We start from the raw sequence: 63,061 nt of genomic DNA on the forward strand, positions 1-63,061 counted from the left end.
AATTCCTTGTTGCCTAAGGAATCCCTCAAATTGTTCTCTAGTGTACTCTCCTCCTTGGTCTGATCGCAACGTCTTGATGTGGTAGCCGCTTCCTTTCTCAACAAGAGCTTTGAACTCTTTGAACTTTTCAAATACTTCTGACTTCAATTTCAAAAAGAATACCCACGTCTTTCTGCTATAGTCGTCGATGAACGTGAGGAAGTATCTGTTCTTACCGTTTGAGATTGGCTTCAACTGACCACAAACATCTGTGTGTACTAGCTCGAGCGGCATGGATGTTCTCCAATCAACCTGCTTTCCAAAGTTATTGCGGTGTTGTTTGCCAAGAATGCAGCTTTCGCATATCTCATTTGGACGTTGAATATGAGGTAAGCCCTTGACCATCTTCTTATTTGTCAACAGCTTCAAGCTTTCAAAGTTGAGGTGTCCATATCTGAGATGCCATATCCAATCTTTGTCATTGATAATGGCATTGAGGCACTTTGGCGTGTCATGAAGAATAGTTAGCGGAAACATCCTGTTCTTCGCCATCATTACTCGAGTAATCAGCTTCCCTCGAGCATCTGCAATCGTCAATTGCATATCCTTTAGGCTAATTTGATAGCCTTTTTCCAGCAGCTGGCCAAGACTAAGAATATTAGTCTTCATTTTTGGAACATAATAGACATTGGAGATGAATGCATGATCTCCATTCTTCCTTTTGATTATAATATCACCTCTCCTTTGAACTGGTACTTTAGAGAGGTCACCAAAAGAAATATCTCTCTGAACCTTTTCATCAAGCTCAGTAAAAAGCTGCCTTGAGCCGGTCATATGATTACTGGCTCCAGAATCAAGAAACCATGTACCTTGATCCTGCTCAGTAGGACTGTGCGCCATGAGACTCATTGAATCACCTCCTGTTGGCTCTTTGTCTGCATAGTTGGCTGTTTCACCAACTTGATTTAATGTTGGTCTTCCCCGGCACTCGTTGCTATAGTGGCCATACTTTTCGCAATTGTAACACTGAACGTTACTTTTGTCAACGTTCGAACGGTTGTTGTAACCGCCTCTTCTGCCTTGTCCTCCTCCTCTTGGATTATGACTTTGCTGTCCTTGTCTACCTCCTCTTGGAGCATAGTTTTGTTGTCCTCGACCACCTCCTCTTGGAGCATGATTTTGATTCCCTCCTCTGGAAAATCCTTTGCCACCTCTGCCTTTGGAATTTGAATTTCCAGAGCCTTTTCCATGGGACCCATAGCCTCGTCCCCTCTGAGATGTCCCCCCTTGCTCGTACCTTCCTTCATTGAGGGATAACTTCATTTGTAGAGATTGTTCCAAGGCTCTATCATCGTCTCTGTGCAACTTCTGTTCGTGGGCTTGCAGCGAACGCACGAGCTCTTCAATAGACATGGTTGAAACGTCTTTAAATTCTTCTAACGTAACAACGATGAAGTCGAATCTGCGATCCAAAGATCGCAAGATCTTTTCTATAACTCTCGTGTCGGTGAGAGCTTCGCTATTTCTCCTCATTTGATTTGAAACCACCATAATTCGAGCATAATACTCAGAAATAGATTCTGAGGATTTCATTCGTAAAGACTCGAATTCACCTCGTAGAGTTTGAAGGCGAATCCTCTTTACTTTGTCAGCACCTCTGTAGGTCTTCTGCAGCATCTCCCAAATTTCTTTGGAAGTTTTGGCGGAAGCGATGATCTCGAACGTGGCTTCGTCAAGTCCTTGATAGATGATGGACTTGGCTTTGCAATCCTGCTTTCGCTCGGCACGGAGCGTCGTCTTTTGTTCTTCCTTTAAAGCTGTTTCAGCTTCTTTTAAGGTGGGTTCATCGTAACCTTCTTCTACCACCTCCATAACATCTTGAGCACCAAGCAGTGCTCTCATTTGGATGGACCAATCATCATAATTGTCCTTGGTGAGCTTTGGAATAACAGTTTGGGATGTTCCGTCAGCCATTGAACTTGAAAGAATGACGGAAATACGTCTGGCGGGGATTGAAATGTAATCTCTCAAACTTCAGGGACCTAAAGTTTAATTAGGCCTGTTGGATCTGTGTGCCAGATGCACTGGATGACTCCTTCTACTTCAACGTTACCAAACGTTAAATGCTTGGCAACTACCAGACTACAACGCTCTGCTTTGAAATATCTTCTTCACATGTAAAAACATGTGCAGCAACAGCAAATTGGATCAGACACATAAATAACTCAAGTGGTGGGGTGCTCAAAAAATTTTGGTTTTTGACTGAATCGATTTTTTTTTGTTTTGGCCAGCGGAGGAAAAAAAAACAAAGTTTGTTCTCTGTTCGGCCGGACTGTGGTTTTGGAGCCGTCGGTTGATTGACTGAAAATTGCGAGAACTTGATCTGATTGTCTTGGAAAGGCGAACAGATTCCAAAGATCAAGCTATGAAGCCGAGGACTTCTGGGTTTCGAATGAAACAGAGGCTGCTCGATTTTCGTCGCCGGACTCGAAGGCGATCAATGATCTTGAATTTGCACTCAAAGATCTGATTTTTGAGGGAGCTATTTTCTGGTTGAAAAATAGCAGGCCGAAGGTATGTTATATTTTCGAGAGAGAGAATTTTTTCGGAAAGAGCCTAGTGCTCTGGTACCACTTTGTTGGGTGGAGGAGTATTGATCACACACTTATAATGTATGAAACTCACAAGAGAATTGCACAAACACACTCACAATATATTGAACTCACTCAATCTGAAAATAACATATAAGGAGGAGGAGTTTCTCTATCTCTGTAACTCTCTTATTCTCTTACTCCACTAATATCTTTTACATAATCAGAATACATTCTTTTATAGGCAAATCAAGCAGACAAATAGATAATCTTGCAATAAATGCAAAGATCACAAATTGAAATACAGAAGCTTAAATTCAATACCCACGTTATTGTTCTTGCTCTTCTTGCAGGCTTATTTGACTTTCATTCTTCACCAACTTACCCTTCCACTTGCAGGCATTCATAGCCTCCAAAACAATAGTTTCACACGTTCCAAATCAAGCTTACTGGTTTTTCAACACTAGGTACACCTTGTGCACGAATGCATGCCCATTGAAGGGAATAAGTTTTGAGATAGGCTAGATATGTCCAGTTTGTAATTTTAGAGCCGGAAGCAATAAAAGAGCATGAAAATAGGTAGAAATATATATTACATAGATTGATTAAAGTAGCAAAAACATTAGATGGTTTACATATGGACCACATAGTCTATTTACAGATGCTGAAGGAGCATAACAGCAATAAAGTTCAGAGTAGTCATAGAAAGCAGTGAAAAAGTACTTGGAAAGGTAACTTTTCATAACAAAATATTGTTCATGGAAGCCTTTTTGGCCTCAGTTCAACCTGGGTTTTTTGACCGGAATTTCCTTGGCTCATGGCCAGATGCTGATGCGGTGGTGTTTTTTTCTTTATATTTGTTGGAGTTATTTTTCCCCTTAATGGGGCTTATAGTTAAATTGGGCTTATAGTAATTGTTGTCCATTTGATGGGGTTATTTATCTTATTGGGCTTGGATATCTCGTGAGCTCTCACATAATAGATGTAGTTTCCAGTAGTTTGTATTTTATACCTAATATAATGATCTCTCCTACCGATTGGCCAAAAAAAAAAAATCCACCGATAATGTATACAATTGTATCGATATCAAAGATTAGTGTATTGATATTTATGAATGCCTATCCGTGAAGGAGGCATTGAAATTCTAACTTATATGACATCATATTATCCCATTTTAAAAAGGAAATGGATCATCTAGCTCCACTGGTTTGTAATTGTGGTTCCTATTTTAGTGTTTTGGACTTGAATTGGAATGGTGGGTGGGTTTATCATAGAGCTGTGGTGGGAGAAGGTGACTGGTTTGACAGTGGAAGACGGGAGGGTGCCGGGCTTGTGTAAGACAATGTGCATGTGTGCATGTGTATCTAGAAGATGGTGGATGTTTGGTTGTATGGCGTACATTGTCAAGCCAATAAGCAAAATTAGGGTCCAATTTTGAATCAAAAGAGTATGATAATTCAGGAGCATGTATGCGCTCCGATCCCATGGACTAGTTAAACCGTTACCTAGTTTGAGGTGGAATACTTGTAAAAATAAAATAAAATGCATTATTTTACGACAACAGTCCCACTTAAGGCTAGTCAGAAGGCTTCATTGGAATTATCAAATGTGTTGGGAGAGCCAAACTTCGAGAGTTTATTTGGAGAGCTCATTGAAGACCAAAATCAGCAAACATTAGCAACATCCTTTAAGAGCCATTTTTATAGGATGAGTACGAAATTAAGGGTTAGGTTGTGATGTAGAACACGTGGAGGCCCAATTTCATGATCAATTGGACCGGTAGAAGCCTCGGAAGTCCAAACGTTGTTTAATTGCAAATTACCCGATTTGGCAACTTTCGGACGAGCTCGGATCGGGCCCAAACTTGGTGAGCTAACTTATTTTCGCACTACGGTCAATACTCACCACCCTAAGTCAAGATTGATGGTATTTTTCGGCTTAAAACCTTCGTTTAGGCCTCTAATTGGACATATTTACCGTTTTAGAGAGAGAGAGAGAGAGAGAGAGAGAGAATTTGGTTCAGGAAAATTTTTCATGCCAGAGAGGTACAAGGGATTTCCTGCGTTTTTACAAAAAACTACTCGGATCAAGCTTTTTTCTGTCATATTTTTTTTTGATTTCTCACGTGTACATTTAAAATCACTTTTTAAACACATTGAATGGTTCGGATCGTCAAAATTTGATTGGGAACAACATCAATTTCATGAGGTCCTTGTTTCGATACTAATGAGGAATTGAGATGGGATTAAGACATGAAACAATTACTAATGAATCGAATTAACCTTAGCGGGAATTAAAGGTGATGTATTATGAGAGAATGACCTGTTTCGTAAAGTGAAAATAAAAACTTAAAAAATAAGAATCTTAGCGAAATGAGACCTAAGCTAAGCAGGATCAATTTATATCAACTGGAGTACGTTGACGAAGACAAAGAGGAAGGCTACAGTCAAGGGAGACAGAGACGGACACATTGATCGAGCAAGAGATGGAGAGAATTGAAGCACCATATATTTTCCTTGTAGTATTTGAATATTTCGTGTGAATCCACATAGTATATTGAGTGAACTGAGGAAGAAATAGTTAAAATCCACGACTTTGACGAAGACTGCGGAGTCTGACCCATGCACTGAGCGAGAAGCACCATTTTCCTTGTTCACATTGACTGGCTGACAATCACTACTAGATATGGATAAGAGAATATCTCAGTCCTATGATCTTGCGGTAAGCTGTAACCTGTAAGTAAGTAACCTATAGCTAGCTCTTATTTAAACAAAAGCAAAGGCCATCTCTATTTTTTAAGTGTGTATACACACACACTTGACCTTTGAACTATCCCGTCTAGTCTAAAAGTTGTACCGGAGAGGAACCGAATCCAATTCAATCCGTTGTCCATGCCTATCATTATCTCCCTTCCCTATGCTTGTACTGTGCCATTCTGATGACAAATATTTAGTTGGAAAATCCTATGTGTACCGACCATTTTTGGACCGAAACCGTACCGACGGCCGCGCGCGGCCGTCTCCGGCCACCGGACGGCCGATCCGAGCCGTCCAAAAATTTTAAAAAAAAAAACCGAGGGGCCCAACGCGGGAATCAACGTCATCCGATGTGTGTAGGGTGCTTGATCTAAACACCCTATTTTTCGTGTATACAGTACGGTTTCGGTCCAAAATGGTCGGTGTATATAGCAGTACTCTATTTAGTTGGTAAATCTTGCAAAGTAAACCACGTGGCTGTTGGTCGTAAATTAAGGAGATTAGAGAATTGATGTGACGACGACCAAACTTAACAATTTACTGCTCGACTTGTTGGACGTACTCGTTAATTAGAAGCCTTACTGCCTTAATGATTTCCTCCTGTCTCTTTTGTGTGTAAGAATCTTTTTGAGTCTTCCTGTTTGTCTTTCCTTTCTCCCGTCTTCCCCGTTAACAATGAAAAGTTTGGTTGATATTTTCTGTATTGTGCCAGCTCAATGAATGTTTTATTTTTTGCTCGGCAAATGAAACTATTTTATAAAACTCGAAAGGGTACATCGAGGGAGAAAAAAAGAAAGCAGACATAACTAGTCCATTCAACACAATGTTGGACAGACACAACACCTCAACACGAACTACAACTTAAGCTTACGAATACCATCAGGGTACACGTTAAACTCCTCCACCAAATAAATCTTGATTGCGAACTTGGTTTTCATCCACATTGCGACTCTACACGAACTACAACTTAAGCTTACGAATACCATCAAGGTACACGTTAAACTCCTCCACCAAATAAATCTTGATTGCGAACTTGGTTTTCATCCACATTGCGACTCTAGTTTTTACCAATTTCCCCACCTCTTCAAAACTCGTAGTAGCGTTGTTAAACACATTGTCATTCCGAGCCAGTCATAGAGACCACAGTGTGGCATAGCAAGACACTACCCACACAAATTTCTCCAGATTCCTAAACCTGATATCAAACCACCACAGAGCCAAATCTGATAACGATTTCGGACATACCCACGTCACATGCCACCAATCCAAAATAAGAGACCAGGTCTTCCAATAAAATTGGCGTTGCAATAACAGATGGTCTGGTGTTTCAAGATGCAAGGAGCACAAAGGGCAGGAAACCGATTGACCCTCTAGAACGATATTCCTGCTAGATAGCACTGATCTAGTTGGTACCCTCTCCTGAATTGCCATCTACAAAAATATTTCCACCTTAGGAGGGCAGAGGTTCTTCCATACAAAATGGAAGTCTAGTCATGGCATGAGATGGACTCCCACCACCTCAAAACCCCATTCTTTTATCACTAGAGTTTCCTTTTTGAAATAATTTGTTTGGTTGCCCCACCAATTAATCTTTCAAGAGTCGTATCATATGTTCCTAGACTAAGGTCCCGTTCCGAAACTCAATATAAGTACTTATTTTTTAAGAAGGCAATTTCAAGCTTAAAAATAATGTGTTTACGCAAATAATTTTTCTATCAATATGGATCTTGTTTGATAGATCTCACCGAGATCTTTTATACGGTGCAAAAAAAATTAAAAAATTATTTTTCATTTACATTATTTTTGAATTTGAAAATGTGAAATAAGTACTTATTTTTTAAGAAGGTCTTCTGGAACGGGGCCTAATACCCACATGGTGAATAGTTGATTTAGAAATAAAGTTTAGTGCTTTCATAGCTTAAGAAACAGAGACGATTGATGCGAGTAGATTGATAGTTAATTGGTAAGTACCATATACTTTCGTGCATTTGACAATGACGGGTATTCAAATCCCACTAACTTCATGCGTACCTACCACAAAGAACAAAGCCATTTATGAACTCCTAATGACCAAATTAGAGAAGAAAATGTGTACAAGATGATGTTAAAAGTTTAGCTATGGCTCTTCTAGCAGCTTATAGCATGCGGTCGAAAACTTGAAGAACGAAATCTAAAAAAATTTGTATTACACGCGTACATAGTATCATAATGAAAATAACAAACAACCATATGCAAGAAAAATTTGGTGTAATGAGAATAAATTTGGTCCATATATTCAATACCATGGATAAAATTAAAGTATATTTTTTCTAATTGCATAACAAACTATAAAAAAAACATTATGACAATAGTTTTTAGTACCTCCGTCCATGTTAAGAAGCCGTCACTCCAACCCGTTTGAAATAACATGGGTACAATGATAACAAAATCTAGTGATAAAGAATAGTCTGAATAGCGATTACAAAATTCTTAAGGATCACTATTCCTTTGAACTAACAACTTATGATTTTACTACTATATGAGATTTTTTATTGATTGGTGAAATCATTAGGCGGCCCCACTGTTACTTAATAGGATTTACTCAATTTGAGTGTCGTAGTCTTTTTTAGATGTAGAAGGTATATATGTTTTTTTTTTTTTGATCCGCAAGGTATATATGTTTACAATGGGTGCCATATGTTCGAATTTTATGCTAGACCACTACTACAAAATGGTATAAAGATCGCGGTCCAAAAACTAAAAAGATCTTACTTTTTTTAAAAGCGTAATAAAATGTTATGGACTATAGTTTTAATCCCAGTTATACTAAAAAACTGAGATGGAAAGATTTTTTAATCTCAATAATCTAAAAAGTGAGATTGTAACTTGAAGAATAAATCTCATTCTCAAAAAATTGAGATTATATATGAAAGAATATATATCGTTTCGAAAAAAATTGAGATAGAAAGATTTTTTAATCTCAATAATCTAAAAGTGAGATTGTAACTTAAAGAATAGATCTCATTTTTGAAAAACTGAGATTGTATATGAAAGAATATATTTTATTTTGGAAAAACTGAGATAAAAACAACATTTAATCTCAATCATTTAGAAACTGAGACCGTAAGTTAGAGAATACATCACATTTTTTTTAGGCTTGAGATGAAAGCTCTTATCTAGGAAAAGTTGAAAGTTGCTTGCCCTTTAATCGACTCCGCGTGCAATACCCCTAAATAAATGTCACTCTCAACTATTCTACAAAAAAATATTTCGTCAAAAAATAGAGTACTTTCGTTGATGAAAATATATTTCGTCACCAAATGGGTACCTTTGGTGACAAAATTTATGAAGGTTGTGTTTCGTCGCCAAATGCATTTCGAGTATAACTCTTTACTCAAAACTCCATTAATTGAGATAATTCAAATTGGGTTTGAACAACACAAACGGCTACAACTTTCATATTTATTAAAATTTCTAATTTTAATATTTAAAGGTTCAAAATGATGTTCGAAATATATTTTAATGTTAAACACATATGTTATATATTAAATATTTCAATTACATATTGAAAAGTGTTTGTGGTGCAGTTGGTTGAAGCTTTTATACAAAACTCAAGAGACTTAGGTTCAAAATCCAACAGGATAAATAAAGTGGGATTTTTTTCCTTAGGAAAATGCCACTTTTAATCTCGATTTTTTCAAAAATTGAGATTATTACTTTCTAAACAACCACGGTTTTATAATGAAACTGAGATGTTAAGCTATTAAAGGTCACGGTTTTGTCATTTTTAATCATAGTTTTTATATTTTTAATCATGGTTTTAATGAATTTTAATCACGATTTTTATCCTGTGGTTAAAAGATAGGGACTTTTAGTTACACCATAATAGACCACGGTTTTGAATGCGAGATTAAAAGTTAAAGATCACATCAAATGACCGAGGTCTATCTATTTTTGTAGTAGCACTACAAGAAAAATGAAAATTAGTGACGAAAAAGTGGCGACGAAATTTAATTTTGTCACTAAATGAGTATATTTGGCGACGAAAAAATAAATTCGTCACTACTTTGATAACTTTCGTGACGAAATAATTTTGTCACCAATTATGCCTGTTTAGCGACGAAAAAAATATTTTCGTCACTAAAGGTACCCATTTGGCGATAAAATATATTTTTCGTCGCCGAAAGCTTAAAAAAGGTGACAAAATTATTTTTCGTCGTCAAAGATAATCATTTGGTGACAAAAAATATATTTCGTCGCCAAATGTGAGCAATTTAGTAACGAAATATTTTTTTCGTCACCAAATGCTTAACTTTGGTGACGAAAAATAATTTCGTCACCATTTTAACGCTTTCAGCGACAAAAAATATATTTCGTTGTCAAATGGGTACCTTTCGTGACGAAATTTATGAATTGCGCTTTGTCACTAAATGTATTTCGGACATAACTCTTTACTAAAATCTCCGATTGAGATAATTCAAATTGGGTTTGAACAATAACTCAATTGCCTACAACTTTCATGTTTATCAAAATTGCTAATTTTAATGTTTAAAGGTCCAAAATTACATTCGAAATATATTTTCATGTTAAACATATGTGTTATATATTAGATATTTCAAATATTTACTGAAAAGTGTGTGTAGTGTAGTTGGTTGAAGCTTGCGCGACAAACTCAAGGGATTTGGGTTCGAAACCTAGCAGGAGCAAGAAAGATGGATTTCTTTTCCCATATGAAAACATCTTTTGCAACGAAAAATTTCGTCACCGATTTCTTATATTAGTGACAAAAAATTTCGTCATCAATGTGACCCATCGGTGACGAATTTTTTCGTCGTCAAAAAGCACAATAAGTGAAGAAAAAAATTTCGTCACCAATTATTCAATTTTTGGTGACGAAATATATCGTCATTAAAAGGCACTATAGGTGACGAAAAATAAATTTCGTCACCAGGTAGGAATTCTCGACAACATTTAGTCGACAAATTTTTTTTCGTCATCTATATTATTTGTGACGAAAAACATGCAATTTGTGACGATTTTCATTCGTCACCCAATTGAATTTTTCTTGTAGTGTAGTGGACTACCTTTCAACAAGATAAACATGAGTATATTACAACTAGAAAGGCTTTTTAGAACCCTAATAACATTCCAAATCTAACAAGTTTATCACTTAATTTAAAGTGGTTACTAGTAATTCATTAATCATTAATGCCTTCCTCATTAAACTATTATTTTCTTTTGGATTTTCGTTCTTCATTGTAGTCGACGTTCAGAACCGGGAAGGATACTGGATGGGGCCGACTATTGTAACCACAAATTTCCTAAGCCTAGTCTGTTCCAAACCTAACCCATAAATCTTATAACAATTTTCTAAATGCATCCCCAAAAATTCTCCTAACTTCCAAAATTGTCCCTACATACCCAAAAACGAATTTTTTTCCCAAAATTGAACCCTCTCTCATGCACCACCACCAAATCCTCCATAACCACCGTCACCACCACCACCACCACCACCACCACGATTCTGCCCTTCTCCCTTTCTCCCCGTTTCCCTCTTCTCTGTTGTCCGTTCACCACTGCCGCCGCCGTCCATTCACCACCATCGCCACCGATCCAGACCAGTCGAACACCGAAAGCAGCACACCCTTCCTCCACCACACCCATCCAACACCAATCGAACATTCAGTTACGAAAATTGCTACGAAAATCGGAAATTAACTTCCGAAAATGTTTACAAACTTCCGAAGATGCGTCTTGTCTTTTTTTTTTTGGGGGTTAAAAATGTAGATTCTGACCGTTAAAACGCAAATTACGAACGCGTCATGCTTCGTATAACGCAAATGAAGATGCGTCATGTTCTTTCTTCCCGTTCAAAATGTAAAATCTGAATGCATCATGCTCTGTATAATGCATTTTGTGAATGCGCGATTAACATCACGCATTTCGCTAATGCACGATGGTATTGGTTCGTCGGCGTTGTCGGCATCATCTTTATCATCCACTGTCTCTCCCAGCTTCTGGATGTTACCGATTTCTACCCCTTACACGTGGTGGGTCCGGGAAGGATGATGATCGCGATCGACGGCCATAATGACAGACCCGCTACTGCCCACCACGAGATTTCAACCGGAGCTTCCTTTGGAAACCTCAAAAACAAACAGATTTTCTCTTTGCTTTGAGGGTTTGGGGGAGGGGATTTTGGAGCATAAACCCAGGGCGGAGGTGTCTGCCGACTGGTATGGTGGGACTCTTCTAGGGTTTTTACAGGAAGAAAAGTGGGGAGGAAAATGATAAATGATTTTTTGTTATCCTAAAATGGCGTTGTTTCATTAGGAGTATTTTTTCAACTTTTTTAAGGGCATTTTTATCTAAAAGTAATTAATTTTATAACTGGATACGTTTAAAAAATTTATGGTTGCAAATAGCTGTCCTTACTGGATACATCAGTCTGATAGAAGCTTTTCGTCACAAGGTTTGACACGACACCGTTTTTAAGATCAATCTACTTCACTTTCACAGTTTCACTCCTAGAACTGTCCCAATCCAAGAAATCCCACCAAAATATTCTCCAGAAAAGATGACTTTTCTTTCCTAAAAGTTCACAGCTTTCTTTTCCGAGAGAGAGAGAGAGAGGTGTGAAGGCATGCTTTGTCGGCCATAAGAGAATTCACCTAAAGACCCTTTAACATCATTCCAACAAAAAATACACAATTAAAACCAAAATCACGACTTGGGTTTTGTTCTCTTCCTTTCCCCCAAGTAAAATCCCCACACAAAGCCCTTCTGATTCATTCCATTTGTTTTTGATTTTTAGTATAAGGTATCTGTCAACCATACAAAATGGAAGTCTAGTCATGGCATGAGATGTACTCCCACCACCTCAAAACCTCATTCTTTTATCTCTAGAGTTTCCTTTTTGAAATAATTTGTTTGGTTGCCCCACCAATTCATCTTTCAAGAGTCGTATCATACTCCATCCGTCCCGGTTTGTTTGTCTCCTTTTTGACTTTTTGAGAGCGTTTGACCTCTCAAATAATTAACTATAATTTTCAATTCGTAATGTTTTTAATATGCAATATGGATCTTGTTTGATAGATCTTAATTAGTTTTATTATACAAAATCTTCAAAATCATAAAAAAATATTATAAATTGTAAGATATAAGTATATTTTTGAAAGACACGTATTTCGACAATTGGACAAACAAATTGGGACGGAGGAAGTATGTTCCTAGACTAATACCCACATGGTGAATAGTTGATTTAGACATAAAGTTTAGTGCTTTCACAGCTTAAGAAACAGAGACGATCGATAATAGTTACTCCTCATTGGTAAGTACCATATACTCTCGCGCATTTGATAATGACGGGTATTCAAATCCCACTAACTACATGCATACCTACCACAAAGAACAAAGTCGTATATGAACTCCTAATGACCAAATTAGAGAAGAAAATGTTTACAAGATGATGTTAAAAGTTCAGCTTTGGCCCTTCTAGCTTATAGCATGCGGTTGAAAAATTGAAGAACGAAATCTAAAAAAATTAGTATTACACACGTACATAGTATCATAATGAAAATAACAAACTACCATATGCGAGAAAAATTTGGTGTAATGAGAATAAATTTGGTCCATATATTCAATACCATGGATAAAATTAAGGTATATTTTTTCTAATTGCATAACAAACTATAAAAAAAGCTTGTGACTTACAATGAGTCCATACTCCATGCACAAAAAGGATTTGGAAGCGAGAATGTGAAAGAATCATACCAGAAGATTTTGTGACTTACAATGGGTTTTGGACTTAACCCAAGGATTCCCAAAGAAGGGGTCCACTCACCTCTGGACCTTTCCATTGTGTGAAGTATCAAGGTTGATGAGTCCTAAAACCCAAATATATATAAAAGACAAAATACGAATTACCTCTCTATGGTTTAAGTATTTGACAAATGACCACCTTGAGCTAGTTTTACTAATGATCAGTTTGTCTCCCAAGGGTTTTGAAGTAAAGTGCATATCAAACTCCGTTAACATAAAAAAGTCCTAAAACCCAAATGGAAGCAAAGTATGTAGTAGTTATGCAACAATTAGTTTATTTGTGAGAGTTTTGTATGAGAATTTGTTTAAAAAAAAGAAGTTAATTATCAAAAATCTGCATTACCTAAATTTTTAATGCACTTGAGAAACAACTGTAACAGTTATTGTTCTTGATCTTAGTTGTAAATTGGCAAAATGGGCCCAAAGTTTCAAGAAAACAACAGGCCGGGGAACAAATTATTTTAAAACTGTATTGATGAGCATGCGTATACATTATAAGGACCAAATTCATAATCTTAATTGTATTGACAGTTCCGTATGACAAAACACATATTTTATATTAAGTTGTAATTTTATTATTTTTATAGGCTAGTGAGTCTGTATAGGATTAGAGTGGAAGAAATCTATTTATTTGTAATTGAGTGAGAGTAAATCGAACGTCTAAAGGCAGAATGACTTCGCAAATGAAAATGGGCTAAATCGGAACGGATTGATCGGGATATCAATCAAATATCCATCGGAAGCTACAGACACACATGATTGTTTTCATATTTCCTATTTTGCTTCTAGGGTACAGGAAAAAGTGCAAACAGTCAAAAGGCTTTGCCTGGAAGTGTATAAAATGAGGAAAGCTCTTCGAGCCATTGAAATATATATGTGTGACGGCAGTAAATAAAAAGGAGGGAGGCAAGCCACATACATGTGTGGACTGTAATTGAAAAAAAGAAAAGCGGCATAAGTGAGGATATGCGGCTGTTTTTTTAGAGCGATTCCGAAGAGGGATTTTCATAAAAGTTTTGGAGGGCTTGTGGACTCAAGACCGTTAGCGATCAAGATTATTGGGTGCGGTGTACGTGTGACTCGGCAAGTGATACTTAGAACGTTGTGAGGATTTACTACGTTTGGATATGTATATCTGTAACTGCACAATGATTAATTATAGTGATTTAATTATTTCCCGTGATTTTTACCTGGCCATTCAGGGGTTTTCCACGTATATCTCTGCGTTTTATGATTGATTGATTGCGTAGTTTTTGCTGGTAGTATTACTTGGTGATTCGCATTCATGCTGTTAGGGTTTTTTTACAGATTGTTAAGATACCCTAATTTTTCAATTGGCATCAGAGCGGGCTGCTCCTTCCATTAGGTTTAATTTTTCCTAAAGCAGATCCATCATAGTATGAACATGAATCACATGTCTAGAAATTTTCCTATACTTGATGCTGATAATTTTGATTATTGGAAATCTAGAATGAGGGCTATAATGAGATTACCCGGTGAAGAAATTTGGGACTCGTGTATTGTGGGGTACACTCGACCCGTGAAAAACGTGAAAACTATAGAGGATATTAGGATAAGCCGGTTCAAAAAACTCAACTGGAGTTATTGGACAAAGAAAAAGGTTTACTTAGGCTAACAATTGTGCACTTGATTTTTTATTTGCTGCTGTTGATATAAATGAGCACAGGAAAATAGCTAACTGCAAAATTGCGAAAGAGGCATGGGATATTTTGGTTACTTGCCATGAGGGGACAGACGTTGTAAAGCAGTCTAAGCTGCAAAGGCTTACCATGGAGTTTGAGACCATCAGCATGCAGGAGGAAGAGACCTTCAATCAATTCTACTCCAAGCTCATCGCCATCGTCAATAGCTGCGAGAACTTGGGTGAGCCAATTTCTTCTTTTCGTATTATTAAGAAAATTTTGCACTCCTCACCTCCTAGATTTAAAAAACATAATCAATTCTCCTATGGCAAAGAAGCAAACGACAACTGTGGTAAACGGAAAAAATGAGGCTTATATAGTTATAAATTTGGTGGCGGTAGTGGTTTCGTGGTTGCAACAAGATAAAAAAAATGAAAAAGTATATTTTGAACTTATCCGAGCAAGTGTTGATGCCTCATTTGAACTTATCTGAGCAGTAAATTAACAAATAACAGTTAGCCGCTTTTAAGTCGCGTGGTATATACTTTTGGGTTATGATCGAGTTGAAAAGTTTAGCGGAGCTTTTGACGTGTAGTTTGTTGCAAATAGGTTAATTAATTATTACTAGTACAAATGCTATTTTCTTTATAATACTGTAACTGATATTTAAATTGTGAATGACCTCACGCTCACAAATTCTTGTCGTTGTCACTGCGTTCGTAGCGAGGGCTTTATGCTAGTTGCATGGTTATACCGAGGTAGGTCCATTCTTGACCGTTGAGCTTCTCGTACTATAAATACAAGATATCCACTGTACTGTCCCTTCATCCAAAAAAAAGTTTCGAAACAAATACTTTAGAGAGAGGGAAAGAGAGAGATGGAGGAGATGCGTGAGGCAGCAATGGCTTATTACGCGAACATGTCCGAAGACCAACAAAAAGAGCTTCTGGAATTCTACAAATCATTAGACACAAACGAAGACGGGAAAGTGAGCATCCATGAGTACTTGGATTTCCTCGTACGAAAAGGCGTCACCCAACACGTGTCGCCAGATCTGTTCAAACTCCTCGACAAGGACGACGGCGGCACCCTGGATTTCGAGGAATCCGTTACGTTTTTCTATATGTTCACGTGCAACAGGCTGGTGATCTGTGCTGGGTGTCGGTCCTACTTGTGGGGCCTCCATTTCCTATGTGTCGAATGTTACAATGCTGACAAAAAGAAGACATATGAGCTGTGTTGTTCCTGTTATCGTAACAAGAACTTCACCCATGAGCACTCCTCTTTCATGGACAACTATGCTCTCCTCCGGACTGAACAAGCAATGGTAACATACTGCTACCCCTCCTCCTACATACAACTGTTTGCTGTTATTATAAACTGGATTTTTATATGTATTCATGGTTGAAGTTCTTATTACGATAACATGAACAGCAGAGGTCGTACGACTTCTCCTTGTTAACCTTGTAACATTTGACACATACGAAATCGAGGCCCCATAGGTAGGTACGTCCCACACCCTTCACTACAACACGAAAGGGCCATAGCGCGGATTAAGTTTCCTTGCCAAAGCACCTGATTTCCTCGCAAAACGTATTAGCGAGGAAAAAAAAAATTTCCTCACCTATTCCGACACAATTGCGAGGAAACTTTTCGTCGCTAAAGGCTGTGAATGTGAATTTACTATTACCAACAGTAATTGAAGAGGAAAAACTTTCCTCGCTAAAATAAATCCAAAAAGTAAACAATACCTCCGCGTTTTTTGCCACTCCCAGCACTTAAACCTTAGTTCTCTTGTGTAGGACACCTAACACCTATCCACCAAACTACTTTGCAATTCTAAGTGAAATTGTGAACTTTTTTTTATATATTATGTTTTTGCATCTCTTTCAACTTTCCAAATTAGTTTCTTCAACATTAATTATGGCCTTTCAACTTTTTGTACTCCTATAGTGTCTAAAATTTATTTGAACAAATTTAATTTTTTGCTAGCACAATAATTTTTTTTTGTTGAAGCATGTTATATTCGTATCCGACAACAACTTTTGAACGACTAATAATATGTGTCATTATTCTAATTTTTTGATGGAATTATTCTTAGCTTTTATGGAATGAGATTTTTGTCATCATAAGCTAGCTCGAGATATATTTTAATATCAGATTATGAATGACAAGTTTCATCACTATTATTTTTTAATTTTAAGAGTGAGCTTATCCTTCTTCTTTTTGCCAAATACAAAGGGTATTATAGATTCGTAATTATTTTTTAAAGCTTTTTTCATCATTGCTATAATAATATGAACAAAATTTATAAATATTCAGATTAGATCATCATAAAAGCACTAAAGACAATACTTTTTAAATTTTTTCCATCTGTAATGAATTTTTTAAAATTTTAAATTACCCAATATCTCTCTCTCTCTCTCTCTCTCTCTCTCTCTCTCTCTCTCTCTCTCACACACACACACACACACACAATATGTATATGTATATATAAAAATATGTATAATACTTACAAAATTGCATTTGAAATTAATATTTAACATATTTATCTGTTTATAAAGGAATGCCATTAGAATCACCTAAGTTGGTTTAAATAAAAATCAATAATGGTTCACACAAAATTCTTTATAGCATGAATGTACAATATATATGAAATAGTGCACTTTTTTTGTGTGAAATAGTGTATTTTATGTAGATGTTTTGAAAATAGATTTGTGATGATCTAATTAACTTCGAGATATTTTCAATACGACATCACTTCAAGATGTTTTTAACTTTATTATCTTTTGTTGAGTTTTTCATTACTATGGAATAAATCATCAATACCTACACTTCAAGATATCTTTCTTTGCTAATTAGAATAAAAAAAGTGACAAATATGAGATTTTTTCACCAATTCAATGCGATTGACAGGAAACTATTTTTTCCCGTTTATTACTTTTTTATTTTAATAAATTTGATAATGGTATTGATATATGTAGTTGATTATGTCTTACCATTGTGATGTTACAATTATATATATGAATATAATTAATAATTATTTATATATATAAAAAAATTAATAAGTCGTAAAAAAGGCGAGGAAATCAAATTTTCTTGCCAAAAGCTTACATTTGGCGATTTTCCTCGCCAAATGTAAGCTTTTGGCGAGGAAATCTGTTTCCTCGCAAATAATTTACTTTCAGTGACGAAATTCGTTTTCCTCGCCAAATTTCCTCGCTATAGCTCTTTCGTGTTGTAGTGCTTTGCATAACAAAAACCTTTTGTATGTAATCATATTATAAAAAGTAACACATTCTTTCGAGTGAAAAAAACGAACAAAGAGAGGGAAAATAAATAAATTTCCATGCTCCTGATGTTACGGGTACCGTGTTTGTTTAAGCAGATAATGTGTTGTTTTTTTGGATTTATTACTTTATTAAGAGAGAGATCTCTGTGTCTCACTAGAGTCGACCTTAAGATAAAGCTTGTGTAATAGTCACTTTAGGACTCCAAAAAATTTGGAATTTCAGAGGGCCCTCCTACTGATTTTTAATAGTCTAACAAAAGGACTCATTTTTAATTTTCGTTTTAAGCTCTTGAAAAATCAGGACCAGCACTGTGTCCCACACATGGTTGGTTTATAACCAGGGGCGGACGAAATGGGTTGCTGGGATTTGGTTTTGGCTCTTCCATTCAATATCTTGTGGCCGGTGCTTGTCTTTATTCTTTCATGTGCCATTGTCAAGTTTATTTATAATTTTTTAAATACGCAACAAAAGCTAATAACGTAACTGTTCAAAAAAAAAAAGATAGGGAAATGCAATTTTTTAAATGATTGGTCGCATTCTAGCCGAGTTTTAACCGAACTTTGGGGAACTTTTTTAAAAGTAAATACCGTACATTTTTTTTGATCCGCATAAATTTTTTATTAATCTATGCAATATTACAAAGATTAAAAGGATAGGGAATGGCAATTTTTTATTAATCTATGCATAAATACCGTACAAATTTTTTTTTGATCTGTAAGTGTATTTTTGGTGCAAAAATACACTTGCAGGGGAGTGGCGTTAACAAAGGGAATGACAAAATCAGCAGCCAAGGGATAATGACAGAAATAAAATTAAAATTACTTAATCTCCACACTACCGAGACCAACCAAAGCCCTAAACACCCAAAAACTGAAAGCCCACCACTAAAACCACCACACTGCCGGAAACCACAACCGATAAGGATTTGAAACGCCGCTACCGTCATGCAAACCGTCGTGAATCCACCAGTCCCAAAATCGCCCCGAGCTGGCTGCTAACGCCTCGCATCCCAACGATCACCACCGCCATGACCACCACTGGATCAAAGCCCCACCACCGCTAAAAGCCATCGCTGCTGCCACCCACAAACCTCCCTAGCAAATACCGTACGTTATAGGAAGGTACGTTATAAGCTTTAAGACAGTATTAATTTGAGCAAAGTCCACTTTGACCCCCTGTGGTTATCGCCATGTGCAGATCCCCCCCTTATGGTTCAAAACTAAGCACATAACCTACATGTGGTTTTGAAAATATGCGGATAGACCCTTTGCCGTCATATTTTCGATCAATATTAACGGATACAGCATTAAAAGACCGATATACTCTCATCATGTCCCTTGATTCTTTTTTTTTTTTTTTAAATCTAATCACACCATCCCTTATACCAAAAATTAAATCCAAACTATTGATATTATATATTTTGACGAGTACTACATCTATGCCAAAATTCAAGTCAATCAAAAAATGAAAAGCCCGTGGTCGAATCGATTTTGTTATGAAATTAAAATTTCAAATTTGAATTTACTAAAAATTAGATCACTGGGTTATTGATGCTGGATCGAGATGATTTTTTACAGAAATATTCTATTCTTTATTTAATACATTATGAACGATTTAGATTACATTCTAGAGGCGCGCGAGATACACCTCCGTTAATACAGATGGAAAACATGACAGCATGGGGTGTATCTGCACATTTTCAAAACCACAGGTAGGTTATGTGCTCAGTTTTGAACCATGAGGGGGGTATCTGCACATGGCGATAACCATAGGGGGTGAAAATAGACTTTGCTCTATTAATTTGCTAACAATACATTTGCTTTAGGAAACTTCAGTTCTGTAATGAACGTACTGGACTTGTTAATGTGCAGTTTTTTTTTCTTAAACTTGAATTGATTTGTTTGTTAACTAATTGTGGTCTTTTATGCGTGTAGGACAAATTGAAGAAGGTGGCAAAGGGCGGTGCTGAAATCGCTTGGAGTTTTTTTAAAGCTTATAACGAAAGTAATTAAGAGGAATGATAATGTTAAAATTATAGTACACAAAAAGACTTGTACCATATACAGTGTACAAGACTTTTATACGCTGGAGTTTTGACACCAACAAAAATAATTTTAGCATTATTACTACCCGAAATTAAAGCACATGTCCCGTTAGTAATTCTGCATCTTACAACGTATTGGGCCTTGGCCATTTAAGTGTTTCTGGTTTCTTGGGCTTTGCCCGTTGGGTGTTGGGCTTGACCCATTAGGTTTATTGTTTCGGGCTTAGCCCACTAGGTGTTTAGGACTTTGTCCTATTTGGTGTTGCCTTTTCATTCAACCTGTGGTTGTATTTCCCTCCCCTCTCTACGTCAAGTTTTCGTACATAAAATGTCATCTTTGTCGATTAAAAAAAAAGCTTGCTCTCTTTAGTCTTTTTAATACTTATTCAAACAAGTGAGCAAGATGAGTGAAGTGAAAATAAGAATGTTGAGGTAGATATGTGATAAGACAAGACGAGATGGTAGGTATAACACCTATAAAGGAGAAGTTGAGAGAAAATAGGCTAATGTGGTTTGGGCATGTCTGCCGTAGACCAGAAGATGCGGTAGTTAAGAGATCGGATATGATAGCTCTAGGTAGCAATGCTATGGGGAGGGGTAGACCAAAATTGACAATAGATGTTGTTGTGCGCAAATATATGAGTATAATGGGTTTATGTGAACAAGTAGCCCTTGAGAGAGCTCAAGAGAATAAACGGATTCATGTAGCCGACCTCAAGTGATTGAAATGTAAGGCTTGGTTTGGTTTGGAATACTTATTGAAAGAGTAAAAACATTTCTTTTCAGTTAAACAGAGAGAGAGAGAGAGAGAGAGAGAGAGAGAGAGAGAGAGAGAGAGAGAGAGAGAGAGAGAGAGAGAGAGAGAGGCTTGGAGCAACAATACACAACGGTGAACTTTTACATCAATACAAGAAAATCGGGATCTTACAACGGTCAAAAGCGTCACTAAAGAACACAAAAAACATCGCTAGAGGCTATACCAACGGTCGGCCAAATCGTCGCTGGATCGCTGTAGAGGTATAGTGACGGTTTTGATGAGCGTTGGTACAGATTTTTTTTAGTAACAGTTTCTTTAGCGACGCTTTTAAACGTTGCTAAAGATTTTTTATTTTATTTTTTGAAAAACCACTACTGTTTGATGTAATGTCCACGTGGCCTCCACGTGGCGCTGACGTGGCACATGTGTGGTAGTGTAATAATGTTTGCTCCTCCTGGGAATCAAACCCATGCACGACCTCGTTTGTGCGCGCACGAGTGAACTAGCCGAGTTATCACACAACTTGTGTTAAATCAAACACCTTCTAATATTTATACTATACAAATCGAATTTTTCTTAATCTAATTTTTTAAAATCAGTTAAAATTCAATTTGTACTATACAAACACCTACTAATATCTTCTTCTTTTTGATTGGAACCGTCTATTTTTTACATAGTAACGAGTACATCCTTCATACCAAGAATGAAATTAATCGGGAATCGCTACACACTTGATTGGGCACACAAATTTATTTCATTATAGAAATCTCGTCTCAATAAAGAAGGTATCTAAACTCGATAAAGCCAAATTTTTTCGAGAATGATTGAATCAATAAGGAAAACAAAATCAATGGTCTCGATCATCATGGTTGTGTCGTGGTCGAGTGGCTACTGTACGTTCAAGTACAACACAAGACGTAGTTTGTTATGAATTACATTGAACGTATATATTTTAAATGTAATTACAAACTCAATTTTTACAATCGTCAATCTAAACCATTGGGATTTCACGCCTCACTAATTCCGTCACTGTCACCAACATTGAAGATCGTCCAATATTGGCAACTGCCAGTTCGGACCATGTTTGATACATCCCGAGATATTAAAGTATTAGATTGTAAAACCCGACCCCCACTTGAGTCATATTTTTTCCAATCGAAACCGTCTATCTTTCACATATTAACGAGTACTTCATTCGTACCAAAAAGGAAGCTAATCGGGTGTCACTACACACTTGATCAGATAAAAAAATTCATTTTGTTAATGAAATTGTGTCTCGATAAAGAAGCTTCCCAAACCCGATTGAGTGAAAATTTTACGAGAATGATTTAATCAACATGGAAAAAAAAGTCAACCGTCTCGATCGTTTGTTCGGATTTGAAAAATCGATTGCATGAAAGAAAATTTATTTTGGTGGGATAAAAATCTATTAACGGTTAATGAAAACCGTCGCTATAGTCCAGTTTTTAATAACAGTTATTAAAAACCATCGCTATAGTCTTGTAATCTACTAACGGTTGCATGAAAACCGTCGCTATAGTCCTGTTTCTAGTAACGTTTTGCAAACCATTACTATAAACCATCTACACCGACGGTTTTTCCAAGCATTACTATAAAAATCATTGGGAGATCCCAAATTTCTTGCATAGCATGGATTTGTGGCAGAATGAAGTGTTATTTGTTTGGGGTTCAATTATTCTACGTCAAAATACTATTCCATTCGACCCACTTTGTTTGTCCAATTTCGACATACATACCCTTCAAAAATTTGTATATTTTTCACAATCTATAATGTTTTATATAATTTAAAAAAATATCTCTATAGGTGCGGTCAAAATCATGATCGTTGACCCAAGAAAAAATTTGACCAACCAACCACAGAAAGACACATGGAGAGGTCATAGGGAATGACATGTGGCTATTGATTGCCACGTAGAAGGGGGTTTGGTGTTATGTGGCACAGGGTAGGGTCTGCGTGCTGATGTGGCGTGCAAGGGATCTTGTACAGCTGAACAAGCTCACAAGATAGAAAAGCCTACGAGAGTCATCGCAAGGCCAAGATAAAGAGATGTCTGGCACGCACCCTGGCCATGAGGCATGACCAAAAAGGGGGGCCTTGTTGAAACACGTGCGATCGTTGCGCGCGGGTCACGACCCCGCTTCCACGAGTATTTGGAGGATCTAATGGTTTGGTGGCTAAGAAACGAGGACCGTTGTTACGTCCTCGATTTTTAACATAAATAATAAACACTTTTAATAAATAAAGTCCTCGCTGTAATACAAATAATACCCCAAAAGATCTTTTTGTTCACTGTTCTCAAATAAAATTCAAATATTACATTCCAACTCGAAGGCCCCAAATCATCAAAATACCAATATCCTAGGAAAATATTATTACAATTTACAAAGACTATCTTTCCAAAAAAAAATGCTCTTTCAGATCTTGTGCTATGAAATCCTTCTTGAATATACCTTTTTAAAGGTTTGGTCACAAATACACAACATGTACTTCATGTCAACTTTCTTGAATCGTACCTGAAAATGATAGGGTGAGCTACACTAACCCAGTAGGAAAATCTATACGCAAGCTATATGAAAATGCGATGAATCATACACGTAGATTGAGTGATGCGACGAGATACCACAAAGAAACGTGAGTTTTCCACCACAAACGAGCATACTACAACCAGGGGATCATAATTTTATAAAGGTATTCCTAACAGCTCATACGTCAAACTAGAAGTATAAACCAACTCGAATTATCCTAATTAGACCACAACTTATCCTCAACCGTCACTTGTCCATCACTACGCAATTACTCCATTTTGCCTCGATCTATACGAATATGTGATGATCATGCACCAACAGTGGTAGGTGAGCAACATTATATATGTACAACGAACCCCAAGATGCTAATAACAATGAGTATATCTATCAGCAGAACAACACAACCATATCATTGGATTTCCTTTTTGAACATAATTGATTTATCTTTCATTTCTCAAGTATTAGCCACTCCATGCAACAACAACTAGTTTCCTTGATTTGTACCGAACAAGAGGCTTAAAGAGGAAGGATAGTAATCCAATATACAGTTCAAAGTCGAACGACAAGCCAAACATTAGATTAACAACTTTATCTCTCTTTTCATTTCTCAAGCAACACAGGTCATAAGTCTAGCTCAACCAATCAACAATGCGTGATATATGATGCAAAGCAATGCACCGGGCAATGTTGGGCCTCGTAACCCCCGCCAAGGTCCCACCAAGAAGGTGAACCGGGCTCCGTCCATATTGACGTGAATTCCGGGCGGTGTTGGGCCCCGTAACTCTCGCCAAGGTCCCACCAAGAAGGTGAACCGGGCTCCGTCCACATTGACGTGAATTCCGGGCGGTGTTGGGCCCCGTAACCCTCGCCACGGTCCCACCAAGAAGGTGAACCGGGCTCCGTCCATATTGACGTGAATTCCGGGCAGTGTTGGGCCCCGTAACCCTCGCCAAGGTCCCACCAATGAGGTGAACCGGGCTCCATCCATATTGACGTAAATTCCGGGCGGTGTTGGGCCCCGTAACCTTCGTCGACATCCAAAGTTGGATACGACTCCATCCATTGTCCATATGCTATGACATGCCACACCACGATACATACAAAGTTCGATGTCACACGTAGCCGTAACCCTCGAATCATAGGTCCATAAACATCCTTCATTATGCACAATCCATCCATAATCAATTTCACACCCATTATCGAGTTAAAACGATTATACAACATCATTAAAAATTGCATACTCAATATTTTTCAATGATTCCAACGCCAAATTATCACCAACTTACTAATCTTTAAAATCCACAAGGACCCATAACCAATAGCATCATTTAACCATAACAAACAATAAAAAAAAACGCAGCCCGATACCCTGCCCAGATTTTCAGATTTTCGTTCAATCTTCTAAAAATTACTATAAATCGAGTTCTTAATATTTTTGAGTGATTCCAGTCCCAATAGTTGCGCGATTGAACGAAGCTTAAAAGTCACGAAGGAACCCTTGTCAAATCTGCCCTCAAAGGGTGGTTAAACAGGGGTTTTCCCATGCTACACGAATCTGTCGCGCAGCGTGACAGATTGACACACCTCCACTCAGACGAACATAACTTTCTGTGTACTAAGAGTTTTAAGACGATTCTAGTGGAAAATGAAAGCTGACTTCAAGACCTTCGAATCGATATAAAATTTGCATGAAACGGATATCGGACGAGGAAGTTATGGCCATTCGAAGTGGGCTGAAATCCAGAACACGAGACAGATTGCAGACCAGTTTTCTAAAAATCACCATCAATTCAATTCTCAACGGTTTCGTATGATTCCAGCGGCATTGGAACGGGCTCTAAGTCTACTCTATTTCATACGAAGAAACCAAAAATCAAATCTGAGCTTAAGAAGGCGTAAAACCCCAAAAACACAGGCCCTGTTCTGCTGATTTTCGGAAATGGAAGGAACAAGCTTAAACAACGAAGCAAGATACGATCTAGGTACATAAACACCGTATAAACGCATAACAAGAGTAAGAAATCCCTACCTCATGGGTTTTGAGCAGAACCCGACCCTTTGACCAAGTCAACCGAGCTCCCACGCAGTCCGATCAAGATTTTTCTTGGATATTTGGAAAGCCCGTGCTCCGTATAGCAATTTTAATTCTTGGACTTTATCCGGAATCATGCTCTAAGGTGTTGAGATCGAAGAGAGAAGGGAGGAGAGAGTTTCGGAGGAGAGGAGGAGAGAGTTTGGCCGAGAGAGAGAAAAAGAGAAATGGGAGAAAGTAGTCTCCTGGGAAATTATTGGCATGGGGAGTAATCCCATGCTCCCACCCCACACACACACATGCGCACCTCTCGCACAATTACCCTTATATCCTCCCACGAAGACGTCACACCGAATATCCGAACCGTCTATCTCAACGGGCCGTACATTAACAAAGGAAAATATATATATATATATACAGCCCGAAAAAAAAAAATTTCACGGGTCTCTACAACCGTCACGGGGATGGTGCGCGAGCGAGTGCGCATGAGGTAACATCATCTGGGACCAACTTAGGCTCAGGTGCCTATAAATACCAGACATTTTCTTTGATTTAAGAAGGATGAGCTTTTTCTAGAAAGAGAGTGGTGAGCACAGTTCCAGAGAAAGGAAAACATTATTCTCAGACTGACCTCACCCAATTCATCTAGGGAAATCTGCCTATATTCCACATAAGAAAGATAAAGACTATTTTTTTTTTTATAAGTGCACTCCATTTTTTGTTATTTAGTGAAACTTTAATGTCAAGGATTCGTGATTATGATTAAAAAAAAAGAAAAAAGGATTCGTGATTAAAAAAAGAGAAGGAACGCTGACAAGCATTCATGGGAAGTGTTTGTTTCTTTGTTAGATCTTTGAATAGATTTTGTCTTATAAAACCTAACACTGCTGACCTAAATTCTTCTCGCCACCATTGTGTAAACTGCAATGAATAAAGACAAAAATAAAAATTTCAGTTGGAATTTTTATGGATAGTGAGTGTTCTTTGTATGCATCTTTTTTCAGTTGAAAATGTCAGACAAGACTGGCGATGGCCACCTTCATTTTGTTTGTTATTTTTACTCGGCGAAAGAGATTTTATATGAATGGATCAGATCATTGAGGAAAAATTCAGACATACATGAATTGCACACTACACTCCCATTTGAAACCACAGAGAAGCTAAGTCCATTTTAAAAGGTTCATCAAGGACTCTATATCATACGTATTGATGTAACCATTTTGAGGATTTTTGGTTAAATAATTTTGATTACATCATTTTGAGCATTCTTTATAAAGTACTTGTCATAAGTAATTAACTATAACCGAACCATATCAATTACACAAACACCCTTATGTATACGTACCTAACTACTTGTGATGTTGTAGAGTCGTAGGATTCATGTGTTACTACTTGCGATGTAATTGCCATTCGTCTTACCTTTTTTTTTTTTTTCCTTTATAGATTTAACATTACACAAACACCCTTATATGTACCTATAATAACGTAGACTTAGCATTAGATGAAATAATTGGAGTTCCATGCAAATGATCGGAGCCGTTTAATTTGTTTAAAATACGTTCTTAAGAGTTGCAGCCTGTTTCATGTAAAAAAATCAACTCATTCTGATATCGGTTAGGGCTTGATCGGTTTATTGAGTTTTATCTTGTAAATTTTGACAGGAATCAACTGATAAACTAATCAAGCACTTACCGATATCCGAATGAGTCAAATTTTTACGGAAACTCTTAAAAATACATTTTAAACAAATTTAATGGCTCCGATCATTTCCGTGGGACTCCAAAATGGGTCCCTCACAAAACTTGTGTAAACTTTTGTGTGAGAGGAACTGGCCCCGTAGATCTAATATTCTTTGATATACTTTTAAATCTTTTGTTCAATGATGAGAGCACCATAAATACAATATATATTCACACTTTTTTTTGTGATAAATGCACTCCATTTTTTCGTTATTTAGTGAAACTTCAATGTGTAATTTTTGTAACTATAAAACAACAAGTGGAGTGCATTTATAAAAAAGAAAGTGTGAAAATCATTTTCTTTAAAGAAATATAAAAAAAGAAAAAGAAACACAAACATGAAGCTGTTCAAGGGTTCGTGATTTATAAAAAAAAAGAAGAAGGAACACTGACAAGCATTTTTGCCAATCCGAATCCTAAACTAAGCTAAGAACAATCTTGTGCCAATCCGAATCGTGTGACAAGAACTTTGATTCTTGGAATCCGAAGAATTCAAAATTCTTACGTTGACTTTTTCCCCATTAATTTTCAATAAGCTAGGATTTTGAATATTGGATTATGTTAGGGGTCTTTAATTTTTTCTTCATTAATTAATAAATTGGGGATTAATTTACGGATGTTGCGGTGGTGAACCGGTGGTTGTGAGTCTTGTGACCAAATCGTGGAATTTGGAATGGCGGTGGACGGTGACTAGCTTGGTGAGTGCGTGGAGAAAAGAATTAACGAATATATATGAGATCATAATTAATAATATTGAGTAGACAATTAAGGTGAATATTATAATTTTTATGAGAACTTAATTAGGTTTATTAAATTGGAATCTTTAATCGGAGGGTGGATTGAAACAATAAAATTCTGGCTCTAAAACTAAGTTTCGATTTGATCATAGTTAAATATGAGTAGACAGTGACGTCCATATCTTATTTTTTGATAAGATTTTTTATTTTGAGGGACTTTTTTTTATGAATATTGTAGAACTTGCGATTTGATAAACATTTTTTTATTATGCCTATCTTATGATCATGTTAATGCAATTCTTTTCGTGATTGCCATATGTAATGAGGCCTATAAAATAAGGGAATTTATAATGTCGCTTCCCAAATTTATAATGCCAATGCCACTCCCAAAGGGGAGTGCGGTTATCAATTTGGGGAGTGATATTATCAATCCCTATATGGAATTGATTTTGCCACTCCCCTAGGGAGTGACATTATAAATTTGAGAAGTGGCATTATCAATGGCCTAAAATTAACCCATTAACCATATCAGTGAATTAATTAGAATACACACTAAGATAGAATTGTTGCATTAGATTTAATTAAAAAACCGATTAGAATTTGTAGTTTGTGACGACATCACTTAATCCACCACATCATGAGAGCATCTCCAACCCTTGATATCAAATTGGGGATATCAATTTTTTTTCGAAGGCCGATGTGACATTTTGGCATCTCCAATTTGACATCAAAACCTCATCTCCAACCCTTATGTCAAATTTTATTTATTTGACATCAAATTATCCCTCTCCAACCCTTATGTCAAAATACAAATGGTCATGTTTTGAAATTTGGCATGTAGGAGGGAGGCTGTCAAAGTTGGCATGAGAAGGCTTGCCTTCAAATCCACGTAGGAATTGGTATCAAAGAAGGCCGTTGGGTTGGATTGAATTTTGGTGTCAAATTTTACCGTTAACATGTCCACATAGGATTTGACATCTCCCGTTAGAGATGCTCTGAGGTCAGACCTGTGTTAATCCTCTGGTTTAATTAAGTTGCTACCATCAGTTTGTTTTGTTTTGTGAAAAAAAGTTAGGAGCCCTTGGGATTCTTTTTTTTTTAAATCGCAAATAGGGTTTTATTTATATTTGAAAACAAATTACAAAAATTAAAGGAATCCAAAGCAAAAGATATCAAATTAGAGTAAGAGCATAACCACAAAAGGCACCCCTCCGTCCGACAATCAACTGCCGCAAGGGCCCAAAAGGGAAATAAAACCAAAGCTAAAACGTGTGTTAAGTACCAATCATCGAGCTTGCATTTAACGGGGCCGGCTTGTTCCAGTTGGGCAACAAACTAGCTAGTGGGCAAACTAGTGGACAATTTTTTAAAAGGAGCACTGAAAATCATGCCTTTAATCCTTAAGAGCTTGACTTCGAAATACGAAAAATAATCTCATATATATAACATCTATAATATGGAGATATGTTCTTCACATATCTAATTATGATCTTATTTTATTTTAAGTCCATCCTTAAATTTAGGACTCCTGAAAAATCATAGCTTGCCGAATCCATTTTCACCACACCCTGTGTTTGACCGCCGCTGCTTTGAATTCTCAAGTCTTCCGATTATCCTTCCAGAAATCCACTAAAAGTAACTCTACCGTAGAGATTGATTGTTGTATGAACCTCTTGGAGATGACTTGAGAGAGTATTGATGAATCGATCTTTTAATCACTCCAAGTTACAAAGACCAAACCCAACCATGTTAATTGAACTTGAACCTCACGCATGTTTGGCTGCTGCTCCTCTTTTCATTGTCTCTCCACGAGGCCGATGTGTTTTTTGGCGGCTATATATAATATATACCTCTTTTTCGTTTTTTTCAACGTTCAAAGGCAAGTCTTTTTTCTGCCTCTTTTCTCTTGTGCCCTAGCAGCCGAAAAGAGACCATTTATATTAATTATGCCACGTCACAAATTTTTCAAATTTAATTTCCACTCCCGAATGTCCCTCATTTTCAACAAATTGCCCCGATTGATGTCCAATTGATAAATTGATCAATCCATTCCAATTTAGCTCAATTCACTCACTCTCAATTATAAATAAAGATTCATTCCATTCTAATCACATACAGACTCGCTACGCTTAGAAAATATAAAAAGAAATTACAACTCAATAAAGAATGAGATACAAAAGAAATTACATATATGATATTTTGCTATTGTGATGAAATCATTTAAATTTTGAGCATTCTTGGTTACATCATTTTGATTACCTCAATTTGAGCATTCTTTATAAAGTAGTACTTGTGGGTGAATCACACTGGACCAACACTCGAAAATGACTTGCACGAGATTGGATGTTTAAGAACCAATGTTGAGCAAACAAAACTTTGTTTACATATGTTGGGAATTTAATTCTAGGTGTGTACGATTCAATGAACCCGGTCATGAATTCAATACACGGCCACTTTAAGCGTTCTGGAGTCAAAAATAACTTTAAAATAATTCACGATCGCTACAGTCGATTCACGCTATGTATCATTCGATACTCTGCTACTGCTACACAGCCCACTACCGCTATTTAAAATATTGAGACTCCCTCCCACTTGTGATATCAATACGCGCGTGGACAAAGTCAACACCCTCATCTCAACTTTAGAGTACAGATATTGGCTTGCCATGTCAAAATGCATATAAAAAACTATACTGAGGTAGGTCCTTTCACTGTAAGGTTTCTCCTTCTATATAAGTACAAGGATATGTCCGGTACTAATCACCCAAAAAAGAGAGGATATGTCCGGTACTGTCCCTAAATAAAAAAGACAAATACTTGTAGAGTGAAAGAGAGATCGATGGAGGAGATGCGTGAGGCAGCAATGGCTTATTACGCGAACATGTCCAAGGACCAACAAAAAACTCTTCAACACTCTTGTGGGTTCTACAAATCAATAGACGCAAACGGAGACGGGGAAGTGAGCATCCAAGAGTACTTGGATTTCCTTGTAAAAAAAGGCCACAACCTGGGGCTCCATACAAACCTGTTCAAACTTCTCGACCAGAACAACGACGGCACTCTGGATTTCGAGGAATCTGTTACGTTTTTCTATATGCTCACGAGCAACAGGCTTGTGATCTGTGCTGGTTGTGAGTCCCACTTGTGGGGCCTCCGTTTCCTGTGTGTCGAATGTTACAATGTTAACAAAGAGAAGACGTACGACCTGTGTACGTTGCTCCTGTTATCGTAACAAGAATTTCACCCATGCTCACTCCTGTTTCTTGGACAACTATGCTCTCCTCCGGAACACTCGAACCATGGTAACATACTGCTGCTCCTACTGTCCTACATACATCTGTATGCATATATATGATAAACTGGATTGATTTTTATATGTATTCATGGAGCGCGGCAGTTCTAGAGGTTACTCCATCTATTGTCAATTGGTTTTAGGTTTGAACCTTCCAAAAAAATCTAACAAAAAGGCTCATTTTTAATTTTTGCTTTAAGCTCCTGAAAAAGTCAGGGCTGACTCTGTGTCCCACACGTGGTTGGAACTAGGGGCGGACTAAATGGGTTGCCGGGATTTGGTCTTGGCTCTTCCATTCGACTTTTTGTTAGATGGTTCTTTTTTGTCTCTTGGACTTTCTCCTTGCTGCATGTATCAATATCTTGTGGCTGGTCCTTGTCTTTTTTTTCTTCGACGTGCCCTTGTCGAGTTTATTAATAAATTTTTTTGCTGATGAAAAAGAAAACTGCAACAAAAGCTAATAACGTTACTGTTCAAGAAAAGAAGAAGCTAATAACGTCAAAATGCCTTTTTAAATGATTGGTCGCATTCTAGCCGAGTTTGAACCGAACTTTAGGCAACTCTTTTAAAAGTAAATACCCTAAATTTTTTTGATCGGCATAAATTTTTTATTAATCTATGCAATATTACAAAGGTTAAAAGATTAAGGATAGAAAGGAAATTAAAATTACTTGATCTCCACGCTACCTGAGACCAACCAAATCCCTAAACACCCAAAAACTGAAACCCCACCACTAAAACCACCACACTGCCGGAAACCACAAACGATCGGGATTTGAAACGCCGCTACCATCGCGCAAACCTCCGTGAATTTGCCATATGTCGCCGATCCCAAAAACGCTCCGAGTCGGCTGCTAACGCCTTGCATCCCAACCATCACCACTGCTGAATGAGACACCACAACCGCCATGACCACCATTGCTCCAAAGCCCCACCACCGCAACCACAAGCGAACCACCGCAACCATGACCACCACTGCACCAAAGCTCCACTACCGCCACAAGCCATCACTGCCGCCACCCACAAATTAACCTCCCTAGCAAATACCGTACGTTATAAGCGCTAAGACAGTACAGTATTAATTTGTGTGCTAACAATACATTTGCTTTTAGTTTGCTACTACTTGTGTACCGTACTGTGATTGATAAAATGTTTTGACAACTTTATATTTGTCAGTTAGGTTTTATTGGGTTTGATATGTGTTGACCCCTTATCAACTTGTGGGCTGAGATGCAGATGATTGTCGCAGGACAAGGTGTCAACATAGTTGGGATGTTGTCTTTGCGTTGTGATGCTTTCTCTTAGCCTTTTATCTATACTATCATTTTCTCTTCTATTTATAAAATTCTTCTTCGCTGTTCAAAAAAAAAAAAAAACTATACATTTGCTTCAGGAAACTTCATTTTGTAAAGAACTGGACTTGTTAATGTGCAGTATATTTTCTTGAACTTGAACTGATTTGTTTGTTAACTAATTGTGGTCTTTTATATATGCGTTTAGGACAGATTGAAGCGGCGCACAAAGAAGGTGTTAAAGGGCGGTGCTGAATTCGCTTGGGCTTTTTTTAAAGGTTATAACGGAATTAATTAAGAGGGATGATAATGTTAAAACTATTTTTGTTGGTACCAAAATTATAATACACAAAAAGACTTGTACCATGTGTAGTGTACAAGATTTTTATGCGCTCGAGTTTTAACACCAACAAAAATGATTTGGTATTATCACTACACGAAATTAAAGCACTAGTCCCGCTAGTAATTCTGCATTTTACTGTGTATTGGGCCTTGGCCATTTAAGTGTTCCTGTTTTCTTGGGCTTTGCCCGTTGGGTGTTCGGCTTGGCTCATTAGGTGTATTGTTTCGGGCTTAGCCCAATAGGTGTTTAGGGCTTTGTCCTATTTGGTGTTTCCTTTTCATTCAACCTTGATTGTATTTCCCTCCCCTCTCTCGATGTACTATACGTAAAGTTTTCTTAAATAAAATGCACTTTTGTCCATTAAAAAAAATGCTTGCTCTCTTTAGCCTTTTTAATACTTATTCAAAGTGTAAAACATTTCTTTGCTTTTAAAAAAAGAAAGAGAGAGAAAGGCTTGGAGCAACAATACACAATGGTGAACTTTTACATCAATACAAGAAAATCGGGATCTTACAACAGTCAAAAGCGTCATTAAAGAACACAAAAAGTGTCGCTAAAGACTATACCAACGGTTCACCAACTATTGGCCAAACCGTCTCTTTAGAGGTATAGTGACGGTTTTGACGAGCGTTGATACAGATTTTTTTTAGTAACGGTTTCTATAGCGATGTTTATAACCGTTGCTAAAGGGAATTTTTTTTTTTTTATGAAAAACCACCACTGTGTGATGTAATGCCCACATGGCCAACGCGTGGCACTAACATGGCTCCCGTGTGGTAGTGCAATAATGTTTGCTCCTCCTGGGAATCAAATCCACAACCTCGTGTGTGCACGCGCATGAGTGAACCAGCCGAGTTATCCCACAACTTGTGTTAAATCAAACACCTTCTAATATTTATACCATACAAACGGAATTTTCTTAATTTGGTTTGTACTATACAAACACCTACTAATATCTCTTCTTTTTTTTTTCCGATTGGAACCGTCTATTTTTTACATAGAAAATAGTACATCCTCATACCAGGAATGAAATTAATCGGGGATCGCCACACACTTGATCGGGTAGAAAATTTTATTTCATTAATGAAATTCTGTCTCAATAAAGAAGTTTTCTAAACTCGATCAAGCCAAAATTTTACGAGAATGATTTAATCAACAAGAAAAACAAAATCAATGGTCTCGATCATCACGGTTGTGTCGTGGTCGAGTGGCTACTGTACGGTCAAGTACAACACAAGACGTAATTTGTTATGAATTACATAGAACGTATATATTTTAAGAGTACTACTATTTGCACCGACGGTTTCCGTAGGGAAACCATACCGACGGCCATGCGTGGCCGTCTCCAGCCACCGAACGGCCGATTCGAGCCGTCCAAAAATTTAAAAAAAAAAAACCGAGGGGGCTTTCGCAAGAATCAATGGCATCCGATGTGTGTAAGGTGCTTGATCTGAACACTCTTTTTTCGTGTATATATACCGACGGCCACGCGTGGCAGTCTTTAGCTACCGGACTGCCGATCCGAGCCGTCCAAAAATTTTAAAAAAAAAAACCGAGGGGGCTCGCGCGGGAATCAATGGCATCCGATGTGTGTAGGGTGTTTGATCTGAACACTCACGAAAAAAGAGTGTTCAGATCAAGCACTATACACACATCGGATGCCATTGATTCCCGCGTACACGAAAAAATAGTGTTCAGATCAAGCACCCTACACACATCGGATGCCATTGATTCCCGCAAAAGCCCCCTTGGTTTTTTTTTTTAAAATTTTTGGACGGTTCAGATCGGCCGTCTGGTGGCCGTCGATACGGTTTCCGTAGGGAAACTGTCGGTGCAAATAGCTTTTTCGATATTTTAAATATAATTACAAACTCAATTTTGACAATTGTCAATCTAAACCGTTGGGATTTCATGTCTCACTAATTCCGTCACTCTCACCAACATTGAAGACCGTCGGATATCGGTGACCGCCCGATCGGAACATATTTGATGCATTCCGAGACATTAAAGTATTAGATTGTAAGACCCGACCAGTCATATTTTTCCCAATCGAAATCGTCTATTTTTTACACAGTAACGAGTATTTCATTCGTACATCATTCGTACCAAAAAGGAAGTTAATCGGGTATCACTACACACTTGATCTGAAAAAAAAACTCATTTGTTAATAAAATTGTGTCTCGATAAAGAAGCTTTCTAAACCCGATTGAGTCAAATTTTTATGAGAATGATTTAATTAATGCAAAAAAAAGTCAACTGTCTCCATCGTTAGTTCGGGTTTGGAAAACCGATCGCATGAAAGAAAACAAATGGAGCAGAGTCATGATACTCTTGAGATCAAAATCAGCTTCATAGTATCAGAGTAGCATCACCAGCAACAAGGAAACAAATGGAGCAGTAACCATATCCATCATCAGTATTGAAATTCAGCAGCAGGTTCGGCACATTATAAAAGCAGCAGAAACTCAGAAAAGCAATTCCAGCCGCATGACCCCCACTTGTCATACTCTTCCACTGCTCATGCACCAATCAGTATTCCGCTTCAGACCATCAAAGCACAAGCAGCATAGTCTTTGAATTACATTGATATTTGGCGAAAACCCTGAAGACTTCCTCCTTGACACCAGCACCATTTTGACTGCACACGAACCCAATATGCAGAATAATAAATGATCTTAGAAGGCATGAACTTTAACCCTCCACCGCTCCGAATGGGAAGGAACAAATCACAGGGATCAATAGTCATGACATCACAACTACAGTTCAACAGACAAGACATTGCCTGATCCTTCAATATCAGAGACTCTTAGCCCTCCAATAGATATATATCAACCAATAAGCCAGTGTGATAGCATCAAAACAGCAGAACCAGCAATAACAAAACAACAGACACAATAGCACATTTCGTACTAAGCTTGGCAGATTTGAATCCATGCTGAAAGGACAATCACTTAGCCTATCGCTTAGATCAGTTCTCAATGAAAGCACTTCACCATCATCCAGATCATACCCGCTTAGCCCTCCAATACCTAGGAGTTGGAAAGAGGGAAACAATACAGGCGTTGTTATCCACTAACCTCTAAGCCCTCCAGAAACATAAGAGTTGAAAATAGGAAAACCACAATTTGCACACCTTTCTTCCTGTCACTAAATGACAATTGTTCAGCAGTTTAAGCAGCGTCACAGAAATCATCAGATTTCAAAGCCAAATGAAAATAGCATTCAGCACCAAATGCAACAGAGTCACCAGATCTCTTATCCCTCCTCTTAGCCCTCTAAGAGGTAGGAGTTGAAAAGAGGCATCAGAAAAAGGAACTCCTTAACAGCCCAGAACCAGCAGCAGGGCAAAACAGCTCAGGGCACAGCTACGAATTAGCTCAACATTAGGATTTCTTTCTTTAATGAGCTTTGACAGTAACCTCTTTTTCATTGAACCACCTAGACCGCTAATATTCCATGATATGATTTTCATACTTCTCATAGAATATTGGTCTCCTTCCTTCATTTTCCCTCATGATTTGAGTTTAGTTTTTAAAATGATTTTAAAATTATGTTATTTGATCTCATTTCAAAGGTGTTTCATTCTAATGGTATTAATTTTTTATGAACTGTATTTGTAGTTATAAAATCATAAGTGTTTCCAAGCATAAAGATTGGAAGTGGGTTGTAGTGATGATTCTCTATATTTTTGGAGTTTCTAAACATAAAGATTCAAAATGTGACTTTTCTATTTTGGAGATCAAAATAGAGTGTGATTGGAGTCATCTTGACCTCTAAAGAAGAGATATAGAGCTTGGCGAGATAATCAAACAAAGATGGTGACAGAACTATGTTTCAAATTCAAATTGGGTTAATTACATTGATCTGTATCTTAAATTGGAGGGTAGACTTGGGATCAATTCTATCTCAAAAATAAATTATGATCCTATAGTAATTAGATATGAGTTCAAAATAATCCAATGATCTTATATACTCCCTCCGTTCCTTTTTAAATGTCTTACTTCGTAACTCCAACTTATTAAAAAAACATCATCATTATACATTTCACATCAACTTTTTCCTCCACTTTCCCTACTTACCCATAATCATTATACTTTTTACTTACTAACTTTTCAAAATGGAATCTACTTTTTAGGGACAAAATAGACAATGTACCAACTTTTACCCACTAACTTTACCAAATGGACACTTATTAAGGGACAACCCAAAATGAAATACTGGACTATAATAAGGGGACGGAGGGAGTATGAGATTTTCTTACTATTTTAAAGTTAAGTTTTTTCGTTTGGCAAAAAAATTTTATTGATAACTGGATAACGGGTACATCAAGAGAGGCAAAAATTCTCCATCAGGGCTACATATATCAAAGATACTACATGCACAACGGTTGTGCAAAATATTAAACACAACCAATCTCCCAACGAGATTGTTACTCGTATATTAGCAAAGATCACGTGCTAAAAAAACACTTGAAGAGAAGATAAAAGGAAGAAAACATCAAACAAAAGATTGAATGAAAACGAAACCTCAAAGATTTAACCAATACAACTTGTCATTTACAACATCAATCACACGTACGCCAAATACCATCCAAATGTACATCTCTTGAAGTCGTCAACCGAATAATCTGTGATGCTGTATCTCCCATTGACCCACAAAGTCACCCTAGACTTGACAAGGTCTGCTATATATATACTTCACCAAATAGAGAAACATGCAATATTTTAAAGTCAAGTTGTGCGACGACTGTGGAGTCTATAGTCATGATTTAACGTAAAGATTCATCTCCTATTTAAAAATGAGTAATCATCGGTACTTGTCTGAGTACTCCATTTTGGCTACAATGAGAGGTGTCACTGTTGCGTTAGTAGAATGTGCTCCATTACATGACAATTACGACATATTCTTCCAATCCAATCGAAAATTAGGCTTATGACTTATTCAACTAGACAGGGAAGGTCTCAAATATAAGATCGAAGAGAATGAAACGATCAACTGCAAAAAAATATCTTAACCTATCATTTTTTATTCAAACTCAACAATCGCCACCATCAACAGGATTTTTTTTTTCTTCTATATATTTGTTTTCTAGTTTGTCAGCCTCTTTTCTTTAGAGTGGCAACTTGCCATATATAGAATCATAACATGCGGAACCACATATGAGGTTAATTAAAACCTAAAACAATTACGTTAATGATACACCCACCAAACAACCATCCACCGCATGCCCACCGCACGCATGTGGGGCCTACTCCGGGCTCCGCACGGATGATCTGAGCCGCTCAATATTTTTTTTAAAAAAACAGGTGGGCCTACGCGAAAATCGTCTCAATCCGATAAGTGTAAGTGCTCGATCCAAACTTTCAAAAATTAGATGATCCGAACCGTTCAGAAATGGAAGATTGAAACGAGCACTATGTATATAGAAGATAGATAGCTTGAAGTGAAGTTCTTATAAATGATTAAAGGCATGATTTTAAATAATTGTCCACTAGTTTGCCCACTAGTTTGTTGCCCAACTGGAAACAAGCTAGCCCACCCCGTCAAATGCAAGCTCGATTAATTAAAGCAGGCGAGTTAACATGTACTGTATTAGGTTTATCACGAAAACGACTTGCATGTGATTGGATGTTTAAACCGTTGAAGAGCAAACAAAAAACAAAAACAGAGAGACTACAGCCACCAAACCCAAAATCGCTCGCCGTGTGGGGCTCATTCCGGGCTTCGCACAGATGATTCGAACCGTTCAATAATTTAAAAAAATAAAAAAACTGAGTTGGCATTGTGAAAACTTAACTCAATCTGATATGTGTGGGTGCTCAGATCAATCTTCTCATCTTTGGAAAATCGAAAAAAATGGAAGGATCGGTTTTCCAATTTTTCAAAAAAGGAAGATTGGATTTGTGCATCTATACATATCGAATAGAGCTGATTTTCTGTAATATCCACTTGGTTTTTTTTTTTTAATTATTGAACGGCTTGGATCATTCGTGCGGAGCCCGGAGTGGGCCCCACACGGCGAGCAGTCGTAGACTTTCTGAAACAAAAATGATTGGATCCATGGAACTGTCTATGGGATTTTGTTTTTAATCAACAAAATTTTTTATTAATCCCCGAATGTGAGAATTACAAATATTAAAAGGACGAGCACAAGAAAATTCAAATTACTTAATCTCCATATATACCCGAGACCCAAACGCTGGTCAAAGGTCAACAAAAACCTAAAACACCCCTAACCAGAAAAACCAAACCCCAACAGCCACCTATCACCCGAACTGCCACTTGACTGAATACAAATCGCCGCATTATAGTGACTGAATATGAGATCTTATTGTGAATCTAGATCCTTCAAAAACGTAGGAAGGGCTGCAAAAATTCAAAAAAAAAATAGAGGTCTAAAGCGGCCGCAACACAAATTTTAGCTCATGACCGACTCAAATACACCGCATATATATGCCGGGTCTGGTGATGACGTTGGCTGTTTCTCTTACTTGGGGGTTACCATCGTCAGCCAAGACCGCGTATGCCGGGTCTGGTGGTGACGTTGGCCATCTCTCTTACTTGGGGATTACCAATACGTGCGCGTGGACATATAGGCTTGCCAGGTCAAAATGAATATAAGATTCTGATTCCACAGTTGTAGTGAGGTAGGTCCTTTCGTGACTGTAGAGTTTCTCCTTCTATATAAGTACAAAGGATATGCACGGTACTGTCTAGCCCCTTCATAAAAAAAAGACCAATACTTCTAGCTAGAGAGAAAGCGAGATCTAAGAGAGGGAGAGAGAGAGAGATGGAGGAGATGCGCGGGGCAGCAATGGCATATTTCGCCAACTTTTCCGAAGACCAACGACAATCGTGTGAGAGTTTCACCAACCTAATGGACAGGAACGGAGACGGGAAAGTGACCTTCCGAGAGTACTTGGAATTCATCGGGAAACAAGGCTACAATCACGTGCCACCGAACCTGTTCATGCTTCTCGAGAAAAACAACCGCGGATATCTTGATTTTGAGGATTGTGTTACTCTCTTCTACATGATCACGTGCAATCGGTTCGTGTTCTGTGGTGGACATAACTGTAATTCCCACTTGTTGGGCCTCCATTTCCAATGTGTCCAATGTTACAAGGTTGGAAAGAAAACCTACAATCTATGTTCTACTTGTTATCGAGATACCGACTTCAACCATGAACACTCAGACTTCTTGGACAACTATGATCTCCTCCAAAACAAACCACGAGAGGTACACATGTATTATTTATGTATGTATTTTTTTTTTCCTTTCCGGTGAAAGTAAATTTTACAAATAAAGATAAATTACGGCCAGTCCAAGTAATTGGCGCATATTGCCAGAAACTCCACCCCAATCTAAAAATGCACCATCAAGGAGAGATCCACACTTTTCTACCTAGACTTGCAAGTAAATAAAAATGGGGCATACTCCTGAATGAGAATTAAGGGGCAGTTTTTGGACTGGCCCTATGTTTTCTGAATTCGCTCAGTTTCGCTGCTACAAATTCAAAAATATATCTACCAATATTCGTAAAAGTTGATTTTTCTATAATTTTTGTGGGACCCCGAGTTGGACCGACTAGGCGTGTGGTTAACTTATGCGGTGGAAGTTTGCGATGATCGTAGCACATATGCAAATCTATTGGGTGCTATGGGGCACTAACACAGTTAAATTCACAAGAAACTAATTAGTGTACTAGTTCAAACAAGATAAACAATTCGATTCCACGAGCGCACAATGAAGAGATAGAGAAACTCTAAATATTATTGATGTAAAAGATGATCAAAACATTACGTTACAACCCTTTATATAAGGTGTAACCTAAAAACCCTAAAAAATAAATCCGAAAAATAAAAAAGTCCCATAATTTGAGGAAACTTCTAAAATCACTACGAGAAAATTTCCGATAGGTGACGAAAAAGGTGGTGGCGAAATTTACTATTTTACTATAGATGACGAAACAACAAAATTTTCGTCATTAAAAGTTACTATAGGTGACGAAAAATTTGTTTTTCGTCACCAAAAGTGACTTTCGGAGACAACCTATAGGTGACGATTGAAATAGTAAATTTCGTCACCTTGTCTCCAAAAGTCACTTTTGGTGACAAAAAATAAATTTTTTGTCACCTATAATAACTTTTGGTGACGAAATTTTTTCTATTTCATCAGCTATAGTAAAATAGTAAATTTCGTCACCACTTCTTTCGTCACATATTGAAAAATTTCTAGTAGTGAATTAAAAACGGGAAAGAAAGATAGGATTTCCCCAAAAAGAACCAACTAATAAAGAATTACGGACTAAGAGTTATTAATGAATCACGGCAAAATATGTAAATTGAAAGCCTTAACAAAGGAATTAGGCTGGAAAACACCATCGTTAAGAGCTATGGCTGTTTGTATTGACCGCTACGCGAAAATTAGTCAACCCACCAAGTTTGGGCCTGATCCGAGCTTGTCCAAATTTTGCCAAATTGGGTAATTTTTAATTAAGCATCGTTTGGGCTTTCGAGGCGTCGATCGGTCCTATTAATCATGAAATTGTTCCTCCACGTGTTCCATCAGACACTATTACCCTTCTCCACAACACTTTTTTTTTTTTTTGGATCAAGAAAATATATGAACCCCACATGAATGTGTGGTAAAGAAATATGTCGGGGTATCGCCACGTGTGTCGACCCTGGAACACTTCATGATAATCCCCAACTAAGGTGTAAGAATTTCACAACGTATTTGTAGATTGGGAAGGTGGTTGGGGTAATCGTGTGCCAAGATCGATCACTTTAATATTTTTCCTGCATCAAGAGGGGAAAAGAAAAGTAAAGAACAAGCTAGCTGTACTATATATCAATGTTTGGTTCATTGACATTCCTCCAGCAATTATAAAATTCTCTCTTACATTGCTTTCATTTTGTTTCTCTATTTTTGTTTTAGGCCAGGAATAGGATGGAGGAGTTCTCCAAGACTGCCGAACTCTACTACAAAAGAAGCTCATCGGACATCCAAGAAAAAGCAAAAACTTTCTTTGAATCGCTAGACAACAACAACGACAAGAAAATAAGTCTGGACGAATTTCTTGCGTTTGTGAGCGAGGGAGGCCACGTAAAAATGAGCGACCGCCATTTTTTCGAAGCACTGGACAAAGACGGGAAAGGATACCTAGAATTCATGGAAGTTATGGGTCTTTGCTACATAAACAAAAGTGGGAGGCCTTTTTGTGGTCAGTGTGATGAGTTTATTCCGGGCATGTATTTCACTTGCTCCAAATGCTTTGAAGATGGCAACAACTCGGTTTCCCTTTGTCCAAAGTGTTTCGAAGATGGAAAGTTCGTTCATGAGCATGCTCAGTTTCTGGATAACTATGCTTTGTTGGAAGCCAAGAGATTGGAAGGGATTGCTAATCATTCGAAACAGCAGAAGGTACGTAACTGAAGCAAGTTCAAATACTCTCCGAGTATCCCGTGGCATTGTTCACGTGGTAGTACTAGTAAATCATAATACATGGGAGACACGATAACGCACTTCTGTGAAGAGAGTAGAAACAGGGGTGGAGCCAGAATTTTTGGACGATCATGTGAAATAACAATAGTTAGCCTTACAAAATGATAGGTCGACTGGTAGATAAAGAAAATAATTTATGTTTTAAAGATGGTGGCCTTCATAGTAATTGTTTACTTGTGTCTAATTTGTTGCAGCCAAGCACATCTGTTACCATTGCTGAAGATCGGCCAACATCCACAACCATTCAAACAGCGACAACCATTCAAACGGCGACAACCATTTATAATGTCAATGTGACGAACAATGCTGTTGTGCCTCATATGCAACCCCAATCAGTGAGTATCTTTGCCAACTCTCGAGTGTTTTCCCTTTGGGGCTTATTGGTGGGGTCTTAGGCCCGACGGTTGGAAAAGGATGGTAATATCAAGTTTTCCGTAACTTTTGATGCGCCTAACCAAGAAAGTTGTAAGATTCAAAAAATCAAAATTTCTTCATGAAAAACTCTTTCCTGCAAAATAAATCCTTAAAAAAAAAAAGAATTAATTTTGTTTTCCTCTACTTCTATTTTACCATGAATATATTTTCCCACAAAAATACGACAATCCAACGGAGCAAGGGTGGGTGTCAATTTTATCCAATTTACTTTGTTTAGCTTATGAAGTAGTTTTTCATTTCCCGCTCTTATTATCTATGCGTACCATTTTTGCCTCGAATTTGACATAAATTTTCTTTGCTGATCAAAAAACCCTAAAATCGGTGAGTGTTCTTTGAAGAAGAAACAGAAAGTTTATATATTTTCAATCGATCGAATGCAGAGTCTACTCATCTCTACTTATACACCCAACTAATTAATTACACACACACGGTCTAAGAAGTTGTTTGATAACTTAATTTAGCACTTAAAATTAAATATATTAAGAAATGAATGATTTAAGTTGGTTTGATAATAATATTTTTTGATACTTAAAATTTTAAATGGTTGTTAAAGTACATGATTAAAAAAAAAGTGCATGCATGATTAAAAGTTTCAAAAATAAGTAGTTGCCAAAATTAAATAGTCTGATATATACCTAATTCGGATTGAATTTATCAATAGTTGTATATCACCAATTCTTTTACCACCAGGCACCACCACCCTCCATGGCCACAGCCACCGTTACCACTACCGCCATGCCACCACCATCACCAATCCACCGCCACACCACCACCACGACCAATACCACTATATCCACCAATTACACCATTGCCACCACTACTCATAGTTGCCAACATCATTACCATTCCTCTGGGCCACCACCACCTTCATTACAACTATTGCCACCGGTGTCATCACCACCACCATTCCACCGCCGTCACCAATCCATTACCATCACAATTAGTACTAGTACTGCATATGTCGTTGCCCCTTCCTCCATCACCAAGTTCCTCCACCATCGCACTGCCACCGCCACTATTGCCACCACATACCACTACTACCACAAAAAACATGTCTCTGTCATCTCCAATACCACCACCACGTACGTACCACTACTCCAACATCGCCACCACCATGGCCACAATCGCTATATTAATAACCACCACTGCTAAACTCTGGCCCAATCACCACCACCACTAGCTACCACCACCAATATCTCTACCACAACCAAACCACAACCACAACCACTGTCATCTCTCTAATACCACCATTACCAATCTTAGCATTACCAATCTTAGCATATCTATTTCTCCATCTTTTCATCATGTTCCACTGCTACATTCACAATACACTTCTTTACTACCATGACTACACCACTGCTGATGATTGTCCTCACTTGCACCGCTCTCCACCACTGTCGTCTCTCCACCACCACCACCACCACCCCCTCGCCATCCTTCCACCACACCACCTTCGTGCCAAGCAGCGCTACGCCAGCTTTGCTAATCGTTGCAACCATCACCCCTACACTTCGAATTGCCGCCGCCACTACCACCATTAAACCACCATCACACCACCGCCATTTCTCCACCACCAGGACTACAAATACATGAAATTCATTAATAAATTAAAGAGAACAATCACATATAATTTAAGCGAAATTCATTTATCCATATACGAAAATATATTATTTTAATTCATCTTGATATTTTTAAGTTTTCCAGAGCACTTAATCTTTCAGCTTTTAGCTTTCAATTTTATACTAAAGAGCACCTTAAGACATTGGCTGAATATTCCTTCACATAATTCTGTTACAAGAGTAATTATTGCATGTATCTGCTACATTGTGTAATGATGCACATCACCCTTCATCAAGTAGTAATTTTTTTATGAAAGGCATACGTACTACCCATTTCGCCTTTTCTCAAAAGTCTATACATGACACTCCTTTTTTCTTTTTCTTTTTAATAATAACCAACTCTTTTTCTCCCAATATGATGCATTTAAAAAGAACTTTGATACTTACAAATGGGTGCTACGTATATGCAATGCAACGGCAAGGCAGACTCCTATTTTTGTGCATTATTAACACATTAATGTTAAAGGCTTAAATCCGAAACTGTTGCTGGTACATTTCTCAAACTTTTTCCTTTTCTCAAATTTCCAATATTTAGTGTTCATATTGCTTGTGTGCTAATTTTTATCAGAAATGGGTTATTGCTTTCAAAGTACTTGAGATAGCACTCAAGACAGCTGCAGCTGGAGGCTCATGCACCATCATGTGAGGAGTAATGCGCTGATACCTTTCAGTTAAAGATGTGTTATTGACTCAATGTCTGTTGCCTTGAACCTGAATAATTTGAGCTTAAATTTAAGACTCTGCTTGAATATCGAAATTGTTTTAGATTATCAATCTCAAAATCTGTACAATTGTATCACTATCAATGCATTATCAAATTTCCCTACTGCTAATTGTTGCCGTGATGTATGGCGGTTGTTTCACTATGGTGACAAGATGAACAACATTGTAACAGGAGGCAGCAGCCCTTGCTTTGCTCTTGTAGTTCAAGCAAACTAACAAATGAGAAAACCCTTAAAACGCACATCTAGCGTAACGTTATCGTCCAGACCAGCTTCATCGTGGTTCGTGAGGTTTTCTTCCTATTTTTAAGAAAAGTTTTTTTGTTTGTCCAAAGAAAATTTATTATAATTCGATAACACTTCGTACATTGAGAAGGACAAAAATTCAGCATCATGACTACATATATACATCCTTACCAGATTGGCACTTGTATACTAGCAAATCACGTGCTAAAAGGGCACCCAAAGAGAAAATAAAATCAAGAAAACATAAACCAAAGGTTTGACGGCAAAAACAAATACCTCAAAGATTTAACCAATTAATACAACTTGTCGTTTACAACACGAAAACAAATACCTCTGGTAGTGTTGGAGATTAAATAAATTTTAATTTCCTTTATATCCTTGTCCTTTTAAATTTGTAATATTGCAGAGATTAATAATAATAAAAAACAGCCAATCAAAAAAAAACAAAAAAAAAAACATCACACGTACGCAAGACCATCCAAACATCTCTTGAAATCGTCAGCCGACCCTAGTATTGACAAGTTCTGCTACCTCATCAAATTGAGAAACTATATTTTTAAGTGAAGTTGTACGATGTCTATAGAGCCTATAGTCATGATTTAATAAAGAAATTTGTCTCCTATTTAAACATAAATAAATTCTCCAACTACGATGAGTCCATGACAGCGAGATATGTAGGCGGAGAGGTAAATGGTGGCCGTACAACAATCCACTTGAAAATTAGGCGGGGAAGGTCTCAGAGAGAAGATCGAGAAGAACGAAACAATCAACTACAAAGAGCAAAGAGAAGATCGAGAAGAACGAAACAATCAACTACAAAGAGCACATAACCTATCTTATTATTGTAGGAGATGCTGCCAACCAACCTGTGCTTGGCTAGCAGCGGTGCTGAGCGGTCGGATCGGCCGCTCATCTCGGCATGGACAGCTTGGATTTAATCCGAGTGGATAAAAATCCGAGCCGTCCGTTGCTCGAATTAAAATTCGAACCGTTGATTACCGATATAAATGGCCAAATCTGCCGCTCGACACCACTGTTAAGTGGAGCGCTTGGCAGTATCTTTTTATTATGGGAGATGCTGCCAAGCACTTATTATGGGAGATGCTATCGAGCTCAACAATCACCACTATCAACTGGATTTTTTTTTTTTTATACATTCTTTGTTTTCTAGTTGCGCCAGCCTCTCTTCTTTAGTGTTGCAACTTGCCATGCATAGCATCACAAGATTCGGAGCGGAAAAGATATCTGCACCGACGGTTTCCGTAGGGAAACCTTACCGACGGCCACGCTTGGCCGTCTCCGGCCACCGGACGGCCGATCCGAGCCGTCCAAAAATTAAAAAAAAAAAAAACGAGGGGGCTTTCGCGGGAATCAACGGCATCCGAGGTGTGTAAGGTGCTTGATCCGAGCACCCTTTTTTCGTGTATATATGTATATCCGCCCCTCGTTTTTTTTTTTTTAATTTTTGGACGGCTCGGATCGGCCGTCCGGTGGCCATCGGTACGGTTTTCCTACGGAAACCGTCGGTGCAAGTAGCAGTACTCGATTCGGAACCTAAAACAATTAAAAACAAGTCCTGAGATTCTTCTAGCTAGTTTTAGGAAATTGAATTCTACACTCCATTTTTTGACATCTACACTCCTTTTTTTGTCTTCTAGCAAAAAAATTACATACACTTTCAATACTAAAATCCAAAAAAAGGAATGTAAATATCAAAAAAGGGAATGTAGAATTCAATTTCCCTAGTTTTATTGTAATTTTGTTGGATTGATCAATTAATTGACAGTAAAGATACAAGTACCGCTGTCAATTTCCACATTCAAATACGAATTCAGTTGTACAATGCAGGCAATAACTCAGATTCTTGGAATCTGATCGAAGAATTTAAATTTCTTGAATTTATATCTTCTTCTTTTTCGCATTTTCAATTAATTAGCTAGGATTTTGAATAGGATGGCCCTAATGCCACGACTCATTCTTTTAATGCCATGACCACTTCTTTGGGTCTGACAAGTTTGCCCCCATTTACTGCATTCGGCTTTTCTCCTGTTGACCTACAGTCAAACTCCACGCAAACCCACAAACCCACTTCTTATCACTGGACCCTTTGCGCAGCTGTGCTTATTAGGTTCCGTTCCGGAAAGGAAAATAAGTACTTATTTTTTAAGAAGGCAATTTCAAGCTTAAAAATCATGTGTTTACGCAAATTATTTTTCTATCAATATGGATCTTGTTTGATAGATCACATTGGGATCTTTAATACGGTGCAAAAAAAATTGAAAAAATATTTTTTATTTACATTATTTTTGAGTTTAAAAATGTGAAATAAGTACTTATTTTTTGAGAACGTGTTCTGGAACGGGGCCTTAATTTCCTTATTCAATCGATTCAAAATTTTCAATCATCCTCCACCACTTCTTCGATTGATTCGCACCTACTTTTGTGGCCATTCCTAGATCCAGTTGTCCAGATTCGAACTCTACTCGATAGGCAATCATATGTCATCAAGAACTTTTTCCAGTGGTGGAGGACGTCTTAGATCGCCATCGCCGGTCTTGAGAATAAAATAAATCGTAGTGTAAGAAGAGGGAAAAATAGAACACTAGGTTCTGTTAAGCAATTTCCCCCTTCACTCTTCCCTCTAAGTACTTTCTTGTTTTTTTTAGGAAGTGGTTGTGACTTTCTTACTAAATTAACGGAAGAGGTATTCTAGATGTCTTCATTGATGTATGTTGTTTGAGGAAGATGTCTTGATTTTCTTTTAAGTATTCTAGCTGCATTCGGACAAGGAGTTTGATCTTTGGAAGAGAAAGAGAGAGAGAGAGAGGTGGATTTGATGGGAAAAAGTGTTAGAAAGCAAACAGGGTACGATGGTCAATGCACAGTAAGGCACAAGAAGAAAGTATCGTGGCATTATAATTTCCCGAATGAATATTGTTTATATATGTTAGGGCTCTTTAATTGTTTCTTCATTAATAAATTGGCGATTAATTTACGGATGTCGCGGTAGTGGTTGTGAGTCTTGTGACCAAACCGTGGAGGCATGGAGTGAGATTTTGGAATGGTTGGTGGATGCCGGTGACTTGGTGAGTGAGCGGAGAAAGAATTAGGTCATAGGTATGTTGAAGATGATGGTATATATTTTGGAGTTAGATCATTTTTTGAACAGATGTAAAGAAAAATCGAGACTAGCTAGGGAATTTTTCTTCTCCGTTCAAATTGATTTACTATCGGGGAACTTAAATAGGAGTCCTTCTCTACATAGATACTTCAGTCTTCATCGCAGTGGATTTAAAAACTTATATTTCCATCCTCTAATTTTATTAATTATGATCTCATATTCATGTTAATGAGAAGTCCTGAAATACGGTAAAAAACCAAACTCCACCACCACAAACATCCACATTTCAGTACTTGGAATATTTCTCTGTCAACCATCGATAGCAAGTAAAACAGAAAGACAAACACCATCCTTCATCCCAGAAGGTGCATTTGATGTTATTGCACCTTCCCCTGAATCTCAGTGCCTATCACTGCACCTTCAGCAACAAGACTTGGGCTTTGAAATCAGTGGCAGCAATACGACTTGGCCATCTATGAACTGATTTTGGACTATGCCCTTAAAATAACCCCTTGCCCACATCAAAGAAGATTAACTAACTCCCTGAGTCCCCATCTTATGCAGCAAAACAAGTACTGAGATCACCAATTAATCTGAGCTCGGAACAAATAGCAGTAGACATTAGACTGAGCAACACCAACTGAACCTGGACTGATTAGAAACAAAACTGAAGAGTTAAACTGGGACCAAAATTGAACAGGTGGCCTATACGAACTTAGGAAACACTGTTCGACTTATGCCAGATCAAAGAATACGCATTTTATTTTCATAGATTTGTTATAAAAATCCGATAAATCAATTCTATTTATGGATTTTGGTTTTACCATAAATCCGTTGTGTGGAATAAATTCATCGATCAATAACGACGAAACAAACTCCAGATCAGGTTGTCTTTGATATAAAGTTCTACCTACCATTGCCTTCCGTGCAAAAAATTAAGGAATTGATTCATAGTTTGTATATTATGGTGTTTCATTTATTTGGAGCACCGCGTAGTGATAACACATAGTACTTAAAGCATCCCCATTGTAATAAGTAAATGAGTGTGAATAAGCAAATTTAACAATGCTCAAAAAATACCACACATTGTAATAAGTAAAGTTACAAGTCTTTTAGTAAATAACCAAATTTCACTCATTTCATAACCAAACTTAACAACTTTTACCAATAACTAAAACTCAATAACCAAACTCAATAACTCAAAAAATACTCCACATGGGAATCGTCTCATCGAAACGAATAATTTGGTGTGGACGGATGCGTAATTAGAACTCGTTTGCGATTGGACAAATGTGCATTATGTATTATGGGGGATTTTTTTGGTTAGAAATGCAAAAAAAACCAATATGGAGATAGATGTTGTTAAGTTTGATTATAAACTAAATATATAATCAAATGCTGACGTGACGCATTTTAGTTATTGGTTTTAATTATTACCATTACGGATGCTCTTAGGAACTGCTTCTTTGTTGAGGTTTTTTAAAAATCGGACCTGCTCGGCTGGTTCAACTGGCACATACTCTAGTCCAGGCCAACCCTAAAATCGCCATTATTTCAAAACCGGTCCAAATTTTGAAAATTGCTAAAACCGAACGATTGAACTAGAGACTTTAAAACTTCGTTTTACAGCCACATTAAAAGCTCCGTCGAATCAGTCTGGGTTGGGGCAAGCCGGAATGTCCTGAGTGAAACTTTAACTTTGTTTACCAGCCACATTAAATGCTCTGTTGAATCAGTCTGGGTTGGGGCAAGCCGAACTGTCCTGAGTGAAACTTTAACGTTGTTTACCAGCCACATGAACTTTGTTTACCAGCCACATTAAATGCTCCGTTGAATCAGTCTGGGTTGGGGCAAGCTAGACTGTCCTGAGGGAAACTTTAACTTTGTTTACCAGCCACGTTAAATGCTTCGTTGAATCAGTCTGGGTTGGGGCAAGCCGGACTATTCTGAGTGAAACTTTAACTTCGTTTTCCAGAAACATTAAATGCTCCGTTTAATCCAAGCCAGCCTCACACGATACGGGATCTTCTGTCCATCTTATTTTCGGAGGTGTTTATAGTACTCAATCGTGACCGTCAAAAAGTGTGTTGGACAGTCGAGATGTTAATTAAACTTTTTCAAGAAAGAGTTAAACTTTTCTCCGAATTTTTTTTATTAAAATCAGGACCGTCCATAATATTTTTGAATGGTTATGATTGATTGGTGCTGTAAATAAGCTGTTTATAGCGCAACTGTAAATAAGTATTTTCTCTTTCCTCCTGCCCCAGCAGCAGGAATTCCTGCATCCACGTACAGATGGCAGCTCTTCATAAGCCCACGTCCTTCTTCTAATTATCCCATCACACTCGGCCTTTTAGCTATCGGATCGAAATTTTACTCAATCCATCGTTAACTCCAATAATCCTTAATCTAAAGGAGAAAGATTTCCTCAACTCAGGTGGGATTTGCCACCGATGAGTTCAGAGTCTTTAGAATGCATATTTCTTCAAGAATAGTGTGTAATTCCTCATCTTCCACTTCAAATTATGAGGGATATATAAGTACAGTCCGAACAATATTTTTAAAGATATCTTTTATAGTCTAATTATAATATTTATACAATTAATATATATTTTAATATAATTAAGCGGATTGGCATCGGACCTTTTTCACAATGTTGTGGACGTTGATAGACATCTGAGCCCTCTCACACATTTCAATTAAGCAGATTTGCATCGTAGGAATAGGCCGCAATAATCGACAATGGATTTCATTTTTAATTTCTTGGCATTTAATTTGCAGAGAGGTGATAAGTTCGTTGAAATTTTGGCCCATCACCCGTGCCCTGATACCCGATGGAAGGAGAGAGATTGATTTCACGTACTCCACCACACAAACACACTTACAAAGTCACATTTCTCCTCGCATTTTTTGCACTGTCTCAAACACTCACACATCAGTGGGGTGACGCCCCGGGAAGGGGAGATGGGGTGCTTGGTAACGGTGCCGAGCGCCGAGCGGTCGATCTGGCCATTCATCTTGACAATCGACGGCTCAGATCTTAATCCAAGCGCCCTGCTCTCTCACTCTCACTTTTTCCTGTCCCACACAAATCATGATACATATGCGCTCTAATTTATACTCCCTCCGTCCCCATTTAACAGTCCTTTTGGAGAGTTTGTGTCATTTTTCAATTGCTTATATCTCATAGCATATAATGATTTATGTAATTTTGAAAATAATGTCTAACAAAAGTAATTGAGTTCTATTAAATAAGATTTATATTATACTTAGAATTTTTATTGATTGAGAAATATACCTCATTTTTTATTAGGTTAGAATACAATGAGGAACCATTAAATGGAGACAGGGGGATTACTATATATGAGCAAATTATAACAACCACTCAATACAACTCACACACCAATCATTCTATCTTCCCAACATTTTAATAAAATTAACAAGGCTACTTGTATAAGCACTAACTAATTAATAAGAATGTGGATAATGTTTACCAACTTTCAAGGTATGTGAAAAGAATCCCCCCATTTCCGTCTCCACTTTGTTTCTGGACTAACAGGAATACGGCATCAAATGATGCCTCCTTAATGCGTTGGACAGCTAATCTTGACCGGTGGATTCTTGGACTGGGCCTTGGGTCCCACGACACCCACCTCATAAATATTGGAGAGAGAGAAAGACTAATTAAGGAAGAAAATCATACTAATTAACTATGGGGTGGCCCTAATGCCACGACACATTTTGTTAGGGCCACGACAGCTTTTGTGTAATTGACTATTCAGCCCTCATTAGTCAATGTCACTGCCAATCAATGCAATGTTCTCTCTTTTTGTCTCTCTCTCGTTCATGAACAGAGCAACCTCTACGTTGGTCCACCTCTCCGTTGGCCCATTTCCTTGGCTTTACTACTCATCAGCATCACACAACAGCACACCACTCCTCTCTGTTACTTTATGAGTTCTTTCCTCCTCCCTTTTCTGCAACTAAGACCCACTCCTCTCACTCCTCTTTGTTATTCTCTCTCACTACAAATCAGCCTTTGCCACTCTTGTTTTCCATCCCTCCGACATAACCCATCTAGATGATAATTCCTAATCCGCAATTTTTTTTAACAAATCCAGACAGACCAAACTGCAAACAGTAATTGTGTTCGTTCATGGATTTAGTCACCCAAAAAAACATATTTCTTCACTCCTAATAAAGACCATAAGATGAAGAAGAGGTAGAAAATCTGTAATTTTTATTTTTCTCTCCCCACACATTCAGACAAAGATAAAAATTGAGAAAATGATACTAAGGTTTCGCTCGATTCGGTCAAAGTTTACTCTGTCAATGTGATGGGTGAATGGAGGCAAGACGTGAACAATCTGGTCGGTCTTGTGCGGGAAGAAGAGGTTCAATTCGTATTGGGTGAGATTTGCAAAACAAGAGTGAGATTGGTGACCTAACCTTGGATTTGCCACGTCCTCAATTGCAGTGGAGAGAGAGGAGAGTGAAACGGAAAAATGGGTCCGTAGTGATTCAGTGAAACAATGGTAATCGAAGAGTCAAGAAGATCTTGAGGGTATAGTAGTCAGCCAACATAGATTGTCGTGGCTGTATAAAATATAGTCGTGGCATTATTAGGACCCTTAACTATGGGAGAGAATCATTCTAATTACAATCAAATCTCAATCTCAATATCACAATATGATAACGGTATTATTTATTATCTCCATTTATTCTAACATCCCCCCTCAAATTCAAATAGGTCTACCAACTTGAGTTTGAAAAAGTCCAGAGAAACCAGAAGTAACCATGTCAAGCCAAGAGAAATCAGGAGCAGCCAAGTCAAGCCATGAAATCAGGAATAGTGAGGAACCAGGAGAAGTTGGGAAGAAAATTAGGAGAAAGAAAATCAAATCCTATACTATGGAAAGATAAATCCTTGATCCTAATCAATTACAATCGATTCTATCAACTATAATCAATCACAATATTTTTATTATTCTAACATCCCCCTCAAACTCAAGAGAAACCAAGAACAACCAAGCCAAGAAAAACTAGGAGAGAGAAACGATCAGGAGAGCCAGGAGCCAAGAGAACAGCCAGGAAGAAAACCAGGAGAAACCAATAAAAATCGAAAAACGAAAAAGCTTGTAATCGAAAAGCCATGAGTGTTGGTGGGTGTAGGCAACCGAAAAGCGTGGAGAAGATTGACAAAGTAACTAAGTGTTCGGCGGACATCAGCAATATGAACATGCAATATTACATTGGTATAGGTCGTGCTGGGCTATACAGCGCTTTGCGGACCATCCAGCAACGCTTTTGGCCGTGGGCATAGCCCGACTTTCTTGTAGTGGAAATAACCATAGCAGGAATTAAAGGTGATGTATTATGAAAGAATGACCTGTCTCATAAAACAAAAAATAAATACTTAAAAAATAAGAATCTTAGCGGAATGAAACCTAAAGCAGAATCAATTTACATCAACTGGAGTACATTGGCGAAGACGAAACTACAGTCAACGGAGGCGGAGACGGACACACATTGAGCGAGAGATCAAGAGAATTGAAGCACCGTATATTTTCCTTGTCGTATTTGAATATTTCGTGTGAATCCACGACAATTTGACGAAGACTGTGGAGTCTGGCCCATGTAATGAGCGAGAAGCACCATGCATTAATTGTCCTTGTTCACATGGACTGGCTGACAATCACTAGATATGGAGAAATATCTCAGTACTATGATCTTGCGGTAATTAAGCTGTAAGTAAGTAACCCATAGATAGCTCTTATTTAAACAAAGCAAAGGCCATTTCATATTTTTTAAGTGTGTGTGTATATATATATATATATATATATATATATATATATATATATATACACACACACACTTGGACCTTCTTCTGCTACCAATTTGATCTGTTCCGTCTAGTCTAAAAATTGGACCGGAGAAAAACCGAATCCAATTCAATCCAAAAGTTACGGTATTCACAAAATAATCAGGGACACCGAAATTATTCCCTTTTCCTGGTATATATGATAAACATGGGTATCCCACTTTGGGAGGCTTAATCCCGTTTAGTTTCCCTAGTAATTCTCTACCCATTTATCATCGATCTCACGAGCTAGCTAACCTTGCCAAGTTTGCATAAAATTTCCTCTTCGCCGAACAAGTGAAACTAGAAAAGAACCATAGTAGAAAATTTGGAAGCTATGCTATAGCTTAATTAAGGAACTTAGAAATTCAACCTTTAATTGAGGAAGCTAAGCTATAGCCTAAGGATATATCTCCTCAAAAGCCAATTATTACCGATTTCGTTGCAATCACGTCGTCCTAGACATGCAGCCTAGACCAATAAGAAAACATCCAAAACAACGCCCAAATTCATCTTAGGATTGAAAGGGTAAAAAAAAAAAAAGAGTCATCCCAATCGGTCAAAACATGTTCAAACTAGATTATTCTCTACTTTCGTTTAAGCCCAAACAAAGATGGGTTGACCTGATCCAGGCCAAACAAACAAAAGTCCAAATTTCTATGCGTCGAGCTGAACCCAGACTTAGATGACTTGAGTCCAAGCTGAGCTAATTAGAAGGCAAAATGCAACCAAAATTCAGAACTGTTATATCTACAAAACAAACAAATCAAGGGCAGAGTTTTCCAATATCGGATTTTGGAATTTTACATGGCCAATCAGAAATAATAGACTATTTGGTCACCAAATTTTGCCAAAAAGGTGTTTTTGTAATTACCATTTAAGAACCAAAATTTTATCGGATATATTAAATCTTTGTCACCAAAATTTTATGCATATATAAATCGAAATAGAGTCATTCCTCTTCTCAATATGCGGTTAAGAACCAAAATTTCGTGGTTCAAAACTTCTTCTTGAATCAAAGTTGACTATGTCCTCAAAAAAGGACGTATATGTCACAGTTACAGTACAGCTCGTTCAATGTGGGATTGTGATATTTTGTTTGTTTTTTTAGTGGACTTTTACAAAGACTTTACGAAGCCCTTCATTGCGACGAAATAAGTGGGACCTAATATTGTTGTGGAAAATAATATTGTATTTTTAGACTATTTCAATGCGAAATTTTTGGCTGCCACGTGGAAAATAATATTGTACCAAAAATTTTTGGTACCTAATTTTTGGTACCACGTGGTGCTTAAGCAGAGCATCCGGACCGTCCAAAAGTATGTAAAGAATAAAGAATTATTTCTTTAGCCTCTTGCAGTGCTTTATCCCCTCTCTAAGTGCATGTACTAAAAGATTGACAACGAAAATAATAACTTAAAACTAAAAGATGCATGCATGGATGATCTAGTAAACAAGTGACACGAGATTATAAAAACTTAATAGAGGTGTGCGTAATTTGGTCCGGACTCCCTAAAGCTACGGTGTTCACGGTTTGCATTGGACGACTGTCTCCCAGCACTACTTGATCGGAATCCCACCAAAGCAGCACTTCAATTGGAGGGTCTAGCGAACCATCTTGTGTTTGTAACTCTCTCATATGAATGAACTTGAATAAAGGAAAAATCAACCTCTAAAAATGAATAAGGGAAATAATATTTATAGGCCAACTTGTAACTCTACGAAAAGTCACCAAGAAAAGAGGCACATCTGTTCGTGAAGGACATGTTCGTCCACGGCGAACAAGTGTCAATGAAAAGATGCAACTCCAAAATAAATCAATTTTCATTCACACTTAAAATAAAATATTATATTCTATAATATTTTCCAACATTAAGCTCTTGGATTTTGGTGGGAATTCTGTAGGAAGCTTCTCCCGCGGCTATAAAAGGACCCTAAGCTTTAGGTTTCCACACAACTCATAAATTAACTTACCAAGAGTTCCTAAAACCAAAATCAAACTCCCAAAAAACGAAAACTATTTTCTCTTTGAAGTCTTGTTCTAGCCTTTCCATCTCCAAAAACAAAAATCCAATCCTTATAAATAGACTAGAAAATCCAAAAAAAACCATTGATTAAATCCATTTTCCATATTCCAAAACATACCGAAAAACCCTTTCTTTTGTAATCCAAGTCATCGAAGCATTAGTCGAGGAAAGTTCTTTTACGACAGAATCGTGCTTATCCGCCAAATTTGTACTCTGAAGGAAATATCCGGGGTTGATCAAAGAAGTTAAATCCTTCGTCTAATTTACAATTTTCGGTAATATTTCTCTTCTTTAAATGACTTATGCACTTCTAATTTTTATCTCTTATTTACTTATTTCCAGTTCCATTTGTTTAATTAAATCATCTTAAAATTTTCAAAATCTCATATTCTTGAAATTGTTCAAATCTCCCCTTAGTGAAGAAAGAGCTTAATTTATGATCAGAAGGAAGTAATTTAGGGTATTGCTGGCGTCATAATCAAAATTGGATAGTCAAAACATGCCATCTTATTTTTTTGTTATCCATTATAGGAATTGTTAATATTAACAATGCGAATCCCCACAATGGTTCATATATAATAAAAAACTCACTTTTAGTATAGAGAAATAAAGAGAGATGCAAGTAAGTGTATGGGTGCATTGATATTGATGGGAGAAGAGAGAAAGAGAGAGAGAGAGAAAGGAAATAGAGAGATTGTGGTTTTCGTTAAATTTGATTATCCGAAGAAAAAAGATTGCTAGTTTTAGTTATTCAAAGGCCAAAATTTGATTAGTAGTTAAGGAGTTGCTAAGTTTTGTTATGCCATTATGAGCATTTTTTTTAACTAACATTGCTAACTTTAGAAGTATTTTTATATTGATTATGTTAGTGTGGATATTCTTACTGATATATTATTTTTAACCTAAATGTGCAAGCTATTCATATCATATCGGTCAAACTATTTCTTCTTACAACTAATTCTATTTTTCCAAGAGGCCTTTGGCTTAATGGCATCCGTGGTTCAATTTTTCTAAGGTGTTAATCTAACAAAATGCTGACTTTCGTCGAGTAAAAAAAAAATTTCATTTCAATTACATCTTTACAGCCATTTTTTTGGCCTAAGTTAATTTTACTACTAATTTTATGCATAGACGTACTATAAGGGCATCAACTATTTGGGAGCCTCACAAATTAGATAAAATTTAGACCGCGGCTGCATCTTCGGTGTATACTTAAATCGGCCCTAAGTACCATGTCCCAACTGCCGCATCGTAGCATATGTCCAAAGTTGGTCCCAACTGCATATATAGTATACCAATTGTCACTCGTCAGTACTCATATTCTAGAAGTCCGCGTAGAAATATCACATAGGACTGGCGGGGAGCGTGAAAATAGAATAATCACCATTAATGCATCATGTGCTCACATGGGATCCGGATCCTCTGTGAGGATCTGTCTGTGAGGATCGTGTGAGGGTTTTAATAAGGAGATGACAATACACTATTGAAGAGATCCAACGGCTCACATTAGTCCTTTCTTTCACATCCAAACGACGGTGTTTTAGGGGCTGAAAGTCTGACGGAGAGAAACCCCAGTCCTATCTTTTCCGTTTCGCTCCAAGTCGTCTCTTCTCAGTTTATCCAATCTCAATCTCCCATCAAACAAAGAAAAAACAACTCCGTCTAATTCAGCCGAAATTCGTCCAATCCAAAGTTCTTTGCATTTCTGTTTATTGATTCATCATTGTGTAGACTGGAAAAATACACTAATGTTTTCTGCTTCATAGATTGGAAAGAGAAAAAGGAGAAAACAAAAACCCTAACTTTAACTTTGTTAGGATCGACACACACGTACGATTTACGAGTATAAAACAGTAATGAAATCAACACAGAGATATACGTGGTTCCCTAATATCGGGTACGTCCACGGGAGCGAGAGCGGCTGTTATTCGTATTATCACATTACTAAATAGAGTATTTATATCTACTCTATTCTAACCTAACCTAGTATTTGGCCTGTATCTCAAAAATACCCTTGTACGATGCCGTCGCTCCGCTATGCTCCACTCGTTGCGCTTCGCTCCACTTGTTCCGCTTCGCTCCGGCATCTGGCCTTTTTTGTAGAACTCTTTAGTATCTTTTCATACTTAACATATGACCCACAGTTCTAAAATCTCCACCTTGGCGAATATACTCTCGCCCCTTCAAAAGATAAACATCACCATCCATTGGGTTGGGGGGATGCCTCCCCTTTCGTAGCACTCGGAGACATTAAACAAGTCCAAACGATGCTCAAACTTGTCTGCAGTAACCGTTTTTGTCAACATATCAGTTGCATTCTCAGAAGTTTGCACCCTTTTCAGTATCAAATCACTTGCATCAATCAACTCTCTCACCTTGTGAAACCTCATGTCGATATGCTTATTTCGAGCATGATACACATGATGCTTTGCCAAATAAATGGCACTCTGACTGTCACAATGCAACTGAACTCCACCTTGATCTATGCCAAGCTCTTTAACAAACCCTTTTAACCACAATGCTTCCTTAGCAGCCTCAATCACCGCCATATACTCAGACTTAGTAGTAGATAAAGCCATCAAAAGTTGTACCATGGATCTCCAACTAATAGGCCCACCCATAAGTGTAAACACATAACCAGTTGTAAGCCTTCTGTCATCCAAACCCTCAGCATAATCCGCATCCACATACCCCACAACTGAAATCTGATCCCGTTGCCTACCAAACATAATTCCACGATCCGAAGTACCTCTCAAGAATCTGAACATCCACTTTGACTACCTTCCAATGCTCTATGTGGATTGGCCATGTACTTGCTGACTGTGCTAAATGTGTGTGCCAAATCGGGTCTCGTACAAATCATTGCATACATTAAGTAACCTACTGCACTTGCATAAGGCACCCTTGACATATCCTCAATTTCTTCATTGACATCGGACATTGAGTTGAAGATAATCTAAAATGACTTGCCAATGAAGTGCTGACCGGTTTGGCATTATCTATACTAAACCTCTCCAACACTTTCACCACATAATTCTTTTGAGATAACCACAACTTACCAGTTGACCTATCTCTACGAATCTCCATCCCAAGTATCTTTCTAGCCACTCTCAAACCATTCATGTTAAACTTTTTACCAAACAAAGACTTCAACCTATTTATCTCAACCATATTCCTTACAGTAATCAGCATATCATTCACATAAAGAAGCAAGAAAATATAAGAATCATTATCAAGACTTTTAACATAAATGTAACAATCATACTCACAGCATGTGTACCCAATCAGTATCATGAAATAGTCAAACCACTTGTACCATTGTCTTGGAATTGTTTCAGTCCATAAAGTGACTTCTTGAACTTACAAACAAGATGCTCAGTCTCTGGCTTCTTGAACCCCTCAAGCTGCTCCATGTATATGACTTCCTCCAAATCAGCATGAAGGAATGTCATTTTCAGATCCTTCTGCTCTAATTCTAGATCATAGCTAGCCACCACTGCCAAAATAACCCTGATTAACGTATGCCTCACTATTGGAGAAAAGACCTCATCAAAATCAATCCCCTTCCTCTATGAATACCCCTTTGCCACTAATCGAGCCTTGAACTTTTCTTTCTCCTTTTTTGTTGCTGCCTCTTTCCGTTTGTATATCCACTTACAACCCACTGGCTTCTTTCTCTTGGGCCGTTCTTTCAACTCTAAAGTCTTATTCTTATGCAAAGACTCCATTTTCTCCACCATGGCTTCCATCTATCTGTCCCTTTCAGAACTCGTGATAGCATTTTGAAAAATAGATGGATCTCCACTAGCAGTCAATGCATAAGAAACCAAGTCCTCAAACCCATACCTCACTGGTGGCTTGATAGTGTGCTTAGTTCTCCTAGCGGCTAAGCTTTGCTGCTGCTGTTGATCAAGCTATTCATCTGGCTGAGTATCACATATATCAAAAAATTTCAGCTCAATATGTATGCTTTGCTATTTGCTATTCACTTCCTTTGACTCAGAATTTTGAACATTTTGATGTGTCTTGACCATAGAGTCCTCATCAAACACTGCATCCCTACTGATCACCACATTCTCTGTCTCTAGATTCCAAAGCTTGTACCTTTTTACCCCTTTCTCATAGCCAAGAAAGATACACTGTTTGGACTTCACATCAAGCTTTGACCTCTTATCATTGAGAACATGAACATAGGCCGGACACCTAAATATTCTCAACCTTGAGTAGTCAACCTATTTATCTGTCCACATCTCCTCAGCTACCTTCCCATCTAAAGCAGCACTTGGTGACTTGTTTATAACAAAGCATGTCATACTCACTGCTTCTGCCCAAAAAGACTTTTGAAGTCCCACATTTAATCTCAAACACCTTGCACTTTCTACTATGGTTCTGTTCATCTTTTCTGTCACCCCATTCTGCTGAGGTGTCTTCCGAACTGTAAAGTGTCGTTGAATCTCCTGTTCCTCACAAAACTTTAAAAATGCCCATTCTTGAATTCCTTCTCATTATCTGTCATGAAGCACTTAATCTTTTTCCCTATCTAGTTTCTCACTTCAGCTTTTCACACTCTGAACTTAGCAAAGACTTCAAACTTGTGTTTCATGAAGTACACCCAAATTTTCCTTAAAAAATCATCGATAAAGGTCAAGAAATACAGAGATCCTCCTTTCGAAGCTACCTTCACTGGCCCACAAACATCTGAATGAACGTAGTCAAGAATTCTCTTTATTCTGTGAGTTGCATTCTTAAACTGCACCTTACATTATTTTTCCAGAACACAAAACTTGCAGAAAAATCCAATTTACACGATTTAACCCCTTTTAGCAGATTCTTTTTTTGCAGCTCTAACATCTTATGCTCTCCCATATGTCCCAGCCGCATATGCCAAAGCATGGTATTATCAGTATCATCCGTTGTAATGACAGCAGCTATACCTACAACTATACTCTCTACCAACCTGTAAATGTTTTCAGGAACCTTGGAACCCTTCAAAATCACCATGGCACCCTTCGTTACCCTTATAACTCCACCTTCTGTTTTATATCCACAGCCCTTAGAGTTTAGGATTCCCAACAAAATCAAATTTTTCCTCAAATCTGAAACATGTCTAACATCCCCCAAAGTTCTCACAACACCATCAAACATTCTGATCTTTATTGTGCCTATTCCTATGACTTTACACGATGCATCGTTACCCATAAGAACATTACCACAATTCACTGATCTGTAGGTGTTGAACCAATCCTTGTTAGGAGACACGTGAAATGAACATTCTGAATCCAGAATCCACGAGTCTGCCATGTCATTCGGACCAGCTGAGACCGAAAGCATATCACCATCATTTGATTCCCGCTCCACAACATTTGCAGATATTGATGATCCATCTTTGCTCTCCCCTGCCTTTCTCTTCTTCTTCTAGTCAGTTCCATTTCCCCTCTGCGGACCGTCTTTTTTCATGTGCCTCGGTTCATGATACCTGTCACACTTAAACTCAAACGTGCCCTCGGACCTATTCATTGCGCTTTGCTCCACTCGTTCCGCTCTGCTCTGCTCCAGCATCTGGCCTTCTTTCTAAAACTCCTTAGTATCTATTTATGCTTATTAGAAAAAACTAAATAGAGGAAAAAGAAGATTGCCTCTGCTGAGAAGATCTCCAACTTTAATTTGGAGGTTTTTGGCTGGATAAAAATCAGATCCAGAGAGGAAGAAGAGGCCAGGAACGGAGAAAAAGAAAGAAAACAATTTGGGACTTTTGCTGAATATACACATCGTTGAAGTCAACAACTGCTCTACCATGGAGCACGAATCATGGTGGAATGGAGGAAGAGGTAATGATCGATGTCGGGAGAGAGGGGTTGAGAAGAGTTTCCTGTGGAATCGTCATGAACGGAGAAGAACGGTTGGGTTTTCTCTCCGTTAACTTTTTATATCCTAAAACGGCGTCATTTGGTTGGAAAAAAGGAAGGATTGCTATGAGCCGTTGGATCTCTTCAATAATGTGTTGTCAGCTCCTTATTAAAACCATCACATGATCCTCACAGATAGATCCTCAAAGAATATCCGAATCCGCTTACATGAGGGATTGATTCATAATCGTATTGAAAGAGCTTATGAACCCACCTCCGCTTATAAGGCCCAGATGTGACACATTTGTCTTGGTTTGGCAACACAATTCACACCCCGATGAGTTTTGGCCAAGTCACTGTCGGGAGTATTATTTATGGATCGGTTTCGAGATGTCCATATATTATTCCCCGGAGCAGGCCCAAATAATACCCCCTCCCAGCCTCCATTACAGCTACAAAATAATCTTATCCTCTCATTTTATTCATCATCCAAACAAAGTATTATTTTATCTCTTTTTTTTTTAAAACCGCATTCAAACCAACTAATTTTTTATCTACCCTTCATAAAAGTCACATTAATATATGAGCTCACCCTTCATAAATAATACTCATACTATTTCGTCCTTCCTTCATAAATAATATCGAGTAGGTCTAAAACTCATCCAGCATCCAATAATCGGACCATGCGGGGCGCTGCAAAGTCTCCCCATCCTCATCCTCGGAAAAACTATTCGGTGCTCCCGATGCAATTTCTTGAAGAATCACTACGTTAAATTAAACCAGCTGTATGGAATCAATTTCTTGAACAATCAGTACAAAATTAACTGCAGGTG

At 37.7% G+C, this 63,061-nt stretch overlaps 3 protein-coding genes and 1 long non-coding RNA gene across 4 annotated transcripts; 2 read left to right on the forward strand and 2 right to left on the reverse strand.

The window, feature by feature from the left end:
- Positions 1 to 490: 490 nt before the first annotated feature.
- Positions 491 to 1,953, reverse strand: LOC131316993 (uncharacterized). Its single transcript, XM_058346576.1, has 2 exons — positions 1,277 to 1,953; positions 491 to 563 (listed from the first exon to the last, which is right to left on the reverse strand). The coding sequence occupies exons 1-2, from the start codon at positions 1,951 to 1,953 to the stop codon at positions 491 to 493; spliced, it is 750 nt and encodes a 249-aa protein (XP_058202559.1).
- Positions 1,954 to 13,996: 12,043 nt separating this feature from the next.
- Positions 13,997 to 20,404, forward strand: LOC131317615 (uncharacterized). The gene is made up of 3 exons (XM_058347146.1): positions 13,997 to 15,010; positions 15,493 to 16,096; positions 19,997 to 20,404. The coding sequence occupies exons 2-3, from the start codon at positions 15,647 to 15,649 to the stop codon at positions 20,072 to 20,074; spliced, it is 528 nt and encodes a 175-aa protein (XP_058203129.1). The 5' UTR covers positions 13,997 to 15,010; positions 15,493 to 15,646; the 3' UTR covers positions 20,075 to 20,404.
- A 2,687-nt stretch (positions 20,405 to 23,091) lies between these two features.
- On the reverse strand, positions 23,092 to 25,843 carry LOC131317617 (uncharacterized). Its single transcript, XR_009197350.1, has 2 exons — positions 25,440 to 25,843; positions 23,092 to 23,398 (listed from the first exon to the last, which is right to left on the reverse strand). It is a non-coding gene; the product is annotated as an uncharacterized LOC131317617 (long non-coding RNA).
- Positions 25,844 to 39,576: 13,733 nt separating this feature from the next.
- On the forward strand, positions 39,577 to 42,795 carry LOC131317611 (uncharacterized). Its single transcript, XM_058347143.1, has 3 exons — positions 39,577 to 40,084; positions 41,786 to 42,271; positions 42,547 to 42,795. Exons 1-3 carry the CDS (start codon positions 39,635 to 39,637, stop codon positions 42,745 to 42,747), a joined length of 1,137 nt encoding a protein of 378 aa, XP_058203126.1. The 5' UTR covers positions 39,577 to 39,634; the 3' UTR covers positions 42,748 to 42,795.
- Positions 42,796 to 63,061: the final 20,266 nt, after the last annotated feature.

Source organism: Rhododendron vialii, chromosome 2a (assembly GCF_030253575.1).
Source record: "Rhododendron vialii isolate Sample 1 chromosome 2a, ASM3025357v1".
Lineage (NCBI taxonomy): Eukaryota > Viridiplantae > Streptophyta > Magnoliopsida > Ericales > Ericaceae > Rhododendron > Rhododendron vialii.

What these genes read in the sequence shown, in the direction of transcription:
- LOC131316993 (XM_058346576.1), bottom strand. Translation starts at nt 1,953, where the DNA reads ATGGCTGACGGAACATCCCAAACTGTTATTCCAAAGCTCACCAAGGAC. An exon ending in TTATCCCTCAATGAAGGAAG is followed by an intron (nt 564 to 1,276) that starts GTACGAGCAAGG and finishes TGACGATTGCAG; the next exon opens with ATGCTCGAGGGAAGCTGATT.
- LOC131317611 (XM_058347143.1), top strand. Translation starts at nt 39,635, where the DNA reads ATGGAGGAGATGCGCGGGGCAGCAATGGCATATTTCGCCAACTTTTCC. An exon ending in TCCAAAACAAACCACGAGAG is followed by an intron (nt 40,085 to 41,785) that starts GTACACATGTAT and finishes TTTTTGTTTTAG; the next exon opens with GCCAGGAATAGGATGGAGGA. An exon ending in ATCATTCGAAACAGCAGAAG is followed by an intron (nt 42,272 to 42,546) that starts GTACGTAACTGA and finishes AATTTGTTGCAG; the next exon opens with CCAAGCACATCTGTTACCAT.
- LOC131317615 (XM_058347146.1), top strand. Translation starts at nt 15,647, where the DNA reads ATGGAGGAGATGCGTGAGGCAGCAATGGCTTATTACGCGAACATGTCC. An exon ending in TCCGGACTGAACAAGCAATG is followed by an intron (nt 16,097 to 19,996) that starts GTAACATACTGC and finishes TTATGCGTGTAG; the next exon opens with GACAAATTGAAGAAGGTGGC.